This window comes from Camellia sinensis, chromosome 6, assembly GCF_055761805.1.
Source record: "Camellia sinensis isolate YWXY chromosome 6, ASM5576180v1, whole genome shotgun sequence".
NCBI classification, from domain to species: Eukaryota; Viridiplantae; Streptophyta; class Magnoliopsida; order Ericales; family Theaceae; genus Camellia; species Camellia sinensis.
In genome coordinates this window covers 177,067,351-177,139,439 of record NC_138966.1, presented here as the reverse complement: position 1 = coordinate 177,139,439, position 72,089 = coordinate 177,067,351, and the positions used below count along the sequence as shown (strand labels likewise).

Sequence of the window (72,089 nt, the reverse complement as noted above, 5' to 3'; positions counted from 1 at the left end):
TTTATGTTATATACCTTCCCACACCATATAATTTCTTATATGATATAAATACTAAAATGTAAACCTAATCCAGGTCCAGCAGCCTCACCTCACTCATTCACGCCTCTCACTCTCATCTCAGGTCTCTCTATATCGATGGTGTCTCTCTCTCTTCTCTTTCCCATCTCAGACTGAGTTCTCATCTCTCATCTCTCTCTCTCTCTCTCAGATCGGTGACCATTTTTGTTTATTTGTCTTCCTCTTTCGGTGAGCTCCTCTCTCTCTCTCTCTCTCTCTCTCTCTCTCTCTCTCTCTCTCTAACACTCTGAAATAGGTTTAATCTCTAACACTCTGAAATGGTTCCCAGATCATCCATCGCAGATTAGATCGATTGTTTCATGTCATCTACAATGGATTCGGTAAATGTAAGTAGGAGATTTTTTTTTTCTGTTTTTATTTTTATTATGTTTTATGTTTTCATTATGTTTTTATTTAGATCGATTGTTTATGTTTTATGTTTTCATTATGTCACACTCTGAAATGTGATTGTTCATGTTATCTGGTTTTGTTCTGTTTTATCTCAGACTGAGTTTTCTGTTTTTTTTTTTTTGATCCATTTGAACCCATGATTTATAGCTTGGATTATTAACCTGTTTAGATTGAAAATAAGTAAAAAGAGTAAGGTTCAAATTGATTAAATTAAAAAACTTGGGTTTGTTTTGTCACTAGACTTAAATTCTGGATTTTTTTTATTTTTTGTAATTACCCCTTATCAATCTAGACTGCTTTTGTTCCAAAAACATTGAATAATTTTTTTCTTCTACACTGGTCATGTGCTATCTTCTTTTGGCCAAGATAAAGCGTCAATTTGAACCTTACTCTTCAAGTCAATGTAATATATTTGAACTTTGGATTAATTATATTAATGATTCTCAAAGTATCTAAATTGTTGTTTAGTCTCTAATTTTTTAATTTTACTAATTTAATTTTCAAATTATAAAATGTGAATTCAAATGGCTCCCAACACTTACACTGTCCAAATTAATTAAAGAAAATGGAGACATTTTTCATATTTTACAAGTGTAGTTGGATGTGTAGAGAAACTAGGTTTGATGGTTTAAAAAACAACTTTACTAAAGGATAAAATTATAATAAAAATAAAATAAAAATGAGTGTAATGAGTTGAGTGCATTTGTGGAAGTAGATTTACCTACTAGTTTGTCAGGATTAAAATTTTAAATTTATGTAGAAACTCACAATATATAAAAAATGACTTCGTTATTTTTGTAAAATTGAGATAACATTACATCCTAACACACAGTTTTCTCTGGATGTGCATCTCTTACTAATAAAATATAAGAATGCTTTTAATTAAAATAGGGACTTGAAATTTATTGATCTATCGTAGTTGTTTACTAAGATTGGTGGTAGTTACTGATTCATGATTAATGATTCTGTTCTTAGAATGGGGTAAAAGACCCATTTTGTTTGCTTTGCACCTAAATAAATCATAAAGTATTGATTTATTTATTTCTTTTGTTTGATAGATGTCAAGTACCGGAGACACAAATGATGTAATTGACCTCTCTCATTCTCAATCCGATAAAGAACATGATCCTCAGCCTGAAACTCCTTCAGGTTCAAAGGTATGCCCCCCTCCTCCTAAGCCAAAAGCTAGACAGTATTCTGAAGTTTGGGAGCATTTTACCAAAATTTTTAAAGAATGGAGTAAGACTGCTGCATGTGTTAAATGTAATCATTGTAAAGCTTCTTATGCTTGGATTAGTGCAAATGGAACTAGCACTTTGAGAAAACATATTGCAAATTGTCCTAAGTCCCCTCAGAATAAAGAAAATAAAAAACAAAAGACTTTGGCATTTCAATCTGTAACCGAAGGTGAAAAAACTCTTGGAGTTTGGAAATTTGATCAACAAGCATGTAGGGATTCACTTGTTAAAATGGTAATCACTGATGAGTTGCCATTTAGGTTTGTAGAGCGTGAAGGATTCCGTCAATTTTGTAGTGTGATGCAACCTAATTTCAAAAAGTTTTCACGCTTTACAGTAGCAAGGGATATTGTGGATTTATATTGTAGTGAGAAGAAAAAGTTGAAAAATGTGTTGAAGAATGCAAACTATAGACTTTGTCTCACTACGGATTCATGGACATCTCTACAAAATGTTTCATATATGTGCCTAACAGCCCACTTTATTGATAAAGACTGGAATTTGCAAAAAAGAATTCTCAACTTTAGTGTGATTTCTAGTCACAAAGGGGAGGCAATTGGTAAGGCAGTGGAATCATGTTTAGTTGATTGGGGTATAGAGAAGATTAGTACAATCACTGTGGATAATGCAAGTGCAAATGATGTAGCTATTGCATATGTGAAAAGGAAGTTTTCAAAAAACATTGACTCTTTGATTTTAAGGGGTGAGTACTTGCATATGAGGTGTTGTGCCCATATAATTAATTTAATTGTCAAGGATGGGTTAAGTGAAATAAAGGATTCAATAACTCGAATTCGTGATGCGGTGAAGTATGTAAGGAGTTCTCCACAACGAGAGCAATTTTTCAGGACATGTGCTGAAACAGAGAGGGTAACATGTAAAAGCTTGTTGTGTCTAGATGTTCAAACTAGGTGGAACTCCACATATCTAATGCTAGATGTTGCAACAAAGTTTCAAAAAGTATTTGAGAGATTAGAGGATGAGGACCCACATTTCAAACTAGAACTTAATCATGGACCTCCTACCTCTCAAGATTGGGAAGATGCTAATGTTTTTACACAATTTTTGCAAAAGTTTTATGATGCAACTGTTCGCTTGTCTGGTTCTTTGTATGTCACTTCCAACTTGTACTTCACTGAAGTTTGTGGTATAGAAAGTGCCTTAACTGAATGGGGAAAGAGTTTAGATCCTTCTTTGAAAGCCATGGCAATAAAAATGAAGACTAAATTTGACAAGTATTGGGGAAAAATTGAAAAAATAAATATGATGTTATTGATTGCTGTTGTGTTAGATCCTCGTTATAAGTTGAAGTATGTGAGGTTTTGTTATTTTGAAGTTTATCAACCTGTCATGGTGAGTGAGCTCACTCAAAAAGTAAGAGAGACTTTGAATAACATTTTTGATGAGTATAAACAGTTTGAGACAGTTGCTTCATCTTCCAATGAAATGGTTCATGAGGTGGACATTGTTGATCAAGTAAACATTGGTGCAAGTGAGCACCAAGTGTCTCTTATGACAAAATTTCAAAAGCTTTTGGAGGAAGAAGAAGGTGATGGAGGAAAATCAGAAGTAGATAGGTATTTGGAAGAATCTTGTGAAAAGGAAGTTGTAAACTTTGACATCTTAAGTTGGTGGAATACAAATTCTTCAAGATATAAAATTCTTTCTCAAGTTGCTAGGGATATTTTGGCCATTCCTGTTTCTACTGTTGCTTCTGAGTCTACTTTCAGCACAGGAGGTCGTATCCTTGACCAATTTCGTAGTTCTCTTACTCCAAAACTTGTTGAAAGTTTAATTTGTACACAAGATTGGTTGCGTGCTTCGCCATTGCCACTTCAGATGGAAGAAAACTTTGCAGATTTGGAGGACATAGAAAGAGGTAATATAATTCTAATATTCAATTAATCATTTAAATTTCATTCATGTATTGTGTTATTTTTTACTTTAAACTGAAATTAATTTTTTTGCAGCTCTAACCAATGTTAACATAGCTGCTGGAAAGTGATTTGGTTTGCTGGAAATCACCTATTACTGCTGCTATTGTGCTGCTGCTGCCACTGCGCTGTTGTGGTGCTTTTGTTTGTCATCCTTAAGTTGTGCTGCTGTCAACATGCCTTTGTTTGTTTATTTGTTTTTGTCTAAAACTACTTTATATCTGTTTGCTTAGAATTTGTGGAAAAGGGAAATGTAATGTCTACTACTATTGAATTTGGTTGTTGTTAATGTGTGTTTGCTTGGAATGAATGATGTAATGTTTACTACTATTGTTGATGTAATGTCTACTACTATTGTTGATGTGTGTTTGCTTGGAATGGATGATGTTTGCTTAGAATGGAGGATGTTTGCTTCACTTTAGAATGGAATGGATGTTGTTTACTTGGAATAGATGTTCACAGGTTTACAGGTTTTCAATATTAGAATGGAGTTGCTATTGGAATGGATGTTTACTTATATAATATTATTTACAGGTTTTCAATAGCTATGTTGCTATTGGAATGGAAATGCTATTGGAATGGATGTTGTTTATTTATATTGTTTACAGGCTGCTATTGGAATGGATGTTTAATTATATTGATTACAGGTTTTCAGTAGCTATGTTGCTATTGGAATGAAAATGTAATGTCTATATTTTTTTTGTTATTTAATTATTTCAATCCGTGGTCCTAAACCGATCCAATCCGTGTTTCAACGGATTGGTTCGGATTGGTTCTACAATTTAAATGGATTGGATTGGTTTTAATTTTTCAGGAACCGTATATAACGGATTGGTCCTGGTTTTCTCCCAATCCGGACCAATCCGGTCCATGCTCACCCCTAACCAAGCGCAGCAGCATCAACTGTAGCACCAAAGCCTAACCCCAAGGCTACCGGGAAAGAGCCCACGAGGCAGGGCCGAGTGTTCGCCCTAGTACCGGGAGACGTGCAAAATACTGAAACCGTTGTGTCAGGTATCCTCTCTATTTGTACACAAAATGCATATGTATTGATTGATTCGGGGTCTACACATTCTTATGTATTGCATGCTTTCTCACGGAAATTGAATAGACCCTTAGAACCCATGAACTATCTGCTAGCCGTATCATCACCCGTAGGAGGATCCATGACATGTGCTTATATGTACCCTGCATGTGAAATCATTGTCGGGGATATGCATCTGTTTATTGATTTACTACCATTGAACATTGATCATTTTGATGTAATATTGAGGATGGATTGGTTACAAAAATATTATGCCACTATTGATTGTGTGACCAAGCAAGTTGTTTTCCGTCCACCTGGTTTGCCTGAATTCGTGTTTAATGGGAGTGGAGTAGTACCTCCTCCGTATTTGATTTCGTCAGTGAAAGCTGTTAAATTAATTAGAAAGGGGTGTAAAGGATATCTGTGTTCTGTGCTGACTGTGACTACTGATGATAGTGTTAAAACTGATGTGAATTGTATTCCTATAGTCAGGGAATTCCCAGATGTATTTCCAGATGATCTGCCAGGGGATTTGATTGACAGGGAGATTGAATTCGCTGTTGATGTGATTCCGGGTACACAGCTGATATCGAAAGCTCCTTACAGAATGGCCCCAACTGAACTGAAAGAACTGAAAGTGCAACTGCAGGAACTGCTGGATAAGAAGTTCATCAGGCCTAGCACTTCGCCATGGGGCGCTCCTGTTTTGTTTGTCAAGAAGAAAGACGGCTCATTGAGATTGTGTATAGACTACCGTGAACTGAACAAGGTGACTGTGAAAAATAAATACCCATTGCCACGTATTGATGATTTATTTCATCAGTTACAGGGTGCACAAGTGTTTTCCAAGATTGATTTCAGATCGGGGTATCACCAACTGAAGGTTAAACCGGAAGACATTGATAAAACTGCTTTCAGAACGAGGTATGGCCATTATGAATTTTTAGTTATGCCATTCGGAGTCACGAATGCCCCTGCTACTTTTATGGACCTCATGAATAGAATTTTTAAACCATACCTTGATGATTTCATTGTAGTATTTTATTGATGACATATTGATTTACTCCAAAAGTATAGAACAACATGAACATCATCTGAGACTCGCCCTGCAGACCCTAAGAGAACAGAAACTGTATGCTAAACTGTCTAAATGTGAATTTTGGCTTGACCGTGTTATGTTTTTGGGGCATGTTGTTAGCAAAAATGAAATTTCTGTTGATCCGCAGAAAATTGAAACTGTAGTGAACTGGCCTAGACCAACAAATGTGACTAAAGTCCGAAGCTTTTTGGGATTGGCTGGATATTACAGAAGATTTGTCAAAGATTTCTCCAAAATTGCCCTACCATTGACTCAGTTAACTCAGAAGGGGACATCATTTGACTGGACTGACCAAAGAGAATCTGCTTTCCAGGAGTTGAAAACTCGATTAGTGACTGCACCTGCTCTTACCTTACCTTCAGGTACGGATGGTTATACTGTATTTAGTGATGCTTCTCATAAGGGTTTGGGATGTGTTTTAATGCAGAATAGGAGAGTAATTGCCTATGCTTCCCGTCAACTGAGACCGCATGAAAAGAACTATCCGACCCATGATCTGGAACTTGCTGCAGTAGTATTTGCACTGAAAATCTGGCGTCACTATCTGTACGGGGTGACATGTGAAGTATATACCGACCACAAGAGTTTGAAATATTTCTTCACACAGAAAGAACTAAACATGAGACAGCGGAGATGGCTAGAACTGATTAAAGACTACGACCTACAGATTCTGTACCATCCGAGAAAAGCCAATACCGTTGCCGATGCATTGAGCCGGAAATCGATTGGAAACTTAGCATGTTTGCTTACAGGACAGAAAAAGTTACTTTGTGACCTTGAAAAATCTGAAATTGAAATTATTTTGAGAGAACAAGGTGGAACCTTAGCTGCTATTTCTGCTCAACCGGCACTGATTGAAGAAATTAAAGAGAAACAACAACAGGATGACTTCTTGAAAAAGGTCATCGAAGAAAGAGAGTCTAAGCCGAGACCGAGTTTCAAATTCGAGAACAATGTACTGAAATTTCAAGAAAGACTGTGTGTGCCGAATGATACTGAACTGAAAAGAAGAGTTCTGCAAGAGGGCCACAATTCAAAATTGTCTATCCACCCGGGGAATACGAAAATGTACCAGGACCTGAAACAGAATTTCTGGTGGCCGGGAATGAAGAAAGAAATTGCCGACTTTGTGTCCAAATGCCTCCATTGCCAACAAGTCAAAGCTGAACATCAACGACCGGCCGGATTATTACAACCCCTACCCATACCAGAGTGGAAATGGGAGCATATCACCATGGATTTTATTGTGGGATTGCCTCGTTCCAGCAAAGGTATGGACTCAATTTGGGTTATTGTTGATAGACTGACTAAATTTGCTCACTTCTTACCTGTCAAAACAATTTATAATGCGGACAAATTGGCTGTTATCTATATTGATGAAATTGTGAGACTGTATGGAGTGCCTGTGTCTATTGTTTCTGACAGGGATTCGAAGTTTACATCGAGGTTTTGGCAAAGTCTACAGACTGCATTAGGTCTTGAATTGAGGCTGAGTAGTGCCTATCATCCTCAGACAGATGGCCAATCAGAAAGGACCATCCAGACTCTGGAGGATTTACTGAGAATGCGTGTCCTTGATTTTCAGGGAAACTGGGAAAGTCATTTGCCATTAGTTGAATTCGCCTACAACAACAGTTACCATTCGAGTATTGGTATGGCGCCTTTCGAGGCATTGTATGGCAGAAAATGTAGATCTCCGATTTGCTGGGCAGAAGTTGGAGATGGGCCTTTGCTTGGGCCCGAGATTGTATATGAAACAACCGAGAAGGTGAGACTGATACAACAAAGATTGAAAACTGCACAGAGCCGACAGAAGAGTTATGCGGATATCAGAAGACGAGACAGAGAGTATGAAGTGGGTGATCACGTTTTTGTGAAAGTGACACCAATGAAGGGCCAGACTCGTTTTGGAGTCAAAGGCAAGTTAGCACCAAGATACGTCGGACCGTATGAGATTATTGAGAAAATTAATCCGGTGGCGTATCAAGTTGCGCTCCCTTCTGAAATGGAGCACATGCATAACGTTTTCCACGTTTCGATGTTAAGAGATTATCTCCGGGATCCCTTCCATGTAATTGAGCCTACTCGGGTAGTGTTGAGTGATGACTACACTTACGAGGAACGGCCTATACAAATTGTAAATCGACGAATCAAGAAGTTGAGAAACAAAGAGATCCCATTGGTGAAAGTCGACTGTCAGAACCATGGTGGCATGTATGCCACTTGGGAAAGGGAAGATGACATGGCTAAAAGATATCCTAAACTGTTTCCACTGAATCTTGTTTTCTTCCAGAACGAAGGTAACTCGAGTTTAGAGGACTAAACTCTTTATAAGGAGGGGAGACTGTAACAACTCTCATACTATTTACCGATTAATGACTGACTGATTACCGATAAAAACCGATTACCGTTAAACTGAACTGATTATGACTGATAATTGGACTGGTTAAAGTATTGAACTGACTGACTGAAAAACTGGAACTGAATTGACTGAGTGTGTGTGTTAATTTGTATTCTATCTGTTTGATTGATTATTTGATCTGTTCATGTTTTACGTTTAAACTGCTAATTGAAGGCCTTATCGGCGGCCGAACCGGGAATTGGTTAGTGTTCTATGATCCTTAGAATTAATGTGATTTTATGGTATAATTATTTGAAAACTGTTAGGTATGATTAAATTAGATTAAATATTGATCAATTGCATAGTTTGATTTATCTACCATCTTGCCATTGCTAGTGGGCCCCTTAATATATCATATTAGAGCCTTGTACTCATTGAAACAAACATTTTCCTCAGCCTTTTTCTTGCTCTGGCCGACCAAGAGAGGGAGAGAGTGAGAGAACTTGTCTTCCATCTTGAGTTTTGCTTGCTAATTGAAGAACTTGAAGGTTGAGTGCATAATTGAACCTCTAGACTTGCATTCAAGGAACCTAGGTATGAATTCCATCATTTTGATTTTTGTGTTTGAACTAATTCTTGCATGGTCCATGTTAAATTGTAGAGCTAAGCCATGTTTTAGTTCATACATGTTGATATAGAGCTCATTTCATGCTTGCATGCTTGAATTGATGAGTTGTGAGTTTGATTTCATGGTAAAATGGTGCATGCATGTCCACCTTTTAGTCATACTCCATGAGTTCATCTTGTTTTTGAAGGTTTGAGCTCTTTTGAAACAGCATTAAAGCTTTGCAAATGATTTAAGATCATGCATGTCATGTTTGAGGATTGTTCTTGAAAAATGGTTTGAAATTGGGTTTCAATTAAACACCATTGGGCCTTGATTTCTCAAAATTGAGCTTTGAACCATGTCATTCTATGTGTTTACAAGTGTTTCTGGAAATTCAGCCCAAGAGGATCGGTTTTGATGCTTTTGAACATGGTTTTAGAGCTTGGAGGTACAATATGGATTTTCCAGATTTTGCACTTCCGCTCGAGCGGGGAAATTGGCGCTCGAGCGTGGAATCCAAGCATCCAGTATTTCTCTGCACTGTTTTACAGACCGCTCGAGCGGAGGATTGGGCGCTCGAGCGGAGTCATGTGTCTCAAGCTCGAGCGGGCGTCGAGCGTCCGTCGAGCGGAGATTTCACCCATCCAGTACTTTTACAGTACGCTCGAGCAGGAAAATTGACGCTCGAGCGTGTACCTTTGTTGCATGTCCGCTCGAGCGGGACTCTGTTTTTCTGAATATTCTGAAACTATTTTTTGATCACATCTTTGCATCTCATCCCATTCTAGGCATTCTTGGACCTAGTTTTAGACATCTCGTTGAGGATATAGATGTCGAACACACCAAGGCAAATTAGGGATTAAGTTATGATATTTCCCAACTGTGTAGCTTAGTGTGTGTTCAACCTGTGAACTGTGTAGGGTTGGCGACTGGGGAGGCACGCTCTAGCATACTGTAGCCCAAACTCTGTGAGTAACGATTGTGTAAAGATATGTTCACAAATGATTATCTTCTGAATAACTGAACTGTACTGTTTTCTGAACTGATTACTGTTAATTGAATGAATGCATGTCCTATATTCTGAACTATATTGTGGCATCCTTAGCACCTACTGTTTACTGGTACTGTTACAGAGATCTCTGTCGGTTCCCTCGTGGAACCACTACTGTTTATTGATTGATGGCCATCATTACTGTTCGGTCTTTAAGACCTACTGTTTACTGCACTGTTATGCTAATGGGTGTACCACATATGACTGTACTGACTGAACAACTGAAATACTGTTTAACTGAATTGTTTTCATACTGTAAGGACATCTCATTCATAACCTCTTTACGCATTATGCTATTCACTGGGCTTTAGCTCACTGTTTATATATATATGTAGGTGCTCAGCCACCAGATCGGAGCTAGGAGCGTGGGTTAGACTCCAGTTTTGTCCAGCCAGCCTTTGTGCCTCACTGCGAGGTTCCGAGTTGCCATGCTATGGCTTTGGGGTGTCTTGTTTTTCCCCCGTCTGTCTCCACACTGTTTGGTTTACTGTATAGACTGTCAGCTGCTAACTGTACTGTTATCAGGGGATTAGGTCCCCGTACTGTGTGACTGTAAATTTTGTATAGACTGTACTGTTTGTATGTATGAATGCATGAAAAATCTTTTTGGCATACAGACTGTCACAGCTTAATGGACATTATTCATTTACTGTACTGGCTTCCACCGGGCCCTGAACTCTGTTTTACTGTACTACTGTTAAGCAGGCCTTCGGTAATTTCGGATTACTGGCCGATTACGGTGCTAAACCCATAGGGCCGGATTTGAGTCGTGACATAGAGGTAACTGGATTTATACAAATCTGGTTGATAATTTTTTAAAACTGATTGATAGGGTCAGTCTCTATAATGTGGTACCACTCCTAACAAGGCCAATTAGTGAATTTGAAGTTGATAATAAGATCAAAAAGTAAATAAATTTTGTGTGATCTAATAATCTTTATAGTGATCACCGCTCGTGTGTTGACAGGTTCTAATAAGGCTAAGTTTGGTAACACCAAAATAATTTATTTTTTTATCTTTTTTTTATCACATCACCTCTCTACTTTTCTGCATATTTTTTCATAAAAAGATAAAAAATATATTTATTTAGGTCATTTCAAACAACTCCTAAATAGTAATAGTATAAGGTTGAAATGGTACGAGCAATTGTAGCTTTTGTAGATGGGTATCTCATAAGCAGCAGTTAGGGAAATTAGTCCAACCTACCCAGATCCACATTAGTTGAATTTATCAAAATTGCTTATCCTTAAAAGATGGTCCAGCTTTATCATTGACAATATCAAAAAAAGAAAAGTACTAAGCATATAGTGTAGACTCAAATTTATTATGATGTACGCTATAATCAGAATAAATTAGGTCCTAACTTTCCCCTTTTTTTGTTTTTTTTTTTTTGTTTTTTTTGTTTTTTTTTTTTGCAACAGTGATATAGCTCATTGCAAATGTGATTTTTAGCAATGGCAAACCCTCGTCACAAATAATTTTGTAACATATATGGTGTAACTTGTATCAACATTATATATGGTTGTAAATTTTTTTTATTGGTGATGGCATTTATGCTATCACAAATAATTTACGGCAAAACAATGTCATTTTGCTCTAATGGTTTCCAATATCCATCACTCCCTCCTTCCTCCATCGATTAATTTCATTTGAAAGAACAATTTTATTCTTGTTACAATTAAATTTGCAGTATATACATGTGTATCAAATAATAGTATAATCATTCATTTACACAAAATAATATATATCTATATAATTATTTAAAATATACAGCTCAAAAGATTTTATTACTTTGTAACGTTGATTGTTTGTTGTTTTTTATTTTTTTGTTTCTTTTTAAATGCCTATTTGTTAATATTTCAGACAATAAATACTAGTGGTTATTAAATTTAATCTTTTTTTTTTTAAATTAATAAAAAAATTAAATATAAAATTACAAACACATTGCTTTCAAACTAGACCCTAGTAATGAAATTAGAGAAGCGAGAGGGAAGGTGTGCTTGAGTTGACGGCACATGAATTCAAAGATTAAATACAAAATTATAAATGCATCGCTTTCGAAATAAAGTGGGCTCCTTATATCAAAGAAGTGAGAGAGAGGGAAGGTGTGCTTGAGTTGAGGCTATTTGGATAAAGCATATACATTGAAGAAACAATAAACGTAAGAGATATTCGGAGTTACCTAAAAAGAATAATATTATATATATATATATATCAATTAATATATTAATTAGTATATTAATTGATAATGTGATATAATTTAAAAAAAATTTAATATTTGTAATTTATATAATGAGTGGGGTCAATAATAATATCACAACTAATGTTAGTACACTAATTAATATACTAATTGATACATGTAATACCACCTATTTAAAAATATCATTTGAATTTTCTTGGGGAATTGGGGAAGACTATTACACAAACAAGTCGTAAGCGTCATTTGTTATTTATATATGTTTCGAATTTATTATGACGACTATGATTATAATACGAGATATATCCATGCACACACGCATGTATTGTTTTTTCGGCTAGTCTTTCCTCGTGCGCTTTTACCAAGCCACTAAATGGACAACTCTGGTCAACTTTCTCCTTTATTTTATTAAAGAAACAGCAATGCTGGATCCCCAAGTGAAAGAATTCGGATCCTCGGCCGCCCTACCCGGCGGCTCTACCCGGCGGCTCTACCCGGCAGCTCCCCAAAACGACGTCGTTTTGGGGTTTTTTTTTTTTTTCTTTTCTTCTTCTTCGTTCTCGTTTTCTCTCTCTTCGAACGGAAACCAGAGGGAGGGGAGGGGAGAGGGAGAAGAGGGAGGAAGGAGGAGGGAGGAGGCTGCGCAGGCGTCCGATCGTCGTCTCGCCTCGCCGGTCGTCGCAGCCGTCCGATCGTCGTCTCGCCTCGCCATCGAAGCTCGTCGCAGCTCGTCGCCGGCCGTCGCAGCTCGTCGCCTCCTCCTCCTCCTCCTCCTCCCCCACTGGTTATGGCCCCCTCCAGTCCTGCCTCCTCCTCCCTCCCCCTTCCTCCTCCTCCCTCCCCCTTCCTCCCTCTTCTCCCTCCTTCCTCCCTCTCTTCCTCTGCGTTTTTTTTTTTTTGAAAATTTGCCCCCAAAACGACGTCGTTTTGGGGGCTGCTGGGTTTGGCTACCGGGTAGGGCGGCCGTGAATCCGCGCTCCAAGTGAAAACCACCCCCTCCCCCGCCACGTGTTGGCCTGTCATCGGCTGAAAAAAAAAATTATCTTTTAGACCAATCATAGGAAACCCCAGCACCCCCACTTCGGGGCTGAAGCTTTATTCATTCAAGAAATTATTATATCATCTTATATAAAAATTTTGTTTGACTATCACTTACCATTCATAAAAGGATGAGATTTTGGTTTACTGTAAGTTGAAGAGGTATAATTTGGGTGCGTGCTGGGTCTCATTATGTAATTTGAGTAATTTATTTTATAATTTTGTGTATGGATCATACATTAAAAAAAAAAATTAATTTTATAAAATTGATAATTTTTTTTTAAATATAATAAAAGTATGTGATCATGATTGTCAAATCAATTTAATTTTTATAAATAATTTGCACATAAAAATAACAAAATGAATAATTCAGATTATAAAAGTGGACTCCTAGGCCCAAATTAGACTCCCACTGATAATCTTACTCATTCAAAAAAACAAATACTTAGAAAAGAGTGTTTAAAATTTAAAATTTAATTTATTTTGATGTGACTCAGATAATACTTCAAATTATGAACAATTTTTTTTAGATATATATATATATATATATTTGGAGTAGATAACATTTGTAAAAAATTAACTAACAAACAAATGTGGACTTTGTCACACATGGACATTGAATTAGGAACGTCATAAATTTTTTTATTTTAGATAGTAAGAACTTCATAATTAATTAAGGTGCCATTATCTTTCAAAAGCCAAGTCCTTTCCAAAGTGGTGTTGGACTATTTCTCATTGCTTAGTTCATGCCAATTTTTTGTTTTTTTTTTTTTGTTTAAAAAAAAAACCTTGTATGTGATTTTCCTCATTAATTAATACTTAAATTAACTTGTTGGACAATTTTTAAGTGTACAAGTTGTGGGGACATAATTTTTGAATAACAACACGTGGCTGAGGTGTCACCGAAGTGTCAGCTGAGGTGCTACGTGTTCTGGACATGATGCCGAGGTAATATCGGCGAGGCCGAGGTTATCTGCGAGAATATCGGAATCCGGGATAAGTAGATAAAGGACAAAAGTCCTAAATTGGGAGAGGACTTCAGTTTGGGTAAAGATAAGACTCTTAGAGAGTTTATCCCAATCCTACTGGGAATCCAAAATTTGCAGTAATCCTAAGTCTATTAAAGATAGGCTTCTATTGGGATTAGGTTTGTGTTGACTATAAAAGAGAGGCACCCCATGTGTCTAAGGTATGCTTTTTGTATTCGGAATAGTAAGTTAAGCACTTTTTCTATCTTTGAGAGATAACTGACTTCATCGTCGGAGTGCCCCCGGGTGGACGAACCACCGTCGAAATCTCTTCTTTTTGTGACAGGTTGTTCGGGCTTAATCTATTCTGCCAGTGTTTCCCCAACTGAGTTCCAGTTTGGCAGTGTGGTCAGAAATTAACTCACACAATTTGGCGGCGTCTGTAAGAAAGAAAAGAGAATAAATGGCCAACAACGGACAGAAAGAGAAGGTTGGGGACGACACTCCTGCCGGGAGTGGGAAACATATTGACCTTGACGTCGAAGAAGACAACTGCAGCAAAGAGACTTACAATAAAAATCACGGAGGAAAGGACGTCGGCCAGGAGGGCAACGTACCAAAAAAAATGAACCGAAGTGGGTATTATAATGAGGATGACCTCTAGGTATGGAAAGAAAGATGCCTGAGGAAAGACGATGAGGTAAAGGCTATGGCGAATAAATTGACAGACCTACAAACGGTGGTCAATTTCATGATGCAGAACAACGTCATGCAGCCACCGTTCCCGCTACAAGATACGCTGATTCCAATAACAAAAAAAGATGTCCAGAAAGGAGGGCAGAAAGCGGTTCCTACAGTCCCCCAGCACGACGGGACCAAGGGACATTCTCACCGGCCTTCGCGGGAGGTCGGGCATAGAGAATCAAGGAAACGGGAATCCCAGAAGACGCGACGAACCAGGGAAGACCGTACCAAAGAACATCGGGATGTTCAAGGGAAGGAACTCTGTTTCGACACGACCTATGGAGGGAAGTCCAAAAGGACTCACAATGACACAGGCAGTAGCGCACCGAAAAGGCTGAAATCCGGAGATAGCCGAGCTCCTAGGCGGACCAAAGAGGACTTGAGGGATTACCTCCAGAAGAAGCAACAAAATGCCGAGGTAACCTCCCCGGTTAAGCCGAGAACACCATTCTCGGTAGAGCTGGACAAATTTAAGGCTCCGAAAAGGTTCAGTATGCCAAGGTTCCAGATATACGACGGTAAGTCGGACCTCAACTTTCACGTCGGTTTGTACCTGAACTCGATGGCATTGTACACTGGGAATGAGCCGTTACTTTGCAAGGTGTTTCCCTCATCCTTCGGGGAAATTGCATCGGACTGGTTTCACAAGTTGCCGAAAGGAACTGTGAAAACTTGGGAAGGCCTGGCCGAGATGTTTGTGGCCAGGTTCGTGACAAACAAACTATAGCCATTGAGGGTAGATGCCCTGATGGCTCTAAAAATTGGCGAGGACGAAAGCCTGAGGGCCTATACCAAAAGGTATTATAAGGTATTCAACCGAATACCATAATGCAACCAAGAGGTGGTCGTCGTATCGTTTAAGAACGACCTGAAAGATGATTGCATGCTTCGAAAATCACTGGCAAAGACATTGCCAAAAAGCATGGAGGAACTTATGGCTAGGATAGAAAAGTATGCCAGGGCCGAGAGGACACGCCGGGGACAAAGGTGCCGAAATTAGAGAAGAAAAAAGGCTCGCCGAAGCGAGGCCGAGGTGATGGTAGATACAACAATCAAGAGACAGGGTTAAGAGCTGCGTAAGTAGTCACAACCATATTTTGAATCCCAATTTACGAAGTCTTGGAGAAAATCCGAAATCAACCTTATTACAGAGCACCAGTAAGGGCCCCTAGTGAATTTGTGGGAAGAAGCCTTGGCAAGCACTGTACTTACCACAATGAAGCTGGACATCTGACTTAAGGGTGCAGAGCCCTGAAGACACATTTGGAAGAGCTGGTAAGGCAAGACCATTTAAGGGACTTTATAGACGAGGCCAGGACCAAGGAAGAGCAAGCAAGACTACCTCAGGTACCGGCGGCACCGCCTCCTGCAGCATTACAACCGCAGGCAAGCGGACCTCGGGTGATTAATATGATTCACTCAAAGGTCAATGAGAATGAAATACGTGGGGAGACACAGAAGGTAAAACATTTACAACATGTGTACCAGGTCAGATGAAAAAGACTTAGAGCAGACGATTGCCAAGGACTAGTGGTGTCCTTTACTGAAGCCGACCGAGAGATGGTGCAGCATCCACACAACGATGCCATGGTAGTATCCCTCCAGATTGGAGAATGCCAAATGAAGCGCATCTTAATTGACCAAGGCAGCTCTTGTGACATCATGTATGTCAGATGTTACAAGGAGCTTGGCCTTCACCAAGACGATCTGGAGCAGTCCAATGGCCCAATGGTTGGGTACAATGGAACGTCGACGTGGCCCCTGGGAGCAGCAAGTTTAGAGCTGCAGGCTGGCACCAAGAAGGTGAAAACTGAGTTCACCATAATTGACACCCCCTCCTCTTACAATGCTATCTTGGGAAGGCCATGGCTGCATGTAATGGGGGCTGTACCCTCAACATTGCACCAACTGTTGCGGTTCCCAATAGAGCATGGAATAGAGGAGGTTAGAGGAGACCAGGTACAGGCAAAGAATTGCTCCATGACAGCAATGAAATCCACCTGCAATGTACGAAAAGTAGAATCAGCAGAGATTGAGGATGAGGACATGGAGGTCCTAGAGGACGTTGACAAAGAGCCAACCGAGAAGAGTGATGAAGCATTGAAGAAGATCCTTGTCCAGCAAGGGGATGAGGAGCACTTCTTCCTTCTCGACTCGGGCTTAGCCGAGGAAGAGAAAAAGGAGCTAGAGGTATTTCTGAGAGCAAACCTTGAGGTGTTTGCATGGACACCATACGTGATGCCAGTCATTGATCCCGAGGTCACTTGCCACAGACTGAATGTAGACAGTAAGCTAATCAAGAGCTTCTGTGCAAAGTTCAAAATCAAGAATTATTTTTCTACCCCAAGTTTTCTTCAAAGCAATGGACAAGCAGAAGCATCCAACAAAGTTATCTTGGACGGGATTAAGAAGAGGCTGTAAGCAGCAAAGGGAAAGTGGGTGGATGAATTGCCCAGTGTACTCTGGGTATATCGAACTATGCCGAGAAGATCAGTTGAGGAATCCCCATTTGCCATAGCTTATGGCATAAAAGCAGTCATTCCCTTGGAGGTCGGCATCCTAGGGATCAGAACCCAGGGAGTGGAGAATAGAACTAATGATGTATTTATAGCCCAAGATCTAGATTTGCTAGAAGAAAGAAGGAAGAAAGCAGCAATTCAGCTGGGGTCATACCACCAGCAGCTTGCCAGGGCTTATAACAAGAAGGTGAACTCGTGAGAGTTCTAAGCTGGTGACCTCGTCCTGACAAGGGTCGTCGGCAACAAGAAGGATCCCAGAGAAGGCAAGCTTGGCTCGAATTGGGAGGGACCCTATAGAATCATCTCGGTCTTGGGCAACGGGGCATATCGGCTTAAGGACAGTGAAGGCAAAGAGTTGCCAAGACCATGGAATACTTGCAATTTGAAGTTTTTCAATCATTAGATTTTCTTGTTTTTTCAACTCTTTTTCGTTTTGTTATTAGCCGAAGTAATAATAAAGTTTTAGCTTGATTTTTTCTGTGCAATATGACTAATAAGATACTTGATGATGTTTTTGATAGAAACATGACGAATAACTTAGACTTATTATATGGCAGAAGCTCCTACTTGCATATAATAGAGTTGAACTAAGTTGAATTAACCTGGACTTGTCATATCGGCAGAGTCAAACACAGACTGGAACTCAATATCTGCCAATCAGATTAACAAAGGGACCAAGGTTGGGAACCCTAGCCAGTCTTTGTTAACAATATTTTCATATGCTTAATGTGAACCCAAGTGAAACTTAGGTTCACACTAAGGGGCAGACAGTTGGAGAATGATGCTTGGGAGTTGGAATTTTCAAGCCCAAGATCGGTTTAACACTTACCGAGGGCATGTTTAACACTTGTTAAAATTTTAAGAAAAATTTACAAGTTGAAGTTAAACTGTCATGTTTAACACTTGTTGAAATTTAAGAAAAATTTACAAGTTGAAGTTAAACTGAGGACATGTTTAACACTTGTTGAAATTTTAAGAAAAATTTACAAGTTAAAGTTAAACTGAGGGCATATTTAACACTTGTTGAAATTTTAAAAAAAAATTTACAAGTTGAAGTTAAACTAACACTTGTTGAAATTTTAGAAAAATTTACAAGTTGAAGTTAAACTGAGGACATGTTTAACACTTGTTGAAATTTTAAGAAAAATTTACAAGTTGAAGTTAAACTGAGGTCATGTTTAAACACTTGTTGAAATTTTAAGAAAAATTTACAAGTTAAAGTTAAATCGAGGTCATGTTCAAACACCTGTTGAAATTTTAAGAAAAATTTACAAGTTGAAGTTAAACCGAGGTTATGTTAAAGGAAGTTGGTTTAAAGTGTTAGGCCAAAGCCGAGATGAAACGTTAGTGGGTGTAACCGAGGTGTTATACCCCAAAGAGATTGCACAGTTAAGGTGTATGTTGATATTTGCATTCAGATAAGGAAGTTCAAATACAAAAAGAAACTTCGGCCTGACATTAAAAAGTAATTGTTCAGATTGCAAAGGTGGCATGTCGGCCAAATTAAAGCTTACACTGTTTTAAAAAGAAAGAAAAAAGTACAAGGTACAGAAAAAAAGAGAAAAACATCAAACTAAGACTCTTCGGCGTCTCTAGCTGGTTGGGTCTGGAGTTCAGAAGACAGCTGAGAAGACATCTAGGCGGCCCTCTCAGCCGTGAGCTCCGCATCGATTTCTTGAAGAGTTTGGTCGAGGCTCTTGCCGGCAATAGGCGTGTCCGATGTTGCCTTCTCAGGAGTAGCGTCTTTGGAGACCTCGCCCTCCTCATCCTGAGACAAGTCCACGACTTGCTCATTCAGACTAGGGAACTGGGCCCCAACAGCTTCCTTGTTCTTTTTCACCAGAGTTTCCTCCTCAGACTCAGAATCGTTTTCAGATTGACTTGGAGTAGGGGGGAATGGCAGGGGGAGGTCGTCAGTATTCTTGAGGGGGGAGTCCTCGAGGACATCAAGATTTTTTAGGGCAGCCATCCAACCAAGGGTGAAACCCTTGTTGCATGCCTGCTTCACTTGCTTTTTGTAGTTTTCCTTGACGTCGGCTGCCCCCTCAGCATATGCCTTCTCATCAGTGGCCTTGATCTCGGCCTCCGTTGTGGCCAGGGCATGTTGAAGCTCCTTTTGGGCCTCAGCCATCTTGGCCTCGGCCTCTTTCTTTTCGGCCGTAAGGACCTTGGCAATGGCCTCTGTAGCGTCGATCTTTTTCTCGGCCTCGTCCTGAGCCTTCTTGGCCGCGTCGGCCTGATCTAACAAGGTCTTCATTTTTGCCTCGGCCTTTTTGATGGTCTTCTGTAAACCAGCAACCTCCCTAATCTTGTCGGCTAACTCCTTCCACATTTCAAAAGCTTGCATTGAGAAGGAGTGGGTGTGCTGGATCGCCTAAAAAAAAATTGGACAGAACAAAGTTAGTAGAAATTCTCTAAGTATAGAAAAATAGAGAAAGAAAAATACCAAGTGTAAGGAACTTACTTGAACGGAATGCTACAGCATCAAAGCGAAGTTTTTATACCCGCTCATCTCGGCGTTACGGTTGAGATCGTTGGGAAGGAGCAAAGTCGTAGAGAGGGCAACATCGACTTTGAGGTCAGTCGCACTGTTGCCGGCTTTGATCGACTTGTCCTCAATTGTAATGGGGGGAGCCCAGGGGGCATTGGACTTCATAGAGCCTGAAGCTGTTGCCGATTCAGACCTCGACCTTTTCGGCCGAGTTGATTGGGATGTGTAGACACCCCATTTTTGACCGTCCTTAAGACTTGGTAGTGCTTGTAGGTACATCCAGCCACAAGTTCAATCGCTTGTCGAGTGCTCGACTTTCGCGGCGGAACGTCACAGGTTTGAGCTTTCCAAACCCTATATCCTTTCTGCCCCATTTTTAGACCAGGTGGTGGTCATTTCTTCTTGATTTTCATAGGGCACTGCCGGCCATTGTTTGGCATTACCGGCCATGCACTTTCCCCTGCCTGCTACTGATGATGGCTGCCGACTATCAGTGAGCCATTGCCGGCCACAACTGATGGCCGGCAGAACACTTGTCTCAGCAGGTTTCACGCCAGATCTTTTGAGCCAGCTGATTTTCACTCATCTCCCCTCCATACACGTGTATGGAGGGATGAAGCTCTTGCCAAGCTTCTTGAACAAGCTTTCCATTGCCTCTCTTTTATAAAAGGGGAGGCTCCTCCTCCATTTCAGAGGTTCAGAAGATAGAGGTTTGAGTGATAGATATAGTCTTGTATCTATATCTCTCTTTTGCTTTGGTTTTGTGCCTTAAAAGTGTAGTTTTGTCTCACTTTTGTACACAAACACACACTCAAACACCTTGCTTGTGTTGCTGAGGCTTCTTGAGGTTGTTTTTGGTGTTCTTGGGCTGGTTTAAGCTCAAACAAGTGGCTAGAGTTGCAGTGGTAAAGAAAGTCTTCAAGGGTGAGTCTTTAACCTTTAGATCCCCCATTTTTGCTTAAGCTTTTATCCCTTCCTGCATACGTTTTTAAGCTGAACTCTTAACTGGAAAATTTTTTTTTTTTTTGCATGCTTGAGAAGTTTTTTTAAGGTCACTTTTTCGTTTAGGGTGATCTCCCCCACTCTTAGGCCTTGTTAGCCCTTCTTTTGAGCCATCCCTTTAGGCTCTTGTTGAAGCCCTTGCATGACCTTTCCACCATTGAAATCCAGAGGATTTTCAGTGGTGGAAATGTAGTTTTGGAGTCCTAAATAGAAGAGGATCATCCCCCCTCCTTGTATTGTGTTTACTAGCTTCATATGCCTCATGTTTGAGCACCTTTGTTAGGCTTGTGTTGGCTATATCTTAGCTAGTATTTGTGGTTATTTTGCTGAGGCATGTCACTGTTTTTACTTGCCTTGGTCACTCCATGCATGGTTTATACACTTGTAGTGTAAATCACACAAACTAGTCTTGTATGCTTCATGAAGTAGCATGCCATTCTAGCCTTGTTTTCTTTCCATTTCAGTAGGTTTTTGGTGTTGTTTTAGCATGCCATGACTCTGTTTTGGGTGGGTTTGGTTGGCCCTTGCATGCCTCATGCACTTGTAGTACAATTTCATGAAATAGCCTAGTGTGTCTCATGCTTTAACATGTCATTCTAGCATGCTTTTGGCTTAACTTCAAGAAGCTTTTGCCCATGTTTTAACATACCTTAGCTCTGATTTTGGTTATTTTGGTCATGCATACCTTGCCTTGTATAGCTATGGTTCACTCTAGCTTGTTAGCTTTGTGCACCAAGTCTATTAGCATGCATTACTTGGACTAGTTGAATGATTTGGCATCATTTATTATGTGATTTCAGTCCATGTTCCATGATCATGCACTTGCATCTTTCACTTATTCAATGCGTTGGAGGGTTTGCCCCTTTATGCCTACGCTTGCGAGCTATCATTTCAATGTGTTTTGGGGCTTATTATGCCATGATATAACTCTGATTTTTGTTGCTTAATTCATCCCATGCTTGGTCCTAATAGGTGTAGTGTAATCCACCATATTTGCCTTGTATGCATTGTGCCTTATGCCCTTCATGTTAGCTTATTTTGGCTTCCTTCCTTACATGTTTTAGACTCATTTTGATATGTTCTAGGACTATTTTGGGTTGCCTTGATCACATGATTCATGATTTGCATAGTTGTAGTACAAGTGCTCTTGCTCGCTTCAAGCTTTGAGCACCGTAGCATGCTTCATTTGTGTTGTGTACATGATTTGGCATCATTCCTTACCCTATTTCAGTGCACTTGGTGTTGTTACACTTACATGTTTGTCACTCTTTGAGCACTCTTGAGGGTTGTGCTCTTAGGCCTCCTTGGTTGGCCAATGCATTGTGCATGCATACTTTATGTTTTGTGCCTTTATTTTATCACCAATGGCCACTGATTTGGGCATGACTGAGGTCTACCCCTTTGGTTTAAGTCCATTTAGCATGTTCACATGCATGTTGCTTGCATGCTTATCTTATTTAGCATTGTGTATGCCATGTTACATTGCATTGAGAATGCTATTTTACATTAAACATTGAGCATGCCATGTAGTTCATAGCATTGAGTATGCCATGATTGTTTGCATGTAGTTCATAGCATTGTGTATGCCATGTTGTTTGCATGCTTAGGTTACATCACATTGTGTATACTATGTTGTCCATTTGCATTGTGTATGCTAGTTGTTATTAGCATTGTGCATACCATTAGCCTTGTTAGATTGTTCATATTGCATTGCATGTTTGCGTGCTTAAGTCATATTGCATGTTTGCCATGCTTGTGTTACATTGTTGTTCGGATTAGGTATTAATTCGAGCACGAGAAACGAGGGACGTTTCATACTTCAAGTGATGAAATGTGTCTCAATTCTCTGTCGTTGACGTTCTTGATGACGCATGATAGAGTTTTAGGCTTTATATGTTTATTTGTGCATTCATTTTACATTGAATTTGCACAAGTTGGATCTTTGGCCATCATGCATCGAGATGAGTGATTGATGGTCTTGGATCCGATTATGCCTCTCCCTTGATGTTTTGAGGTGATATGGGGTGGCATAGTGCGCACATACCCTTGGAAGACCCTCCTTTTTCTTTGTTTTGTGCTCTACTGCAGCTTGGTGTCATAGTACACCAGTGGCCGGCAGCCTCTCATTGTTGGTCGGCACCCTCTTCATCCTTGGCCGGCAGAGTACATCCTTGGTCGGCAGTGGGGTCGGCAAAAGCCTTTCATGGTCGGCATGCCACTGGTGCACTCCCCAACATGTTTTTGGTAAGATCCAGCAGCTAGTTCTCAAGGACACCCTGCAGACAGAGCCTCTAGAGAGCATTCGAAGAGCTTTCGGGACGGGAATCGAGCATGCATCTTAAACTTCTTCAGGGCAGAGCTGAGGCAGCCTAGTTTACATATTTTAATGCTTACTTGTTAGTTAGTATTCAAATTTGTAATTAATTAATTAATTTGTCAATTAATTAAGTGTTGTAATAATTAGTTGTAGCTAGTTATTCAATTTGGTTATGTAATAATTTGTTTAATTAGCTTAACTAGTTAGCTAAATTCATTCGGATCCTCCATCGAGAGGCAATATGTTCTAATAAGTGTGCGTGTGTGTGATGCATGTCTTCCAACCCCACGTCTTTCTCTCTTTTACTTACCTGCTTTTGATGGTTAGTTTTAGGGCATGTTTCAATTAACATGCCTTATGCTTGCATGCGTGTATCATTCATTCGTATTGCATGCACCGAGCTCGGCGCATCATACTAATCGCATTGTATTTCAATTCCAAGTTGAATACATTTATCGAACTATTGCATTTCATATGCCATCTTAGAATAGCCGAGCCTATTTTAGATGCATTTTCACATACGTTGCATTAGCCATCTTAACATGAACTAGGGTCATGCATGATTTCTAACTAGTTCTCTGTTTTAGCTCGGAGTACACTGTGAGTGTTTATGCTTTAGCATCTTGCATAAATGCCAGTGTTGCCATGATAGCATATTTGCCATGAGACTAACTGCGTATGTGATATAACTGCCTGAATGCCTATGGGTGAAGGTTGATTGCTTGAATTGGAACAATTCATTGAAATCCTCGATTTAGCCTACTTGCAAGTAGTAAACTTCAAACTGTTTTCAAACAAACAAATATGCAATGCTTTGTTCCAAATTAGGCGATCTAGTCTATACTTGTATGCTGTGCGCATCACGTAGTAAGATTAGCTAATTAACCGGAATAAGAGCACATGTGTTTTCAAAAATAAGATAGCATGCTTAGTACATGCGATCATTTGATCGGGCGAGCGGAGGTGCTCATTGCATGACCTTCCCCTCTCGTACCCAAGTTCCCGAGCCGAGGCAACTTTGGTGATGACGGACACGTGACCTTAGGCACGAGTCAGGCTTTCCTAAATTTTTCCTAAAACAAAATATTTAGGTGGCGACTCTGGATCTGGCAAAGCAGTCCATGTTTGGCACTTCTTTATAAAAATCAGTTTTTCAAAACGATTTGCCAGATTTGGACTCTTTGGTGATTTATCGGTCTAGCATTGCACTTTGTGAGATCAGATTCAGAACCGTGACATTTGAGTCTGAACTGTAGTAATAAGTCCAAATGAACAGAACGAGATTTTCCCACGACGTTCGGGCACGTCTACAGGATGGTTCGGCCTAGGCGGGCCTCTTCTTGGCAGTGGAGGGGGTTTTCTTACTCTCAGCCAATTTTGAAATAGGCAAGGTGTCCTCAGTGTCAATCTGAGTCACCGTTGCCTTGGGTTGAGCGTTCTTCAGTCTTTTGGGCTTTGACTTTGGTTGAGGTTGAGATTGTGCTGGTTGGGCGTTGACGGTGTCGAGGATGTCGGCTAGAAGATCTTCTACGACTGCTTTCTTGCGACCCATCTCGGCGGCAATTGCAGTTCGGCGTCGGCGTTGAGATGGTGGGATCAGTTATGGAGCCAAGGTAGATGGCTGCTCTGCTGGATTAGAGGTTGACCCCTAATCTGGCCGAAATGATGAAGTTGCAGGTGGAGTTGTGGCGGAAGGAGGAGACTTGCTCTTCTTCTTCGGGACGTCAGGCAGAACGGATTTGTAGGTTGGGATGAAGTTAAGCAGTAAAAGAGCTCTCCGCTGCTGAACTGGTAGATCCAACAGCTTCTTCAAGTCCTTGCTAGGGAAGAAGGACTTACGAAAGTCTTTTGGCGGCTGTGGAAGAGCTGCAAGAAAAACAGACGTTAGAACATACAGAAGGAACAAAGTATTAAAGACTTGAAAAATAAGTGAGTGTAACACTTGGTTCTTACCATTACCCTTTACGAATACTGTTCGGCTGAGAGGGTAAAGGTGAAGGTCGTCATCTGGAGCAAACTTCCAATTGCCCGAGACAATGAAGTAATCATCCCTGGCTCCCTTGTTGGAGTCTGGGAGGTCGGCAACTAGTTTGTGTTCTATGGACCTGTTTGAGGTAGTAGATGTAGCCTTTTTCTAACTTAAGGTCATACATGGTATAGCAGTACTGGATGTCGGCAAGAGTAACCCTAGCGTTCTCTTTTTTGGCTAAGGCTATTATGCCATTGATAACTCAGTAAGAGTTGATAGCGAGTTGCATTGCGTTCAATTTGTAGTAATAGAGGACTTTTCGGAAAAGGATATCTAGTGGAAACCTAAGTCCACATTTTGTAAAGGCAACGACAGGGAAGGGCATGAGGTTTCCATCAGGCATAATGGAGTCGTCCTCGCCAGCCAACCTTAGGTGAACGTTGGCGGGGATGGAAAACTCTTACCTAAAGTATTCTAACTTAGTTGGGGTGTCTACCCTATGCCTCCACACACCCATGATGTCGGCTTGGGGAAAGGTACTGAATTTCAAAAGGGTGTGCTTTGTAAAGGTTTGAGGGACCTCGGCAAAACCTAAACGAATGTTGGGGTAAAGATTTTTTGGATCTAAAGTAAAGTTTGTTTCAGGTTTTTCCTAAAGGTTATGTGTTTTACGAAAAATCTCAAGCCTAGGTCTATGTAAGCAAAGGGTTGAAGGCAAGAATCTGGAAAGAACACAGAAAATAAAAACAAGAATGTGATTCAGAATCAAGAAAAGTGATGAACTATCAAGAGCACTGTGGCAAAGTGTGTGCAAGGGTGCGAAGCCAAGAATATTGGCAAAGTAAGCAAGGTGTGTGAATATGTGTATACCCATAAACAGGTGAAACAAAGCTTGTTTTAGGCATACAAAAAGAGAAATTCGAAACACAGACAAGAATGGAAGTATATGAATATGTTTAAACGTGACCAATAAGCAGAGGCAATAAAATGTGAAACAAGAAATTGAAACAAAGGAAGGAACAGTGACTTAACGAAGAAAATGAGGCCGGTGTGAAATACGCCGGTGTCGAACTGTGAAAATAAGAAAAGAAATGCAGCAAAAGCCTCGCTGAAAGGAGAAATTGAAGGTGGTTGCAGAAAGCTTTACGAGAGCAACAATGATGGATTTTGAAGGGTAGAGAAAGAGAGTTAGCACAAGGTTGAGGATGCAAAAGTGAAAAGACAGAGAGAGAGAAGTGGTTTTGATCAAAACCACGAAATGGCGGCAAAATTACCATCAATATGCCTAGGACGACGTGCTTGTTAGACGGCGCACGCAGACGCAAGGTGACCTAAAGGCGCGTGTCAAGTACGAACCAGTGAGGGAAAGACGCGTGGCAAAAACAGTTGAAATACTGTGCGTGACAGCTTATACGCATGATAAAACTCTTGGAGTTCTTGGTTTAATGAAGCAAAGACCTCGGCTAAGGAGGCGATCTCGTCTTAATGAACTTGAACGAGCTTGGTTGTTGGTTCCGAAGCATTGATGAAAGTAGACTATAGGTCTTGGTCATATTGAGCCGACGAGTTATGACTTCGACATGAAGGATAAATCGAGCTTAGCCGATGTGCTAAATGGAAGAAATGGTATAGGTTCCATCACCTCAGGATGCCGAGGTAATAGAACCTAGGGGGCAGTTGTGGGGACATAATTTTTGAATGATAACACGTGGCCGAGGTGTCACTGAAGTGTCAGCCGAGGTGCCACGTGTCCTGGACATGATGCCGAGGTAATCTCGGCTAGACCGAGGTTATCTGCGAGAATATCGGAATCCGAGATAAGCAGATAAGGGACAAGAGTCCTAGATTGGGAGAGGACTTCAGTTTGGGTAAAGATAAGACTCTTAGAGAGTTTATCCTAATCCTATTGGGAATTCAAGATTTGCAGCAATCCTAAGTCCATTGAAATTAGGCTTCTATTGGGATTAGGTTTGTGTTGACTATAAAAGAGAGGCACCCCCATTGGTCTAAGGTACGCTTTTTGTATCCTAAATAGTAAGTTAAGCACTTTTGCTATCTTTGAGAGATAACTGACTTGATTGTTGGAGTGCCCCCGGGTGGACGAACCACCGCCGGAATCTCTTCTTTTTGTGACAGGTCGTTCAGGCTTAATCTATTCTGCCAGTGTTTCTCCAGCTGAGTTCCAATTTGGCAGTGTGGTCAGAAATCGACTCACACACAAGTATATACCATATACATTTGCACAAGTTCTTATAAATATAAGTAAGTTCTCACAAATATACGTAAGTTACCTCACAAAATCGCGTAAATTTTCACAAATATACATAAGTTTAACTCATAAAAATTTGAGAGATCACAACTTACGTATATTTATGAGAATTTAAAATTTTTTATAAAATAACTTATATATATATATATATATATATGTATGAGAACTTCCGTAAATAGATATAGGATGCATCTTTCATGCTCAAAACACTTCCCTAATTTGCTTCCTTATCCAGATCTACGGGAGTGATTTTTATGTGTAGTACCCAAAACTCACATTTTTGTTCCTTGAAAATTACAAAGATCTCCAATTTCCAAGTTTATGCTGATAATCAAGTTTCTCAAATTAAATTTTGCATCATGTACATATACGGAAAACACACAACTCACTTATATGAACTTTTGACACATTATTTTAATTCTAAAAAAATCATAACATTATATTTTTTTTTCCAAATATTTGTGTTTACTTTACACTTATTATAAGGACTAAAAGTAAATCAACTGGTCCACTACTCAACACATGCTCTCGCCCTCTCTCCACTCTTATGTACCAATGATCTCTCTATTCATTAATAAAATAAAATAAATAAATCGTGGTTTGAGTATGTGAAATTCACCATAGTCTCATTTTGATCATTGAGGCCCTGTTTGGCAACCGAACTTTTTAGTCAAAAAGTTAAAAAGTTATTAAATTAGTCAAAAAGCAAACACTCCATACCAAAAAGTCAAAGATTATCTTTTCTCTCTACTTTTTGCACATTTTTTGTAAAAAGCCAAAAAGTCATCCCAAACATACTATTTTTTTTAGCTCATATTTTAGCCAAATAGTCAAAAAGTTACTAAATTAGCCTGTTCCCAAACAAGGCCTCAGATTCTTCATTTTGTCGGGTATTTCATATATTTTATCCACATTAAAAATTAAGTCGATTTAATAATCATAATTTATTCAATTTATTGTGCTTTTGTCACAAAAAAATGGATGACAATCGTGTTTTTTTAAAATAAAGATCCATTTTTTTGGGATAACAAACGTGATAAATTGATTATGTTACAATTATCGGATCGACTTAATTATTATATAAATAAAATACACAAAGTGTTCAAAAAAAAAAAAGAATTATTCAAATTATCGAAACGGAATTCGTAGTGGGCCTTACGGTCCTAAACAACACCATCCAATAGGGAGTGTTCAAAATAACTAGAGAATCGAAGAACCGAACCAAATTGACCTCTTTGGTTTCGGGTCTTCAAATTGGTCTGGTTTGGTTTTTTAGTGCATTGGTTTGGTTCCGGATCTTCAAATTGTCAAACCGATAGGATTTGATTGATTTTTGGTTTAGGCCTTATCTAAACAGAACCAACCTGAGAATCGAACCTATACATATATATATATATATATATATATATATATATATATTTTTTAATTTTTTTTTATTATATTGACATGTTTTTATATTACCAGTCCTATATGTTACTTCAAATTCCTATTTTCATGAAGTCTGTGCAATTGAACAAATTTTGAATGATTGGTCTAAGAGTAATAAAGGTAAATAATTTAGCTTATTGATAAGGCAAATGGTTTAGTGTGGAGAATAAGAGAACTCATGAACCGTATATATGTGTATTATGAAATGTTAGACTCTACTTCAAGTTCTTCTTTAAATAGGATGAGTCAAAATTCAAATAAAATGGAAGTTGATAAGCCCATGATAATAGTTGTGGTGATATTGTGAAATCTCTTAAATCTGAATTTTTAAAGCACTTGGAAGAAGAAGAAAATATTGATGCAAAATTAGAGGTAGACAAATTAAAAGAAAATATTGATTCAATTATTTTTAATATAATGAAACCGTAGTTCTAAACTGAATCAACCCGACCTACATTGGATTGGTTTGGATTAGTTCTAATGTATGATTGGTTTGATTCTGGGTTTAAAAATTTAGAACCAATTATGATTGAATTGATTCCAAAATTAGTATCAAATTGAACCAAGCCGACTCACCAACACCCCCTACCATCCAGCCCACTTTGTAAACCGGAAAGGAGCTGCCTATAAAAAAAAATGGAGATAAAATTACCAACTACAGCAAACATCATTAATAATTTCAATTGCACAACTAGTATATTTAAAGAAAAATATATAAATATATGAGTTAAAGAGCTGCTCTTTCCAGGAAATTGCAAGCTAGGCAATTTTGAATAACTAGTACGGCCCTTGAACTATTCTACAACTCTTTTGACTTAGCAGTACATCTTCAGTATAAATAGCCCCCCCACCCTTACCCTTCATTTACAAACACACACTTGAGCTTTGGTATCTCAATTCAAAACAAAACAAAACAAAGGAGGGAGAGAGAGAGAGAGAGAGAGTCCCAGAAAGAACAAACTAGGATGGGGAGAGCGCCTTGTTGTGAGAAGATGGGACTGAAGAAAGGGCCATGGACAGCTGAAGAAGATCAACTTTTGATCGCTTTCATACGACAACACGGCCATGGAAACTGGCGTGCTCTTCCTAAGCAAGCTGGTAATTAGCTACCTATATTAGCTAAAAAAGAAAATTAGCTACCTATGTATATCCCCATCTAGATATATATACGGCAAAGAAATACATTAATTTGTATTTCTTAAAACAATTCAAACTTTTTATTTTTTAAAGAAACTTGAAAAAGTTCTTCAAACTGTCGAACCTGATAAGCAACCTGATAACCCAGCCACACAAGCCACTCAAGCAGCCACTCAAGCTACAGTTTCAGCACAGAAGGCTTCAGCTTATATCAGTGCATTCTAGAGTATTCTTGAGGTAGTTAGTTTGTTAGGAAGGTAGTTAGTTTGTTAGGCCTTAACCACAAGTAGTTAATTGTTGGTTAGGTAGTTATGGTCATTATCTCTTGTTATATATACATAGACCATCTCTGTATTTTAGTGTGAAAAAGTGAATAATATCAAGAACTCCATTGCTCTTTATGGTATCAGAGCCATAGGCTCCTACGAGCACTGCTCTTCAATGGCTTCTTCCATCACCATAGGTGTCCCAGAAAGTATACCAGAGTCTTCTTCTGCCATTCCTTCAAACCTCAAATTGTTGATCTCAAATCTTAATGCATTCGTTACTATCAAGCTTGATTCATCCAATTACATAGTTTGGAAGAATCAATTTTACAACATCTTAAGAGCAACCAAGCTTCTTGGCTATGTGGACGGATCTGAAGTATGTCCTGCACCAGTTATCTTAGATTCAAATCATCTTGAAATTCTGAATCCCAAACATACTCTATGGACTACAATTGATGCACATCTCTTGAGTTGCATAACAGCAACTCTATCACCTTCACTTTTCACATCTGTAATTCACTGTCAAACTAGTTATGATGTTTGGCATACTCTTGCCAAACGGTTTACTTCTCTTTCTCGATCTCATATCCATCAACTGAAGAACAAATTAAGTCATATTGTGAAGAAAGGATCAACTATGGAAGACTATCTGCACAAATTCAAAGTTCTTGCAGATCAGCTTGCTTTGGCTTCATCATCAGTTGATGATGAGGATTTAGTCCTTTTAATTCTGAATGGACTACCTGAAGAATATAATGCTTTCAAAACTACAATAAGAGCCAGATCAGATCCTATTACTGTGGATCAACTCTGCTCTCTTCTGTGTTCTGAATCAATTCACATAGAGTCTTCTCTTAAGCATCAACAAATTTCAGAAATACCAGGATCTGCTGCCTATATTGCTCCTCGAGGCCAGTATGCTAATAAAGGAAGTCAGAAAGGCTATTACAGGGGCAGAGGCCCTTTCAGAGGAAGGGATGGAGGTAGGTTTCATGGTCAGATGTCTAGTCACTATCAGAGAGGAGGATCAAATCAGTTTCAGAAAAGCAGATATAGCTCTGCACACAATCCAGGACCTAGCTCCAGCTCTGTAAACAGCACAGTTAATGCCCCATTAATTTGTCAAATCTGTGGCAAGGCAAACCACACTGCTCTAGACTGTTGGCACAGATTGGATGCTGCTTTTCAGAGTTCTCAAGCTTCCTCTTCATCCTTCAAATCCTCTCCAGGTCAAAGTCAAGCTTATGTAGCCTCTGCTCATACATCCTCCATCTCTTCTCCTTCTTCATCTGAAACCAACTGGTTTCTTGATTCTGGAGCCACTAGCCACATGACAAATGATTTACGTAACCTCTCTCTTTACCAACCGTATCAAGGTCAAGATCAAGTGGCTATTGGTGATGGTTCTACTCTTCCCATTGCTCATACTGGTAAAGGACTCCTTCCTACTCCTTCTTTTCCTTTTCATCTTACCAACCTGTTGCATGTGCCTACTCTTTCTTCCAATTTACTCTCAGTACATCAGTTAACCAAGGATAATCATTGTACTATTACTTTTGATAAAGATTTCTTTCTTGTTCAGGACAAGAATACTCAGAATATTCTGTATAAAGGTTGCTACACCAATGGCCTTTATCCACTCATTTCTTCATCCTCTGCTGGTTCCTTTGTTCCTTCATCAGTCTGTCTTTCATGTTCTACTACTTCAGCTGATTGGCATTCAAGACTTGGTCATCCATCTTCCAAGAAACTTCAGCACATTATGGCTCATCATCACTTAGGTTCTAAGTCTTCAACTTTGTCTAACAAGACCACCAGTCTGTGTGAACATTGTTGTGTTAGTAAAAGTCATAGATTGCCTTTTTCTTTGTCTAATTCCACTGTCAATAAATCTTTGGCCCTTATTCACACAGATGTGTGGGGTCCATTTTCTGCTTCTAGTTCTAGTTGTAAATACTATGTGTTGTTCATTGATGATTTTAGCAAATTTACTTGGGTTTTTCCTCTTCATTACAAAAGTGAGGTGTTTGACAAATTTCTTGAATTTAAAAGTTTTGTTGAGAATCAGTTTCATACTCATCTTCAAGTCTTAAGGAGTGACAATGGGGGCGAATATTTGAGTAAGCCATTTCAATTGTTTCTTAAACAAAAAGGAATTGAGCATCAACTTACTTGTCCTCATACACCATCACAAAATGGTGTTGCTGAAAGAAAACACAGGCATCTCATAGAGACTACTGTGACACTTATGCATCAATCCTCTCTTCCTTTGGCTTACTGGTTTGATGCACTTGCCACTGCTGTCTTTCTTGTTAACAGACATCCCACACTCAAGCTTCAAAATCTCACTCCGTATGAAGTTTTGTTCAAACAAAAACCTGATTACACTTTCTTGAGATCCTTTGGATGTAGATGCTATCCATGGCTTCAACCTTACACATCTCATAAACTTCAACCCAAATCTATTCCTTGTGTATTTCTTGGTTATCAACCTTCTATTAAAGGTTATAGGTGCCTTGATCCTACCACAGGAAGGGTCTATATCTCTAGACATGTGATCTTTGATGAACTATGTTTTCCTTTTCAGTCTTCTCGTCCTTCTGTTTCTGCATCATCTTCCATCTCACATTTGCTGAATTTCTTTTGGTCTCCCTCAGACCAGTCCAGTTCTTCTTTTCCATCACATGTTTCTACTGCAGCATCTCCGTATACACATCCCTTTCCAGCTTCACCAACTGCAGCACCTCAGCCTACAGCTGCCATTCCTCCGTCACCAGCTCAGTCACAGCAAGCTCCACATTCTTTTCCAGGTTCACCACCAGCTGCTATCCCTCAGTCAGCAGCTCAGCCACCTATTTTCTTTCCTCCTACTGACCTGCCCTCAGCTCAAGCAGTCTCTTCGTCTGCTCCTGAACCTCATTCAGAAGCTCAAATAGTCTCTTCCTCTTCTATTCCTCTTCTATCCACAGTTCCATCTAATCAAATTCCTATTTCCAATATTTCTATTGATCTCCCTTGTCTCAATTCCAATACTCATCCCATGATTACCAGATCCAAATCCACTTTTCCTCACTCTTCTTTCTTTGCTTGTCCTTCTTCTTCCTCTCTTCAGTCTGAACCACAAACTTATCAACAGGCAGCCTGTTCCTTTGTTTGGCAAACTGCTATGCTTGAAGAATTTCAAGCTTTACAAACACAAGGCACTTGGTCTTTAGTTGATCTCCCACCTGGAAAACAAGCAATTGGCTGCAAATGGGTTTATCGAATCAAGAAAAATTCAGATGGTTCTATTGCTCAATATAAGGCAAGGTTAGTTGCCAAGGGTTTTCTTCAAACTGAAGGGGTGGACTATCATGAGACTTTTAGCCCTGTGGCTAAGCAACCAACTATCAGAATTCTGTTATGTCTTGCACTACATTTTGAGTGGTCCATTAAGCAACTTGACATATCTAATGCATTCCTCCATGGTGTTCTTGACGAAGAAGTGTATATGGTCCAACCTCAAGGTTTTGTTCAGCCTAATAAATCTCAGCTTGTTTGCAAGTTACACAAGGCTCTCTATGGTTTAAAGCAAGCTCCTCGAGCTTGGTTCTCTACCTTCTCCAACTTTCTTCTCACTCATAAATTTGTTCAAAGTCAGTGTGATTCTTCTCTTTTTATTAAGAAAACTTCTACTGCTATTACCATTCTTCTCATCTATGTAGATGACATTCTTCTCACAGGCAGTGATCCTCTCTATATTAACTCTCTCATTACACATATGCATACAACCTTTTCCATGAAAGAGCTTGGCCTTGTCAATTATTTCTTGGGTATTTCTGTCACCAAAACTGCTTCTAGTTATGTTCTTTCTCAGCAAAAATATGCCTCAGAGTTGTTGGCCAAGGCTGGTATGAGTGACTGCAAATCTTATTCTTCTCCCATGGCTACTAAGTCCACTTCTAGTTCTCTTACTGCAGCAAATGATACTCTCTTTTCTCAGCCAACTTTGTACAGAAGTTTGGTCGGAGCTCTTCAATATCTTACCCTTACCAGACCTGATTTAGCTTTTGTGGTTAATCATCTTTGTCAGTTCATGCACTCTCCTATGACTAGTCACTTTATCTCAGTCAAAAGATTACTCAGGTATCTTAAAGGCACCATCTCTTATGGGCTTCATTTCACTGCTGGCCCTCTTCTTCTCAATGCTTATTCAGACTCCGATTGGGCAGGTAACGTTCTTGATCGAAGGTCCACCACTGGTTTCTGTGTCTATCTTGGTCCTAATCTTATCTCTTGGTCTTCCAAGAAACAACCAACTGTGGCTAGATCTTCGTCTGAAGCTGAATATAGGGCTTTAGCACAAACTTCCGCTGAACTTAGTTGGATTGGGATGTTGCTTGTTGAACTTCATATTTCTGTTCCTGTGCCTACCCTATGGTGTGACAACTTATCTTCCATAGCTATGAGTCACAATCCAGTGTTTCACGCTCGTACTAAACACATTGAAGTCGATTATCACTTTGTTCGCGAACGCATTGCCTCCAAGAAGCTTCATATCTGTCATATTCCCACTTCTGATCAAGTTGCTGATGTCTTTACTAAACCACTCTCTGTTACTCGTTTTCAATATCTTCAACACCAGCTCAATGTCCTTCCCAGTCCCCTGAGCTTGAGGGGGGCTGATAAGCAACCTAATAACCCAGCCACACAAGCCACTCAAGCAGCCACTCAAGCTACAGTTTCAGCACAGAAGGCTTCAGCTTATATCAGTGCATTCTAGAGTATTCTTGAGGTAGTTAGTTTGTTAGGAAGGTAGTTAGTTTGTTAGGCCTTAACCACAAGTAGTTAATTGTTGGTTAGGTAGTTATGGTCATTATCTCTTGTTATATATACATAGACCATCTCTGTATTTTAGTGTGAAAAAGTGAATAATATCAAGAACTCCATTGCTCTTTAGAACCTACAAAAATAAGAATGATATGAAAATTTACTATTTTCAAACTTTTCGTTATTTTTGTTTCAAAAAACTTGAAAAACGAAAGCGAAGAGAATAAAACACAACCAGACATGCCAAATTTTTGTTTCCCCCAGTGCATAAAGTAGTTGCAAATCCCACCTATTTCTTTTGCAAAAAAAAAAATAAAGAAAAAAAAATGCATCAGTTTCAGTTTCAGTTTTTATTTTTATTTTTTTGGAACTGGCTTCAGTTTCAGTTTGCTACTTGTTTTTTTATCTTTGCATTTAACTAACTAGATATATATACATAATTATATAAAGTTAAGTTGATTATACAAATTTCAATCACTTCTTATTATAAGTTTCTCTTGAAATAAAGTGACTAAATTGTATTTTTTTTACTTGATTTTGTTTAGGCCTATTGAGATGTGGAAAAAGTTGCAGACTGAGGTGGACCAACTACTTGAGACCAGACATTAAGAGAGGGAATTTCAGTAAAGGAGAAGAGGATACAATCATCAACTTACACGAAATGCTTGGGAATAGGTGTGTGTTTTTCCCTGCACTTTCTCTCATTAATTCAATTTTGTTGGAAACCATGTAATTCTCTTGGCCATGAATCAAACACCACCACATACTGATGATATATGGGTCCTCACGTTCAATCACATTGATTTCGAGAAATGTACCTATGAAAAATAATATTAATAATAATAAATTTTGATCAGAAACATATTTATGAAAAATAATATTAATAATAATAAAATCTGATCAGCAACATATATATGAAAAATTATTAGGTGTTTGAAGCAACGCTCCATTTTATTTATTGATTGATATTTCATTATATTATTTTTCAAAATACTAACATAAAAGTAATAAATTTTATTGTTTAAATCAACAATTATCAATTTATCATTTTCCTATATAATATATAGTTATAGACATCTTAGTCTTATTTTGATTACACTGAAAGTGTTAACAATGTCGACATTGATTGTTACGTCCGCCGCAGTTGAATTTGATGATGCCACACAGTAACTGCTTTCTTAATCAAATACCTAATTATCAATATGCTGTTTAATACATATGTTGTGTATGTTGAAATTCATAGTTATATAAACTAAAATATAATTTAATCAGATGCTTTCATATAAACCAAATGACATTAATACTAATATCTATGCATAGATCATATCTTATTAGGCTTTTGTGCACTCTTAATAGTCCTAGTTATATAAACTAAAATATAATTTAGTCAGATGCTTTCATGTATGTTACCCTCTAGGGCCACTATAAATTAAACAAATATATAGCTAAACTTAATGACAAACTCCTGTAATTTTCTTATATGAACATATCAGATGGTCTGCAATCGCAGCAAGATTACCGGGTCGGACCGACAATGAGATTAAAAATGTTTGGCACACCCACTTGAAGAAAAGGCTCAAAAATTATCAAAGCACCTCCAACACCAAAGGACAAACAGTGACAGAGCCCAAATGTGATTCCAATGCCTCAAGTGAATCCAACACCATGAATTCGGGTTTTGAGAGTTCTGAGTATGCATCAGCTTCCCCACAAGATTCTTCTAGTGAACTCTCATCGGTCACAGACTTACCTGGCTTACCAAACAACGTAGTCATTAAGGACAAATCAATGGACACATCTGAGACATTTCCTCAAATTGATGAAAGTTTTTGGTCCGAAGAATTATCAACCGGCAATTCCACCATGCAATCGGACTTTGCTGGTTTCGCCGAGGAGTTACAATTTCAATTTCCATTATCTTCATCAATGACTGCTTCTATTGGTACAATGGAACATGTCAATGAGTACAACTTCAATATTGATGATGACATGGAGTTTTGGTATAACCTTCTCATTAAAGCTGGTGGTTTACCAGAATTATCAGAAATCTGAGCAGTATTTTTCTTTGTATTAAATGTAGCAAATATTAGAAAATTTGAATATTCTTGATACATTTGACCGTTAAAGAGGAGTTGAGATCCTCCCCTTGCGCTCCCTCCTCACATCCCTACTTGCAACGGTGAAGATGCACTTTGAGTTGATCTAATGGTTCATATTTGACTATTTAAAAATAATAAAATAATAAAATAAATTCAAATTTACTTTTTCCGCTCAAATCTAGACCAATAAATGAACTCAAAATGTATCTCCATCATTTCAAGTAGGGAGGCAAAGAAAGAGTACAAGGAGAGGATGTCAACTCGTTAAAGAGGGGGGCGGCAAAGTCCAAACCCAGTTGTCCAAGTCCAAAAGCTATAGTGTCATTTTGTCAATAAAACAAAAAGCAAGTCCTTGGTGGTGAATATTGTTTTTATAAAGCAAGTGTACCTGAGTGGTGAGTTGAAGGGCCAAAGGGAAAATAAAAAAGTTATTAACTTGCAAATTTTTTTGTATACAGATGTATTTGAGGCTTTAGTGGGGTAAATAGGGTGTAGAGATAAAAAATTTGTAGGCTTTAGTGGGGGTAAATAGGGTGTAGAGATAAAAAATTTGTAGGTTAGAAGAGAATCCGGATCCTCGGCCGCCCTACCCGGCGGCCCTACCCGGCAGCCCCCCAAAACGACGTCGTTTTGGGGTTTTTTTTTTTTTTTTTTTTCTTTTCTTCTTCTTTGTTCTCGTTTTCTCTCTCTTCAAACGGAAACCAGAGGGAGGGGAGGGGAGAGAGAGAAGAGGGAGGAAGGAGGAGGGAGGAGGCTGCGCAGCCGTCCGATCGTCGTCTTGCCTCGCCGGCCGTCGCAGCCGTCCGATCGTCGTCTCGCCTCACCATCGAAGCTCGTCGCAGCTCGTCGCCGGCCGTCGCAGCTCGTCGCCTCCTCCTCCTCCTCCTCCTCCCCCACTGGTTATGGCCCCCTCCAGTCCTGCCTCCTCCTCCCTCCCCCTTCCTCCTCCTCCCTCCCCCTTCCTCCCTCTTCTCCCTCCTTCCTCCCTCTCTTCCTCTGCGTTTTTTTTTTTTTTGAAAATTTGCCCCCAAAACGGCATCGTTTTGGAGGCTGCTGGGTTTGGCTGCCGGGTAGGGCGGCCGTGAATCCGCGCTCGTTAGAAGAACCCTATGAGCCATCTTTGAGTTGTATAACGATTATGATGATGATGATAATGAAAAAAACAAATTTGCTTCTCTTTTCATTTGTGCCTATGGATTAAATATTAATTTAAAATTTTATTGTATTTTATTATCAGAACTTAGTAAAGATTATTTGTTCATGTATAATTTCTTGTGAAGTATTTACTACGAAGTGAATTTACAGAACAATTTTTTTATTCTACACATAAATGAATCAAGTCAAGTCAAGTTGAGTAGGGGATGTTCGAACTTGGTTTGAAAAAATACAAATATATTTTTAAACTTGATTTGTTAGCTCATCTATAACAAACTGTAATTGAGTTGAGTAACTCTGATTTTTTTTTTTTTTGTTTTATTTTTAAATTTATGTAGTTGTGTTTTTTTTTTTTTTTTTTTTTTATCAGCAAAGAGAATTTTATTGATAAAACAAATGAGGATGAAAAGATACAATAAAAAAGGAGTCGTAAGTTGTGTAATGTGTATATATTTATCATGGAGTCGTAAGTTTAAAAAAATAATCACTATGTTGGTTCTATTTTTTTGAATTTTTTTTTGAAAAAGTAATTTGAAAACTCTGTTTTGAAAAAGAATCTTTGTTTGGTTTTCAAAAAATATATCATTGCAATTTCAAATTTCCCTCCAATTTAAGGAGAGAGACAATTTAAGAAAAAAATTGTCACATAAAAAAATACTCTCATTTTAGTTTTATATATATATATATATATATGTACATACTATAAATGTATGAAAATATAATTTGATATGTACCCATTTATGAATACATATCCTACCATTAACCGTGTGACTTTATTTACGAATTAACATTAAAAAAAGTTATAAATTTATGTTTAAATTTACGATTTACAAAATTTTCTGCATAACATTTATGAAAATTTAATTTTGAGAAAGAAAATTTTTTTAATGCCAATTTGGAAATTTTTTTTTACGCTTTTTGTGGTTGAAATGAGTGAAAATTTTATGATAAAGTCACAGATTTAATGATAGGATATGTACTCATAAATAACTACATACCAAATTATATTTTCATACATATATAATATATACATATATATATATATACATATAAGATAAGAGTACCTTGTCATGTGACATTTTTTTATTTTTAAAATTGTCTTTCTCCTTAAATTAGAGGAAAACTTCAATTTTAAAAATCCTCAAAATATCATTTTCAAAATTGTCTCTCTCTTTAAAATCATCCGCATATCATTTTGAAAAGTGAACTGAGTTTTTGGAATAATCAAACGAATACTCTAAAATTTTCAAAAAAACGAGGTTGAAAAACCACAACCAAACATAACTTTTCAAACATTTTTAAGTTTGACTTGTTAAATCAATCCCAAAACATGACTCAAGCGCCAGTGCTGTTGATTGATTGCGATTTGCATCATATTGATGGAAAAAATAAAAATAAGGTTGCATCCGGTAGAATTTTCGAATTATAATTTGATAATAGACTTATATTTTGAGTTTGTAAGTTTTGAAATTATAATTTAAAAAGAAAAAATTTATTTAGTTATAAGTTTAAAAAAAAAAAATTGAATTGAGTTTTGAAATTTTGATGTGACATATGAAATGAAAAAAATTGTTTGGTTATGAGTTTTAAAAACTCTTTTAAAATTTAATTCAAAAAAATAATTTGTCATTTTGATTAAAAATAATAATTTATATATTTAAAAAATATCAAAAACAAATATAATTTTTTTTTTTCAAATAACAAGTAGCAATTGGTAATTGCAAAAAAAAAAAAAATGTACTGTTCCGGTCAACGGGGTGAATGACCGGCTGGACATCCAGGAGGATGTCCGGGGCGGACAACCGGGTAGATCAAAAATTTTAAAAATTTTTGCTTTACCAAACATGTTTTCAAAATGTGTCTTAAAATTGATTTGGAATCATGATTTGAAAACTTTTACTGAACATAGCATTAGAATATAATGGTGAAATTAGTTTTAGAAAGTCTTACCAAAACACAACTCAACTTTTTCTTATCTTAATGGAAAAGTTCCCAATTTTGAAAAATCAACATTTTCTTAGGGTTCGTTTGGGAAGGGTTTTTTCGGGATTTTTTAGCTATTTTAGCCACAAAAAACAAAACATCACATCCAACCCATAATCATTACATTCTTCTCTCACAAAAAAAGTCAAAAAAGCCAAAAAGCTCTTCCCAAACCAAACTTTTTAACCCAGACCAAAATAACTAAAAAAGTCAAAAAGTCAAAAAGTTAACCCACTTCCCAAACAGAGGCTTAATATGTTGGTGGAAAAATTCCAGTTTTCTTAGTATGTGAAGGACAAGTAGTTAAAGTGTAAGTTATCAAAATGATAATAGTCAAGCTGGACCAGCATACAAATGTGACATTTAATACTTGCAATTGGTGAAAATTATAGGAATGGACCTCTGGGGCCTTTATAACCATTAACTGACTTGGTGACTTTCTTTTGCAGACTACCACTTTCTTTACCATCTTATTCTTTGCTAAGAAAAGTTTAGGTAGAAATTCACTGGATCTGGATGTGGTCCTTAAAACTCTCTCTTTTCCTTTGAAGGCCTCACTGGATTTTATTGGTCCTTTTTTTTTTTTTCTTTATTTCTTTATTTTTTTAATCAACAATACAGACATATATCTGGCTTATTCCTAAGGGCTGGGACAAGGAGAGCCCGCTAAGTGGCACAACAAATAGCCAGATGAAACAAATGGCAAAGTGCAACAAAAAATATACAATCTTTTTAAATCGTTTTAATATATCTTAAGAACACACATTACCAAAATTCTTTAATTAATAGGTACTGCCTTTTTTTATCAAAATTTTCAATTTGCTCTCATTCGTCTTATTTTCATGTACGCCGTACTCAATAATCTTATTCATCTACCTCTTTAGTAGTGGAAGGTTCTTCCTGAGAAGCCCACAAGAACTACGGCCCAAGCCCAACTCAAAAGCTTAAGCCCGCCAAGGCTTATATACCAGTGAGGCGATGTTATTGTATACCTCTTTTACTAGTGGAAAGTTCTTCCTGAGAAGCCCACAAGGACCACGGCCCAAGCCCAACCCAAAAACATAAGCCCGCCAAGGCTTATATACCACGCTTGGTACCTATGCAGTAAAGCCTTTTGGAAAGTAGAGTTTTTACTCGAAAAAAGTTAAAAATTATTACCAATCCCGATTGGTAGCTTGAAATCAACACAGCTCGAATGGCCAGAGACCAAACGACGTCGTTTTCGAAATTTTTTTTTTTTTTTTCTCTCTTTGAAGATGAAGAAAAAAGATGAAGAACAGAGAGAGAAAGAGGAAGCTGGGTTCATCTTCATCAACAACAACACAGAGAGAGGAACAGAGTTCATCTTCTTCATCAACAATACAGAGATCTTCATCAATATCAACATCTTCATCAACAACAACACAGAGATCTTCATCAACATCAATATCAACATCTTCATCATCAACACATCATCATCAACATCATTGCAACAACATCATCATCATCTTCAACATCATCATCATCTTTATCAACAAAAAAAAAATTACCTTTAATCCTCAAATCCAGATCTACTGAAGAATTAAAAATCCGTGGTTTGGTTCCTCTTTTCCGTAAAGAAGAAGAAGCTGGGTCTCATGATGATGATGGGTCTGATGATCCGGAACCGAACCAAGGAGCTTGGTCTGATGAAGAATTAAGAAGAAGAAGAAGGAGCTGGGTCTGATGAAAATCCGTGGGGTTCGATCTTCCTTCTCCTCTTCTCCTCTTCTCTCTCTTCTCTCTCTCTCCCCTCGTCTCTTCTCTCCCTTTGCATTTCAACGCACAGAGAAAGAAAGAAAAGAAAAGAAAAGAAAAAAAAATACCCAAAACGACGTCGTTTTGGATATTCGGGCCAATTTCGAGCCAACAAATTCGAGCAACGGATCATTTTTCAATTACTACAAAACTCTCAAATCATTCTCTCCATCTTTTTGTACATTTTTTCATAAATAAATTTAAAAAATATTTAAAAAGCCTTTTTGTAGTTTATTTCATAAAAAATTTAAAACTATTGAAAAGCCAATTTCCAAACACTCCCGAGTGATGTGGAAATATGGCCAAATCCCTATAACGAGTTTGAAAGCACGCATTATTTTATATTTTTAATTTTTAAAAATCAAAATTAATTTTTTGATATTTTCTAAAACACGAGTTATTTTTTTAAAAAAAGAAATATTGAAAATAATTGAAAATTTTGCATTTAAATAAGAATAATTCAAAATAATTACTCTAGTTTCATGTACTTGCATATGAATCTGCCTCCAGTGCAAGTCATAGTACTTAGTGCTGTTTGGTGTAGTTGTTAAAACAGATTATAGATTATAGCTTAACAGATTATAGATTATGACTTTAGTCAGAAGCTGTTAATCTGTTTGGTACAGCTGTTGGATTATAGATTTAAGTTGGTGAGTAGTGTTTGTTAAATAAGCTGTGAAGTAACTTTTTCAATTAATTTTTATTTTTTATTATTCACTATTTGTCTACATTTTTCATAAAAAATAATAATAATATTTTATAATCCATTTGGGTCTTTTTCTATTTTTAAAAAAATAAAAAATAAAAAAATCTAAGAGTATAACCGTGAATTAACATATCCACAGCAGAAGCTGATAATCAGAAGCAAGGGGTGAGCAGCTTCTCAGAATCAGCTTTTTTTACTTAAAATAAGTTGTTAGAATCAGAAGCTGTTTGAAATAAGTTTAACCAAACAGTCCAAAATAACTTTTTAAAAGCCAAAAACTATAAGTTGGCTTAAAAGAGCTCTACCAAACACCCCCCTTGTCTGAAACAACTCTTATTTGCTCTGACTTGTGCTCGCATAATAATAAAAAGCACTATTTGCAGACAAATAATTTTTAAAACTTACTTAAATTATTTCTACCCAATAGAATAAAACAAAGAAGTCGATTTTGCCTGTGTTTGGCAAGTGGATTTGCAGGCTTTTTTGACTATATTAGCCACAAAAAACAAAATAGGCTATTTTAGCCATAACAAACAAAACATCACATCCAACCCATAATCATTACATTCTTCTCTCACAAAAAAACTCAAAAAAGCCAAAAAGTCAAAAAACCCTTCCCAAACCAAACTTTTAAGCCCAAGCTAAAATAGCCAAAAAAATTAAAAAGCCAAAAAGCCAACCCCCTTCCCAAACGGAGGCTTTATGTACTCAACAAGTTTACCATAAAAATAAAAGAAATCATGTTCTCATCACTACTGGAATTGATGGGAGTGGTCTAAAAATCCGTGACACCACATAATGTGCCGTCAAGTACTGTGTCAAAAATCATGATAGTAAGAAATTGTTTGGAATGACCTAAATAAGTATATTTTTTGTCTTTTTATAAAAAGATGTATAGAAAAGTAGAAAGATGATGTGATGAAAAAAAGATAAAAAAATAAGAAGATAGATTATTTGAGACTTTCCAAACTTAACCTAAATAAGAAATCTTGGACAAAAACTGCCCGTACAAATCTAATTCATTTACCAAGTAGAGGAGTTTATCTCTATCCTTCCATTAAGTGTTCACATAACAATGGCATTATTCAAAACCGTAGCTGTTTCTTCCAAAAACACACAAAAGCACGAGACCTACTACAACATAAAGGAGGTTAGGAGCAAATTCAAGAAAGGCAAGAGTGTGCCAGAGCCTTTTCCTCAGTAAGCTCTTCGGCGGTCAAGTCCAACTTTTTCCTTGAAAGATCATCAATTGGGAAACCTGAGATATAGAAAGGGAAGCAAAACACTGGTTAAGAATCCACCTAGAAAATCAGAAATTGTTGATCAATGATCACCAATATGTACATTTAGCCTAAACCTACTAATTATCTCTTATTGGTATTAAAAGTCCAGAAAAAATCATTAAACCTAGTCATAATAGAATGCAAGTGCTAAACCAATTAAATAATAACAAAAATATGAGACCAACTATTGGAAAATGTATAGGGAATATCAAGACATCATTGCAAATTTTTTTAACAAAAAGGGGAATATAAATGCCAACAATGAGGACTAGGAAAGGAACATATCAATATCACAGCTTGAATGCCTGTTTGTTCAAAATTGATTAAAATTAAAAAGGCACCTAAAACATAAGACAATTGCTGATATAGTTTCTGATCCTATTACTTGTCCATGTATGATACGAAAGAACTATGCATTAACTTTATTAGACACATTCTGACCTTGAACAATTGTCCATACTCCATTGCAACAAGTAACAGGGAAAGAATAAATAAGTCCAGCTGGCACATTGTATGAGCCATCAGAGTATACACCCATAGAAACCCAAGTTCCCTGCAATGTTCCAACAGAAGAAAAGATAAGCAAAGAATGTTTTCGCTCAATACATCCCTGAACATGCAGCAATAGAAAGACAAGGAATGTGTAGGATAATTTTAGCTGGTATAGAAATGTAGGCTAGGGAAGAACAAGAGCAACCTCTGGAGTTCCAAGGACCCAATCACGAATGTGGTCACAAGCAGAGCTAGCAGCAGACAATGCACTAGACAACTTTCTAGCCTTGATAATAAATTCTCCATGCAACCTAAGGAAGGAAGTGCATCATAACTCTGAAGTGAAAACCATAAAATGTTGATCGATGCTTTAACAGCGAATCCAAGCTAACACAAACACATAACGGCCAAATATGTTATTTATACTTTCTTCATACCATTCATCATTAGCAACAAGCTCACGGACAGGCTTCTCTCCAGCTGGTGTCGTGACAGTTGCATGGTTGACATCAGGATACTGAGTTGAGGAATGATTACCCCAAATAATAACATTTTTCACATCAGATACTGGGACATTCGATCTCTCTGAAACTTGACCAAGGGCCCTGTTATGGTCCAACCTTGTCAAACAAGTAATGTTTTTCTCAGAAATTGATGGTGCAAATTCCTTTAGAATCAACGCATTGGTGTTGGCAGGGTTAGCAACAACCAAAACCTGGAAGAAACAAGAAACAAAAGTTTATCTTCAATAGAAAAAGATATTACTTAGCGTAATTAGAAACTTCACTATTGTAGAAAAATTAAAATCAGGGTCCGTTTGGCAAGGAAGGTTGGGGCTAAAATAGCCACAAAAGACAAAGTAGGTTATTTTAGTCATAACAAACAAAACATCACTCCAACCCATAATCATTACATTATTCTCTCTAAAAAAAAGTCAAAAAAGCCAAAAAGCCCTTCCCAAATCAAGCTTTTTAGCCCAGGCTAAAATAGGCAAAAAAAACCAAAAACTCAAAAAGCCAACCCACTTCCCAAACGGAGTCTCAATCAATCATCTAAAAATCTTAAACTTTACATACACAACTAAACAAAATAATTAAAATCGATCAATCATCTAAAAACCCTAAACCTTACATACAAAACTAATCAAAATAATTAAAATCGATCAATAATGTACATGCAAATATGAAATCAATTCAACATCAAATAAATAAAAATAAATAAATAAAAACAACGAATTAAATATAAATCAAGAAAAGTAAATTTTGTATTCACAATATTTTTTTAAAAATTCAAAAATTATTTAAAAAACTAATGAAAGCACCAAAATAAAACTCAAACCCTTTTTCACCTTCTTCCGCCGTCCCTCTTAATTCCTCAACTCCACTCTTTGATCTTGATCTCTCTCTCACACACACACACATACACATACACACACACACACTCTCTCTCTCTCTCTCTCTCTCTCTCAGAGCACTCTCTTACGGCTGCTCGTTTCTTTTTTTTCTTTTTTTTCTTTTCTTCTTTTTTTTTTTTTTTTTTTTCCCTTATGAACTTCTAAACCTAGTTGAATACTTATATAATAACCTAATTTCTTATTATATTATATTATACAAATAAATCACATATATAAATATAATTATCTTATACAAAATTTATATCAATAATTTTTTTTAATATATATATATATAAATATATAAATATAAATATTCAGATTAATTATATATAATTAACTAATACATTAAATTAATTTAATACCACGCTAAATTCTCATGTAACCACATAATTAATCAAGTCAAAAATAAAATAAAATAATAATAACAATAATAATAATAATAATAAATAAATAAGGGCTTACAAAAAAAATTAGGGTCGCTACACATGGGTTAAAAAGTCTCGTTTATGTTAGAATTTTTTATTTTTTCTGATAATTGTGAGAGAAAAAATGAAATGATTATGATTTGGATGTGATATTTTATTTTATCAACTTTTTAATTTATTTTATTTCTTATAACTATTTTAGCCTAATAACACCATGCCAAATAAGGACTTAAGCTAGATTTTTGACTTTTTTTTTAATTTTTTTATTCTTTTATATATGTAAAAAAAATATGAGAAATGATTTGATTCAAAATAAATTAAAAAGTTAAAATCTAACTTTTAGTTAGCTGCCAAATCACTCCTTAATTTGCTTAAGACAAAACAAAGAAGTCCATAAAACAGTATGTGAAACTTCTACGCGTATACGAAAAAAGGAAAGTAGCCAAAAATATTGACTTTGACCATCACCGTCGAGTCATCCAAAAAATGCACTCATCTCTCTGGTTTTCAATGTTTGACTTTGGTCCGTTGTGTGTGCTTTTTGGGTGAATGTTGGCTTCCTCTTGGGTTAAATCTGTTTAGCAATTAATTGTTCCGGAGTCTGATTCGCTTATACTACAATGTTCTCACGGAAGGTCCTTTTTCACGTTAAAAAAAAAAAAAAAAAATTTCTTTGATTCAATAAGATTAAACATCCGTAAATCCAGCACAACATATTCTTCACAATTCATTCATATAATTTAACTATTTTTTTTTTAATAATTTGTTGAATATATATCATATATTACAAATTTTATGAAAATTATATCAAAATGAACATTAAGGCCAAGTTTGGCAACGTCAAAATAATCAATCTTTTTATCTTTTTTTCTTTTTTTCATCACATCATCTCTCTACTTTTCTGCACATCTTTTCGTAAAAAGACAAAAAGTGCACTTATTTAGGTCATCACAAATAACCCCTAAACATAAACTAGTCCTGTTAGTTCTTTCAGTTAAAATTAGGAAGCCTTATTTCATTCCATTTTTTGCTTAAAATTCCATAATGAGTTGTTCATTTGTATGAAGTATGAACCATTAATTAAAACATAATTTGTCAAAATTCATTGCTTTACTGTAAGTCTATAACCTAAGACAATATTTTAGTAGATTTTTGTGTGTGTGTGTGTGTGTGTTTAATTCTCTAATTTTGTAATTTTACATCTTAAGAATTTTTTTGTTTGTTTTTAATTATTTTTCCAAATGATTTTACTGGTGAAAAAACCAAGTGCGAATTGAACCTTTTTTAATTGCTTAAGGTTAGGCCTTAAAGGTTATATATGACAAAAACTAAGTTTGAGTAGCATGATGGCCAAGAAAGAAATGGTAGATTACTTACTCATCTTACAATTCTTATTCCCAGCATTACATTCCACTCTTCTTGGTTTTTTTCATTGTTTATTGTCAAATATTAGCAGCCAATTCAATCATCAAATCCACTAAGCACCAGCATTTGTTTTTCCTTGCTGGGTGAAAACAATACAAAAGAAAGTAACAATTAGTTTCAACTATGTCAAATATTTCAGCAACTATATGTCAAAATTAGCAACAAATACCCATGTTATTAGAAGTAACCATTAATTTCATTGGCCTGGTGGTGTTAGGGTTTTTTTTTTTTAAATTTATTTATCAAGAACCTATGCGAAAATATTTATTTTAGCTATTATGAGTTAAAAATGATATCATGTATATAAATTTAAAACACTATACATTAGAAGCATGACACATCTATTTTAGCTACAACTTTTTAACCATTAGGTTTCAACTTGTAAGAAATTGTACAAAGTTAGACCATTATTTACCTACAATTAGTTTAGCTACATCAACACCCTATATGAGAGAAAAAAATTACAATTCTTGTAATTTTTCTATTGTGTCAATTTGATTCATATAGTTTCAATTATATCAATTTTGCCACATAAAATTTTACGTTGGATCAATTTAGTCAAATTAATAATATCCATTAAGAAATTAAATAAAAAATAAAGGCAAATGGTTCATTTCGGCCATTTAAAAGGAAATGGATTATTTGAGATTAGATGCTAGCACTCAATCACTTTGAGTAGAGAAAATGAATTATTTTGCTCGTTGTTTTAATTTAATTTTTAAAAAGATATTATCAATTAATCAAAATTAATATAATATAAAAATTTAAGAGTAAAAATTAATGCAATTAAAACTATAGTTAGTAAATGGGTCTGGCATTGGTCCAGTCCACCATTGGATTGGACCGTGCTGTTGGGCCCGTGGGGGCCCACCACGGATCTCGTTTTGAAAATCTAAACCGTTCAATGTGTAGAACTCGTCGAGTACTATATACTTGTAAAAAATCACGTTGATTGGATATCGATACCTATGTGATCAAATCAGTTTCGTATAAAAAAAAATTGACGGTGAATAAATTAACGGTTGACAAAAAACTGTTTTGACAAAAAATCTCTGAAGCCATTCGAGCCTTCAGAGATTCAAGCTACAAAACGGGACTAAATAAGAATAATACCTGGTAGCTCGAAAATCCTTGGACCGAATCGGCTCGAAACCCAAAACGACGTCGTTTTGGATTTTTTTTTTTTTCTTCTCATTTTTGGCTTTTGAATACAGACGAGAGAGAGAGAAGAGAGAAGCGAGACAGAGAAGAGAGAAGAGAAGAGAAAGGGAAGAGAGAAGAGGCGAGAGAGAAGGAGGAAGAGGAGAAGACGGTGATGGCGGCGTCGATCGATCGCCCGTGGGTATCGTCGCCGATCGCCACTTTCTCTGTTTTCTGTATTTTTTTTTCTTTTTCCTAGTGGATCTGGATCTGGATGTGTTGATAATGATGATGTTGATGAAGGTGGTGTTGTTGATGATGATGATGCGTTGATTATGTTGATCTCTCTCTCTGCCCATTTTTTTTTGGTTGATCTTCAACAACATTTTTTTTGGTACATGTAACCCATTTTTTTTGGTTGATCAAACCCATTTTTGGTTGATCTCTGTCTCTGTGACAACCCTCACCTCTGATAAGTTTTAAACTGTGACTGAGCATGATAAGTAATTGATTAGAATGAAATCCTAATTTGTTTGCATGAGTGTGATGCTTTAAATGCATTTCTATCTGTTTGTCATTAAATGATCTGTTCATGTTTTTAATTTCGAATTGCAAATTTAAGGCCTTATCGGCAACCGAATCAGAAATTGATTAGTATTTTATGCTAATTAGGATTTATGTGATTTTATGGTAGTTTAATTAAAATTTGATTTGGAATAATTAATTAGATTAAATAATGCTAATTTACACTAGTTTGAGTTATTTACACAATTGCCACCTGGTAGCTTGATTCAAGGCCATCCCTTCTCTACTTCTTTTATGTTTGATATACCATCCATTTCATCTTGCAAGACCAAAACCGTGAGAGAGAGAGAGAGAGACTTGAGGGAGATTGAATTCATCTAGAAATTTGACTTGAATTTTAAAGAATTGTTCATTTGCTCAAGGACCTTGCTTAAGTAAAGCTTAATTGAAGAGCCTAGGTAAGAGCTCAACCCTTTAATTTTGTTTTTGAGCCATCTAGAGCTTATATATTAATGAAATAGGTGAATTCATGGTTAGTTAAGTTGGAATTTAAGAGAGTGAAGTGTTCTTGGATTTTGAGGTTGCTTTCATAGGAATTTCTTACATGCATGTTCATATTTTTGTTGTGGTCCATGAATTCACCATGATTTTGAGCTCAATCTTGCATTTGATCATGTTTTACAGCATTAGAGTTCAAAGGAACTCATGCATGTTATGTTCTTACATAATTCATGAAAGCTTCTTTGAAATTGTGGTCAATTGTCTCACATTTGGGCTTGATTTTACAAAATTGATCTTCAAAACATGTTGTGGTAAGAGTTTCCAAGTGTTTTTCAGAAAATGAGCCCAAAAGGTCGAGTTTTGGTAAGTGTAATGCTTGGTTTGAGCTTTGGAGGCAAATTTGGAAATTCCAAATTTTGGCTTCCACGCTCGAGCAACCATCGTTTTGTTCAAGTCTCCGCTTGAGCGACGGAATGCTGGCTTGAGCATAGATTGCAAGCTCTCAGGTTTTTGTGCGCGCAGACGCATGCTTGAGCGACGAGACCTACGCTTAAGCGAAGAGCTGTGTCTCACGCTCAAGCGAGCATCGAGCGGAGATTTTCAACATCCAGTACTTTTCATGTTTTTACAGACCGCTCGAGCGAGAGAGTCTACGCTCGAGCGACCCCTCTGTTTTGGTAAGCTCGCTCGAGCGTAAAAAGCCACGCTCGAGCGAGACCCCTGTTTTTAGCAAATTTTGAAAAGTGTTTTAAAGTACATTTTTGCATCCTCATTCCATCCTAGGCATTCCTAGGCCAAGTTTAAGGCATTTTAATGAGGATAATGTTATAGAACCACACCGAGTCGAGTTAAGAGGCTAAGTTATTAATTCCAAGTGTGTAACTTAGTGTGTGTTCGTTCTGCAACTGTGTAGGGTTGGCACCCGAGGACGCTGACTAGCCTATCTATAGCCCAGTACTCTGTAAGTAACAATGTTGTAAAGATATGTTCAATTACAACTATTTCTGAACGATTGACTGTACCACTTTCTGAAATGATATTACTTACTGAATGAATGTTTGTCCTATTTGTAAATTGTATTCGTGGCATCCATAGCAACTTACTGTTACTATACTGTTACTGCTACTGTTACAGAGATCTCTGTCAGTTTCCATGTTTGGAACTACTACTGTTTACTGCTATGATGGCCATCAACTGACTGTTCGATCTATTAAGACCTACTGTATTGTTTTGTTATTAGACGTACCACGTATGACTGTTATGAATTCTAAATGACTGATATGGCATGAAATATGAGCCACTGATTGAATAACTGACTTACTGATGCAAATGACTGTTTTAATTAATGAAAGGACATTCATTCTTAACCCCTTTACGCATATGTTATTCACTGGGCTTTAGCTCACTGTTTATATTTATATGTAGGTGTCCAAGCACCGGACCAATGCTAAGAGCGTCAAGTTAAGCTCTCGTTTTATCGAGCCAACCATTGTGCCTCACTTCGAGGTTCCGAGTGCGTTCAAGCTACAGCTGTTTTAGGGTGTTTCTGATCTACCATTTTTGTCTCTGTTTTGTAATAGATGAATAAGACTTGACTGTACAGTTATGGTGAAGGAATTTGGTCCCTAACTGGGATGTTTGTGTATATGACGTATGTATATATGTTTTGGTCATAAATGTGGCTTATTTATAAAAGTCTTTTTGCATACAGATTCTCACAGCTCATTGGATATCTTTTTATTACTGTTTGGCTTCCTCCAGTCCCTTACTCTGTATTACTATCACTACTGTCAAGCAGGCCTTCGGTAAGCACAGATTACTGGCCGGTTGCGATACTAAACCCATATGAGCGGGTTTGGGTCGTGACAGAGTGGTATTAGAGCGATATCAGAGCACGAGTTATACCGCACACACGTATCCAAATGAGCTATAGGATGTCCTAGAAAAGTAATTAGGGCATTGCATGAGCATGAGAAAGTGTGTGTGGCTATGATATGAATATATGTGCTAATGTGCTAATATGCTTAAGTCAGCAACTTCCTATGTTTATTATTACCATATTGCCTATAGTGAAATGGAGAATGCAAGAAATGCCGATGAATCTGAATCATCTGAGGTAAGAATGGCAAGGTCAGAAAGAACAGTTGAACTGTTGACTGAGGCCCTAAGGCAACAACAAAACCAACAGCCCCCACCTCCTCCTGTACAACCTGAACAGAATATTCATGATGATGTTATCGCTTTAACGCAGAAGTTCAACAAAATGAAACCACCATCATTCCAAGGAGGCCTTGAACCAGTAAAGGCCATAGCGTGGGTTCTAGAAACTGAAAAACTGTTTGAAGTATTTTCGTGTTCTGAAGCACACAAGGTGTTACTGGCTACCTTCACTTTACAAGAAGAGGCCAGACGGTGGTGGATGCTCGTCTGTGACACCAACAATGCTATGACTTGGGCTCAGTTTAAGGAAGCTTTCTTTGAGAAATACTTTTCCCAGTGTGTCCGAGACCTCAAGGTAATTGAATTTGAACAGTTGAAACAAGGTACCATGTCCGTAGCAGAATGTGAGTCTAAATTCACTGAACTCGCCCGTTATGCACCACACATGGTGGATACTGATTATAAGAAGGCCAGAAAATTTGAAGGCGGGCTTAATGTCGAGATACTTGATCGAATCAATGTTCTGAAGTTACTTAAATATGTGGATGTTCTTGACCGAGCAATAATAGCTGAGTCGAATATCGAAGCCTTAAAATAGACTGAAACGCCGGTGACTGAGTGGCGCGGTAAGAGACGGGGCTTTAAGTTTAAGAAATGCCGGAACAGTTCATTGAATAAAAAGCAAAACACAAGGTCAACAAACAGTTCTAGTCAGGGAAGTGGTTCCATACCACCCTGCTCCGAATGTAGAAAAAGGCATAAGGGGGTTTGCTACAAGATTTCTAGTGCTTGTTACAGGTGTGGCAAGGTGGGCCACATGGTCAAAGATTGCCCTTCTACGTCCCAAGGCAATAGTAAGGCTGTAGCTAGTGTCGCGGCATCAATTGTTACACCAAAACCCAACCCTAAAGTCGCTGGAAAAGAGCCTTTAAGGCAAGGCCGGGTGTTTGCACTTGTACTGGGAGACGTGTAGAACATCGAGACCATTGTGTCAGGTATACTCTCAATCTGTGCCCAAAATGGTTATATTCTAATTGATTCGGGGTCTATACATTTATTTGTCTCGCATGCTTTTTCACGAAAATTAAATAGACCACTGGAACCCATGAACTATTTGTTAGCTATATCTTCACCCGCAGGGGGATCCATGACTTGTGCTTATATGTATCCTGCATGTGAGATTGTTATTGGGGATGTGCTTTTGTATATTGACTTACTGCCTTTAAATATTGATCATTTTGATATAATTTTGGGAATGAACTAGTTAACAAAATATTATGCTACCATAGACTGTGTAACGAAACAAGTTGTTTTCCGTCCACCCGGATTGCCTGAATTTGTATTTAAGGGAGTTGGTGCAGTGCCTCCCCCATACCTGATTTCGTCCATGAAAGCATTCAAATTAATCAAAAATGGGTGTAAAGGGTATTTATGTTGCATATTGACTATACCTACTGATACTAAAGCTAATGTGGACAGTATTTCTATAGTCAGAGAATTCCCAAATGTTTTTCTAGATGATTTTCCAGGAGATTTGATTGATAGGGAGATTGAGTTTACTATCAAAGCATTACCGGGTACACAGCCAGTTTCTAAAGCTCCGTACAGAATGGCACCTACCGAATTGAAAGAACTAAAAATTTAGCTGCAAGAATTATTAGATAAGAAGTTCATCAGGCCCAGTACTTCACCGTAGGGCGCACCAATTCTATTTGTGAAAAAGAAAGACGGCTCACTGAGACTCTGCATTGACTACCGTGAACTGAACAAAGTAACAATGAAAAACAAATACCCACTGCCTCGTATTGATGATTTATTTGACCAGTTACAGGGTGCCCAGGTTTTCTCCAAAATTGACCTTAGATCCGGATATCACCAGTTGAAAGTCAAACCAGAGGACATCGAAAAGACTGTCTTCCGAACGAGGTACGGACATTATGAATTTCTTGTTATGCCTTTCGAAGTTACTAATGCACCTGCTGCATTTATGGACCTTATGAACAGAGTTTTCAAACCATTCCTCGATGAATTTGTGGTTGTTTTTATAGATGACATTTTGATTTATTCCAAGAGTAAGGAAGAACATGAATGTCATTTGAGCATTGCCTTACAGACCTTAAGAGAACAAAAACTATATGCTAAACTGACAAAGTGTGAATTTTGGCTTGATAATGTTATGTTTTTGGGACATGTGATTAGTAAGGATGGCATTTCAGTTGACCCACAGAAGATTGAAGCAGTGGTAAATTGGCCTAGACTGACTAATGTTATTGAAATTCAAAGTTTCTTGGGCTTAGCCGGGTACTACAGGAGGTTTGTGAAAGACTTCTCCAAAATTGCTCTACCATTGACTCAGTTGACTCAAAAGGGAATATCATTTGACTGGACCGATCAAAGAGAATCAGCTTTCCAAGAGTTAAAGACCCGACTTATGACTGCACCGATTCTTACCCTACATTCAGGTACGGATGGGTTTACTATTTTTAGTGATGCTTCTTATAAAGGTTTGGGATGTGTTTTAATGCAGAATGGTAAAGTTATTGCGTATGCTTCCCGACAACTGAGACCACGTGAAAAGAACTACCCTACTCATGATTTAGAACTTGCCGCAGTGGTATTTGCATTGAAAATTTGGCACCACTACCTATATGGGGCAACATGTGAGGTATACACCGATCACAAGAGCTTGAAATACTTCTTTACACAGAAAGAGTTGAACATGAGGCAGCGGAGATGGTTAGAACTGATAAAAGACTATGACTTACAAATTTTGTACCATCCGGGGAAAGCCAACACCGTTGCTGATGCACTGAGTCGGAAATCAATTAGGAATTTGTCCTGTTTACTCACCGAACAGAAAGAACTGCTATATGATCTTGAAAAATTCGAAGTTGAGATTGTTTTGCGAGAACAAGGTGGAACATTGGCTGTTATTTCTGCTCAACTGGCACTTATTGAGGAGATTAAAGAGAAACAACACCAAGATGACTTTCTGAGAAAGGTCATTGAGGAACGGGAGTCCAAACCAAGGCCAGACTTTAAACTTGAAAACAATGTGTTGAAGTTTCAGGGAAGGTTGTGTGTACCGAATGATTCCGAACTGAATAGACGAATTTTGCAGGAAGCCACAATTCAAAACTTTCTATCCACCCGGGAAATACAAAAATGTACCAAGACTTGAAACTTAATTTCTGGTGGCCGGGAATGAAGAAGGAGATTGCCGAGTTTGTGTCAAAATGTTTACATTACCAACAAGTCAAAGTTGAACATCAACGACCCGCAGGCTTACTTCAGCCTTTACCGATACCGGAGTGGAAATGGGAACATATTACTATGGATTTCATTGTTGGATTACCTCGCTCCAGTAAAGGTATGGACTCAATTTGGGTTATTGTTGATAGATTGACTAAATCTGCTCACTTCTTACCTGTCAAAACAATTTATAATGCGGACAAGTTGGCTATAATTTATATTGCTGAGATTGTTAGATTGCATGGAGTGTCTGTGTCCATTGTTTCTGATAGGGACTCGAAGTTTACATCGAGATTCTGGCAAAGTCTGCAGACAACATTGGGTACCGAATTGAGACTGAGTAGTACATACCATCCTCAGATCGATGGCCAGTCAGAGAGAACAATCCAGACTCTGGAAGATTTACTGCGTATGTGTGTTCTTGATTTCCAAGGAAATTGGGAAAATCATTTACCTTTGGCTGAATTCGCCTACAACAACAGTTTTCACTCAAGCATTGGTATAGAGTCTTTCGAGGCTTTATATGGCAGAAAATATCGATCTCCTATTTGCTGGGCAGAAGTTGGAGATGGGCCTTTGCTTGGGCCCGAGATTGTACATGAAACCACGGAAAAGGTGAAACTGATTCAACAAAGATTGAAAACCGCACAAAGTCGACAGAAAAGTTATGCGAATGTCCGAAGGCAAGACAGGGAATATGAAGTGGGTGATCATGTTTTTGTTAAAGTGACACCAATGAAAGGGCAGACTTGCTTTGGAGTCAAGGGTAAGCTAGCACCGAGATATGTCGAACCGTATGAGATCATTGAAAAGATTAATCTGATGGCGTATCAAGTAGCGCTTCCTCCTGAAATGGAGAATATGCATAACGTCTTCCATATTTCGATTTTGAGGGATTATCTTCAGGATCCTTTCCATGTTATTGAGCCTACCCATGTAGTGCTAACTGATGACTACACTTATGAAGAGCGGCCTATTCAGATTGTAAACCGACGAATCAAGAAGTTGAGGAATAAAGAAATTCCGTTAGTGAAAGTGGACTGGCAAAACCATGGTGGCATTTATGCCACTTGGGAAAGGGAAGATGATATGATGAAAAGATATCTTGAATTGTTCCTCCTGAATCCAGTATTCTTCCAAAATGAAGATAATCCGAGTTTGGAGGACCAAACTCTTTTAAAGAGGGAAGACTGTGACAACCCTTATCTCTGATTAGTGTTAAACTGTGACTGAGCATGATAAGTAATTGATTAGAATGAAATCCTAATTTGTTTGCATGAGTGTGCTACTTTAAATGCATTTCTATCTATTTGTCATTAAATGATCTGTTCATGTTTTTAATTTCGAATTGCAAATTGAAGGCCTTATCGGCGACCAAATCAGAAATTGATTAGTATTTTATGCTAATTAGGATTTATGTGATTTCATGGTAGATTTAATTAAAATTTGATTTGGAATGATTAATTAAATTAAATAATGCAAATTTACACTAGTTTGAGTTATTTACACAATTGCTACCTAGTGGCTTGATTCAAGGCCATCCCTTCTCAGCTTCTTTCATGTTTGATATACCATCCATTTCATCTTGCAAGACCAAAACCGTGTATGAGAGAGAGAGACTTGAGGGAGATTGAATTCATCTAGAAATTTGGCTTGAATTTTGCAGAATTGTTCATTTGCTCAAGGACCTTGCTTAAGTAAAGCTTAATTGAAGAGCCTAGGTAAGAGCTCAACCCTTAATTTTGTTTTCGAGCCATCTAGAGCTTATATATTAATGAAATAGGTGAATTCATGGTTAGTTGAGTTGGAATTTAAGAGAGTGAAGCCAATTCATGCATGCATGTACATGTTCTTTGATTTTGAGGTTGCTTTCATAGGAATTTCTTACATGCATGTTCATATTTTTGTTGTGGTCCATGAATTCACCATGATTTTGAGCTCAATCTTGCATTTGATCATGTTTTAGAGCATTAGAGTTCATAGGAACTCATGCATGTTATGTTCTTACATAATTCATGAAAGTTTCCTTGAAATTGTGTTTAATTGTCTCACATTTGGGCTTGATTTTACAAAATTGATCTTTAAAACATGTTGTGGTAAGAGTTTCCAAGTGTTTTCCAGAAAATGAGCCCAAAAGGTCGAGTTTTGGTAAGTGTAATGCTTGGTTTGAGCTTTGGAGGCAAATCTGAAAATTCCAGATTTTGGCTTCCACGCTCGAGCGACCATCGTTTTGTTCAGGGCTCCGCTCGAACGACGGAATGCTGGCTCGAGCGTAGATTGCAAGCTCTCAGGTTTTTGTGGGCGCAGACATACGCTCGAGCGACGAGACCTATGCTCAAGCGAAGAGCTGTGTCTCACGCTCTAGCGAGCATCGAGCAGAGATTTTCAACATCCAGTACTTTTCATGTTTTTACAGACCGCTCGAGCGAGAGAGTCTACGTGTAGATGTCCCCGAACGCCCCGGGAGGGAAATCCCGTTTTGTTCATTTGGACTTACTACAGCTCGAACTCAATTGTCATGGTCCTGTATCTAATCTTGCAGAATGCAATGCAAAACCGATGAATCATCAAAGAGTCCAAATCCGGCAAATCGTTTTGAAAATTTAATTTTTAGAAAGAAGTGCCAAACATGGACTGCTTTGCCAGATACAGAGTCGCCACCTAAATATTTTATTTGGGAGAATTTAAGAAACCCTGACTCGTGCCTAAGGCCACGTGTCCGTCATCACCAAAGTTGCCTCGGCTCGGGAACTTGGGTACGATTGGGGAGGGTCACTTCGTGAGCACCCCCGCTCGCCCGATCAAAGATCGGCCTCTACTAACCATGATATCAAGTTTTGAAAACAATATGAGCTCTTATTCCAGTTTATTAGCCTAGAATTACTATGTGATGCGCACAACATACAAGTATAGACTAGATTGCCTAAGTTGGAACAAAGCATCGCATATCCGTTTGTTTTGAAATGGATTGAAGTTTGCTACTCGCAAGTAGGCTAAAACACAGGTTTCGACGAATTATTCCAATTCAAGCAACCCAACCTTCACCTACAGGCATTCAGGCAGTTATATCACATAAGCATATAGCCTCATGGTAAGCATGCTATCATGGCAGTCACTCATACGCATGCAAGGATGCTAAAGCATAAACACTTATCGAGTACTCCCAGCCAAAGAAAGAAGCTAATTAGAAATCATGCATGAATCCTAACTATGCTGAAATGCCTAATGCAACACATGCAAGAATGCAACTAAGATAGGCTCGGCTATTCTAAACATAGCATATGAAATGCAATATTCAACTTGGAATTGAAATACAATGCAGTTAGTATGATGCGCCGAGCCCGGTGTATGCAAAACAGATGAATGGATGCAAACATACGAGCATAAGGATACTAATTTAAACGTGCCCTAAACTAACCATCATAAACTAGTAAATAAAAAAGAGAAATACGTGGGGTTGGAAGACATACATCACACGCACGCGCACTTATTTACAGCATTGCCCTCCATCGGAGGGTCCGAATAAATAATACAGTTCGAATAAATAATTAGCTGCTCTAGCTAATTAAATATTACAAAACCCTAATTAATCAACAAATTAATTAGGAAAGTAAATAAATTAGCATGCAAGCTAAATGGACCGCCTCAGCTCTGTTCCGAATGATGAAAGATGCATGCATGCTTGAGCTGCCTCGTCGGGAAATTCCTCGCGATGCCCCGATTCGCCTCTGTTTGCAATTGATCCCAGAATGTTGTACTAAACTCCAGAAGGTTGTTGACCAATTTTTGTTGTCAGTTTCCGGTTTGCTACAACAGAGAGCAAGAAAGGGGCATGGCAAAGTATTTTTACATATGTATGCACGACCACTCTCCTTGTCATTGCACAAGCTCTAGGGAGTGTAGACCTCGATCCTCGTACCAGCGATCGTGCATCTCGATGCATGATGGCCGAGGAGTCGAATTGCACGACTCAATATGAAATGAATGCACATATAAACACAACATGGCCCAAACTCCATCATGGGTAATCCTAAGTGTCGGCGACTGGGAATTGAGACACGTTTCATCACTTTGAGTACGAAACGTCCCTCGTTTCCCGTGTTTGGACTAACCCTACTCCAAACACAATGCAATGAGATGGCATACACAATGTGGCTAACATGCAACCCTAAATGCAATGCAACCAAGTCATGCTGGCATGCGAGGGATGATATGCACGCATGCAATTAGCATACGTAATGCTATGAACCTAGAATGGCATACTCAATGCACATGAGCTATATGGCATACACAATGCACACATACGAAGATGGACATATACAAAGGCATAATCAAAGCATACACAATGCGATGGTCAAACATGCAATAACATGAACCAAATGGTATACACAATACAAGATGGACTTAAACCAATATGAGTGGACCTCAGCCACACTCAAATCAGTAGCCATATGATGAAAATGAGACAACCGAAATACATATAAACATGCACGAATGCAAAGAACCGATCCTAAGGCACAACATGCAACTATAACAAAGCATGGCAAATGATGAAATATGGCATAGAATGGCACATGATCCAGCTCTGAAATATGATGCACAATGATCCCGAATCATGCAAACACTTCACCCGATGCATGCTAGATGGCCCGAATACCGAAACTAGTGAAGTGCGTTACACTAGAGGTACACAAAGCAATGCACAAATGGAAAAACCAACCCCAAACAGACCCTAGGCAGGTCCAACATAGTGGGAAATTGGTCTAAAACGATGGCTCGGAATGCATTCAAATGAAGCCCATGCAATAGTCGAAAAACAAGGCATTTATGCACAACTCTCAAACACATTTAAAGAGTGGAAAACATGGATATATGGCATGAATATAAGCTCTGAAACATGATATACAATGGCCCCAAAATATGGAAACACCTCAACACAAGCATGCAATAGGCCCCAAAACTCAAAGCTAGGCATGGATATTGTACTACAAGCATGCAAAACAAGCATCATTCGACCATGAGACTTAAAAACAGAGCTAAGGCAGTCCAAAACATGCACAAAATCAGTTTAAGGCATGGCCAAAAAGTGCTAAAATCAAGGGCCAAAGCAACATGCAATACAAGCTAGTGAAGAGGGTTTACACTACAAGTATATTAAGCATTCAAGAGGCCACTAAACCAGAAAAATTCAGAGGTATTATATGCCAAATAAACCCCAAAAATCCACTGAAACATGGTCTATGCATGCAACAATGATAGGCTCCTTTGATAGGCTATAAAGAGGGTTGTTCTACACATGCAAGAGGGACACCTAATATGGTAAAACCACCTCTGGACAGAGGTCATATAGGCCCTAAAACCCACCAAAAATGGCCTGAAACATGCTCAATAAGTGTGAAAATATGGGCTCCTTTGTAAGGCCAAGAATGCTAGTAAACAAGACAAGGGATGTGAGGGCCACCCCTCTCTGATTTTGAGGCTCAAAAAAGCATGCTAGCCACTGAAAATTCACTGGATTTCAACGGATAAAAGGCCAAACAAAGCACAATACAAAGGCCTTAATTCATGGCTCAAAACAAGATGAAAACAAGCATGCAAAGGGGTAGATGACCCCCAACAGAAAAATGACTTCAAACAAACTTCAAGAAGGGCTCAAAATAAGACTTTTTTCAGTTTATGAAAAAGCCCAAATATGCTTGCAAATATAGCTAAGATATGAAACAAAATAAGGACCAAAAAGGGAATAAGAGTGTTACCCTTGTAGCCAATAACTCCAGCAGTTTCGGGACCAAAACAGCAACTCCTTAGCCTCTGAAAATAAGCTCCAAGGTGCTTAGATGGATGATGGAGAGGTTAGGTTGTGAGGTAGTGCGCAAAGGAGGGCAAGAACTTCACTCTTTGAAGCTTAAAAGAAGAGACAAAGAGAGATATATGGCGTATGCTCTCACCAAGTTCTGAACCCTTGCCAAGGAAGGAGAGGCCTTCCTTTATAGAGCCAATGGTCCAAAGCTTCTCTTGGAAGCTTAAAATCAAGATTAAACATCCTCCATACATGTGTATAGAGGATGTAGCAAATGCCTCCTAGCTGGCACAGTTGGAACACACTCAGTGAGACAAAGCTGTAAGTAGCTGGCCGACCAGTTCAAGTGGTCGGCCGACCACTTGACCTGGTCGGCCAACCAGGTCAAAAGGTCCAAGGTGGTCGGCCACCCCTTATGATGAAGCCCCAGAAGTTAGCTTTCCAATGGCGCCAGCCTTGCATTAAAATTCCAACTGTGCAAAACGTTATGCCTGTTTTGGTGAAGCCGCACAGATTCGGTCCAACCGGATTGATGCCCTACATCAACTAACTATATCTCCCCCGTCCGGACTTGGATTTAGGAGATTCTTGAGTGCAAAATGAAGCCTCAGAAGTAAGCTTTCCAATGTTGGTGGCCTCATAGCTGAAATCCAAGTATGCAAATGAATAGGCCTGATTCAGCGAGGACTGCTCGTCCCTGTCTTAGCGATTCGTGCCCATTTTCTTCCCCAACTGGGTTTCTTCCCTCTTCTCCTATTTTTCTCAACTTCAAACCCTTAAACAAGGTGTTTTGAAAGATTTTTCAAAAATTTCTTCTCTCTTTCATTCATTTTCACTTTGTCCTGGCTCGGTTTACCGAAAAACGTAACATTTAACAAAATGTGAGCCTCGAAACATTGTAGGAACTTTGTTTCAAAAATATTTTGAAAGAGAGGGTTTTAAGGTCTAAAAATCATCCAAAATAGCTTTGGTCCAAAATGGGGTGTGAAGTTGGGATTTGACTCTCTCCTTGCTGAAGAAACTGAACCTTTCCCCTACACAACTTTCATCACCAAGCAAGCCATTAGCGACATCCAAATCTTAAGGGCGGTCAAAAATGGAGTGTCTACACAACGCTCGAGCGACCCCTCTGTTTTGGTAAGCTCGCTCGAGCGTAGAAAGCTACGCTCGAGCGAGACCCCTGTTTTCAGCAAGTTTTGAAAAGTGTTTTAAAGTGTATTTTTGCATCCTCATTCCATCCTAGGCATTCCTAGGCCAAGTTTAAGGCATTTTAATAAGGATAATGTTATAGAACCACACCGAGTCGAGTTAAGGGGCTAAGTTATTAATCCCAAGTGTGTAACTTAGTGTGTGTTCGTTTTGCAACTGTATAGGGTTGGCCCCCGAGGATGCTGACTAGCCTATTTATAGCCCAGTACTCTGTGAGTAACAATGTTGTAAAGATATGTTCAATTACAACTATTTCTGAACGATTGACTGTACCGTTTTCTGAAATGATATTACTTACTGAATGAATGTTTGTCCTATTTGTAAACTGTATTCGTGGCATCCATAGCAGCTTACTGTTACTGTACTGTTGCTGCTACTGTTACAGAGATCTCTGTCAATTCCCATGTTTGGAACTATTACTGTTTCCTATTATGATGGCCATCAACTGACTGTTCGGTCTATTAAGACCTACTGTACTGTTTTACTATTAGACGTACCACGTATGACTGTTATGAATTCTAAATGACTGATATGGCATGAAATATGAGCCACTGATTGAATAATTGATTTACTGATGCAAATGACTGCTTTAATTAATGAAAGGACATTCATTCTTAACCCCTTTACGCATATGTTATTCACTAGGCTTTAGCTCACTGTTTATATTTATATGTAGGTGTCCAGGCACCGGACCGATGCTAGGAGCGTCAAGTTAAGCTCTCGTTTTGTAGAGCCAACCATTATGCCTCACTTCGAGGTTCCGAGTACGTTCAAGCTACGGCTGTTTTGGGGTGTTTCTGATCCACCCTTTTTGTCTCTGTTTTGTAATAGATAAATAAGACTTGATTGTACAGTTATGGTGAAGGGATTTGGTCCATAACTGGGATGTTTGTGTATATGACGTATGTATATATGTGTTTGGTCATGAATGTGGCTTGTTTATAAAAGTCTTTTTGCATACAGATTCTCACAGTTCATTGGACGTCTTTTTATTACTGTTTAGCTTCCGCCAGCCCCTTACTCTGTATTACTGTCACTACTGTCAAGCAGGCCTTCGGTAATCACGGATTACTGGCCGGTTGCGATGCTAAACCTATAGGGACGGGTTTGGGTCGTGACACTCTCTCTGCACATTTTTGGTTGATTAAACCCCTCATCTTCAACAACAAATCAAACCCATTTTTTTTGGTTGATCTCTTTCTCTCTGCTCTCCTCTTCTCTTTTTTCTTCTTTCTTTCTTTCTTCTTCTTCTTCTGTGAGTAACGAAGGAAAGAGGGAAAAAAAATAAAAAAATAAAAAATAATTACAAAACCACGTCGTTTTGAAATTTCAGGCCATTCGAGCCTTCAGAGATTCGAGCTACAAAACGGGACTGTTCTAATAAATAGTAGGAGTAAAAGGTTGAAACGGTATGAGCAATTGTAGCTTTTGTAGATGGGTATCTCATATGCAGGAGTTAGGGAAATTAGTTCAACCTACGCAGATCCAGATTAGTTGAATTTATCAAAATTGCTTCTCCTTAAAAGATGGTCCAGTTTTATCATTGACAATATCAAAAAAAAAGAAAATTACTAGCTTGGAATGCATATAGTGTAGACTCAGATTTATTGTGATGTACGCTATAATCAGAATAAATTAGGTCCAAACCTTCTTTTTCTTTTTTTGTTGTTTTTTTGCAACAGTGATATAACTCATTGCAAATGTGAATTTTAGCAATGGCAAACTCTTGTCGCGAATAATTTTGTAACATATATGGTGTAACTTGTGTCAACATTATATATGGTTGTAAAAAAAATGGTTATTTGTGATGGCATTAATGCTATTACAAATAATTTACAACAAAATAATGTCATTTTGCTCTAATGGTTTCCAATATCCACCACTCCCTCCTTCCTCCATCGATTAATTTCATTTGAAAGAACAATTTTAATCTTATCACAGTTAAACTTTTTGCAGTATATACGTGTGTATCAAATAATAGTATAATCATTCATTTACATAAAACAATATGGTGCCGTTTGGTAACACTTACGTTTTCAGTTTTCTGTTTATATTTACAAAAATTTTAAAAATTCAAATAAAAACTTGTTTGGTAAATTTTTGATTTATAAATCAGTGGTCTTAGTTTATAAATTTGGCTAAAAAATGTAAACTCAAAAAAGGTGTTTTCATTTTGAGTTTTGAGTTTTTTTTTTTTTTTTTTACCACCCAACACTAGCTACCACCGGCCACCATTTTCCACCATCATCTTCCGCCACCACCACCACCACCACCACCCACCCCCTACCACCACCTGCCACCACCATTCATCACCCACCTGCTACCACCACCCGCCGCCACCACCCACCCACTCGCCACCACCACCCATCCCTCGCCACCACCACCACCACCACCACCACCACCCACCACTACCATCCACCGCCCGCCACCACCACCCGCCACCTACCCGCCACCACCACTCACCACCTACCTGCCACTACCATCCACTACCCGTCACCACCAGCCACCCACCACCACCAGCCACCTGCCACCTGCCACCCACCCGCCACCATCACCCACCCGCCACCTACCTACTACCACCACCCACCACCACCACCACCACCACTACTCACTCGCTATCACCTACCACCCGCTATTGTCACCCACCCACCCACCACAACCACCACCCGCCACCGTCACCCACCGCCACCTACCCGCCACCGCCACCCACCCACCACCACCCGCCACCCGCCACCGCCACCACCACCACCACCACCATCCACTCGCTACCACCCACCACCCGTCACCATCACCCACTCACCCACCCACCCACCCACCGCTACCCACCACCCACCGTCACCACTTTCCACCACCGTCTTCCGCCGCCACTTGCCACCACTTACCATTTCTCACTCTTTTTTATATTTTTAAATATTTTTAAACATTTTGTCAATTACCAAACGCGTTTGTAGTTTATGTTTTTCTAAAAATAAACAAAACCGATTTATAAAATTTTTGTAACTATAAATTGAAAACGTAAACGTTACCAAACAGAGCCTATATATCTATATAATTATTTAAAATATACAACTAAAAAGATTTTATTGCTTTGTAACGTTGGTTGTTTATTTGTTTGTTTTTTATTTTTTATTTCTTTTTAAATGCCTATTTGTTAATATTTCAAACAATAAATACTAGTAGTTATTAAATTTAATCTATTTTTTAAAAATTATTAAAAAAATTAAATGTAAAATTACAAACACATTGCTTTCAAACTAGAGCCTAATAATGAAATTAGAGAAGCAAGAGGGAAGGTGAGCTTGAGTTGACGGCACATGAATTCAAAGATTGAATATAAAATTATAAATGCATCGCTTTCGAATTAAAGTGGGCTCCTCATATCAAAGAAGTGAGAGAGAGGGAAGGTGTGCTTGAGTTGAGGCTATTTGGATAAAGCAGATATACTGAAGAAGCAATAAAAGTAATAGATATCGGGAGCTACCTAAAAGGAATAATACTATAGGTAATTTGTATATCAATTAATAATGTGATATAATTTAAGAAATTTTTGATATTTATAATTTGTGTAATGAATAGGGTCAATAAGAATATCATAACTAGTATTAATACACTAATTAATATATTAATTGATGCACGTAGTACCATCAATCTAAAAATATCATTTGAAATTTCTTTGGGAAGACTATTACACAAACAAGCCGTAAGCGTCATTTTATTAAGGTCATTTGTTATTTATATATGTTTTTAATTTATCATGGTGATTATGATTATAATACGAGGTATATCCATGGACGAATGCATGTATTGTTTCTTTCGTCTACTCTTTCCTCGTGCGCCTTTACCAAGTCACTAAATTGACAACTCTTGTCAACTTTCTCCTTTACTTTATTCAAGAATTATATCATCTTATATAAAAATTTTGTTTGACTGTCACTTATCATTCATAAAAGGATGAGATTTTGGTTTACTGTAAGTTGAAGAGGTATAATTTGGGTGCGTGCTGGGTCTCATTATGTAATTTGAGTTATTTATTTTATAATTTTGTGTGTGAATCATACACTAAAAAAAACAAATTAATTTTATAAAAATTGATAATTTTTTTTTAAATATAATAAAAGTATGTGATTACGATTATCAATTCAATTTAATTGTTACAAATAATTACACATGAAAATAACAAAATAAATAATTTAGATTATCAAAGTGGACTCCTAAGCCCAAATTAGAGTCTCCCATCGATAATCTTACCCATTCAAAAAACAAATACTTAGAAAAGAGTGTTTAAAATTTAAAATTAAATTTATTTTGATGTGACTCAGATAATACATTCAAATTATGAACAATTTTTTTTAGAATTTTTTTTTCTCTCTCGAGTAGATAACATTTGTAAAAAATTAACTAACAAACAAATGTGGACTTTGTCACACATGGACATTGAATTAGGAACGTCATAATTTTTTTTTTAAGATAGTGGGAACGTCATAATTAATTAAGGTGCCATTATCTTTCAAAAGCCAAGTCCTTTCCAAAGTGGTGTTGGACTATTTCTCATTGCTTATAGTTCATGCCAATTTCTCGTTGTTTGAGTATGTGGAATTCTTCAGAGGTTCGTTTTGATCATTCAAATCGTTCATTTTATTAGATTTTTTATATTTTATTCATATAAAAAAATTAAGTTAACTTAATAATTGTAATTTATTCAATTTATTGTGTTTTTGTCACACACAAAAAAAAAGGATGACAGTTGTGTTTTTTAAAATAAAGATCCTTTTTTTTTTGGTAACAAACGTGATAAATTGATTATGTTATAATTATTGGATCGATTTAATTTTTGTGTAAATAAAATACACGAAATGTTCAAAAAAAATGAACAATTTAAATTATCGAAACAAAATTCGTGATGGGCCTTACGGTCCTAAACAGCACCATCTAATAGGGGTGTTCAAAATAACTAGAGAATCGAAGAACCAAACCAAACTGACCTCTTTGGTTTGGGTCTTCCAATTGGTTTGGTTTGGTTTTTTCGTGTCTTCAAATTGTCAAACCGATAAGATTGGATTGATTTTTGGTTTAGGCCTTATCTAAACTGAACCAACTTGAGAATCAAACCTATACATGTATATATATATATATATATATATTAATTTTTATATTATATTGACATGTTTTTATATTACCATGGTCTTATATGTTACTTCAAATTCCTATTTTTACGAAGTCTTTGCAATTGAACAAATTTTGAATGATTGGTCCAAGAGTAATAAACTATACTTCAAGGTAAATAATTTAACTTACTAACAAGGTAAATGATTTAGTGTGGAGAATAAGAGAACTCAAGAATCGTACGTATGTGTATTATGAAATGTTAGACTTTGCTTCAAGTTCTTCTTTAAATAGGAGGAGTAAAAGTTCAAATGAAATGGAAGTTGATAAGCCCATGATAGTAGATGTGGTGATATTGTGAAGTCTCTTAAATTGAATTTTTAAAGCACTTGGAGGAAGAAGAAAATATTAATGCAAAATTAGAGGTAAACAAATTAGAAAAAAATATTGACTCAATTATTTTTAATATGATGAAACCGTGGTTCCAAACTGAATGAACCCCACCTACATTGGGTTGGTTTGGATTAGTTCTAGTGCATGATTGGTTTGATTCTAATTCCAAAAATTTGGAACCGATCATGATTGAATTGATTCCAAAATTAGTATCAAACTGAACAAAATTGATTCACGAATAACCCTACCATCCGGTCCAGTTTGTAAACCGGAAAGGAGCTGCCTATAAAAAATAAAAAAAAATGGAGATAAAATTTCCAACTATAGCAAGCATCATGAATAATTTCAATTGCACAACTAGTATATATGCTCAGTCTTAAAGAAAAATATATAAATATAGAAAAATGCTTGGGAGCACTAATTAGTGCTCCCACTAATTAGGTGGCAGTGGGTCCCGTCATTAATGATGTGATGTTTTGGTCTTGGAGTTGTATTTTTATTTTTATTTTTTACTTTTTTAATGTATTAGTGCTATTAATAGTAATATTTTTAATGGGATGAATCATTGTTGATAAATATATGAGATAAAGAGATCCCCTTTCCAGGAAATTGCAAGCTAGGCAATTTTGAATAACTAGTACTGCCCTTGGACTATTCTACATCTCTTTTGACTTGGCAGAACATCTTCAGTATAAATAGCCCCCCCACCCTTACCCTTCTTTTACAAACACACACTAGAGCTTTGGTATCTCAATTCAAAAACAAAACAACAAAATAAAACAAAACACGGGAGAGAGAGAGAGAGAGGCAGATCGGCAGAGTGAGTCCCAGAAAGAACAAACTAGGATGGGGAGAGCTCCTTGTTGTGAGAAGATGGGACTGAAGAAAGGGCCATGGACAGCTGAAGAAGATCAACTTTTGATCGCTTTCATACGACAACACGGCCATGGAAACTGGCGTGCTCTTCCTAAGCAAGCTGGTAATTAACTACCTATATATATCCCCACTAGATATATATACGGCAAAGAAATACATTAATTTGTATTTCTTAAAACAATTCAAACTTTTTATTTTTTAAAGAAACTTGAAAAAGTTCTTCAAACTGTTGAACCTACAAAAATAAAATGATACGAAAATTTACCAGTGTTTTCAAACTTTTCGTTATTTTTGTTTCAGAAAACTTGAAAAACGAAAGCGAAGAGAATAAAACACAACCAGACATGCCAAATTTTTGTTTCCCCTAGTGCTAATGCATAAAGTACTTGCAAATCCCACCTATTTCTTTTGCAAAAAAAATAAATAATGCATCAGTTTCAGTTTCAGTTTCAGTTTCAGGTTTTTTTTTTTTTTTTGAACTGGCTTCATTTTCAGTTTGCTACTTGCTTTTTTAGCTTTGCATTTAACTAACTAGATATATATACATAATTATATAAAGTTAAGTTGATTATACAAATTTCAATCACTTCTTATTATAAGTTTCTCTTGAAATAAAGTGACTAAATTGTATTTTTTTTTAATTGATTTTGTTTAGGCCTATTGAGATGTGGAAAAAGTTGCAGACTGAGGTGGACGAACTACCTGAAACCAGACATTAAGAGAGGGAATTTTAATAAAGAAGAAGAGGATACAATCATCAACTTACACGAAATGCTTGGGAATAGGTGTGTGTTTTTCTCTGCACTGTCTCTCATTAATTCAATTTTGTTGGAAAGTATGTAATGCTCTTGGCCATGAATCAAACACCACCACATACTGATGATATATGGGTCCTCACGTTCAATCACATAGATTTCGAGAAATGTACCTATGAAAAATAATATTAATAATAATAAATTTTGATCAGAAACATATATATGAAAAATAATATTAATAATAATAAAATCTGATCAGCAACATATATATGAAAAACAGCCGTGATCCATACACTCAGTGGGGGTCGCGCCCCCAGTGACGTGGCGCGCCCCCACTGGCTGAAAACTTAAAAAAAAAAATAAAAAAAATAATTTTTTTTTTGAACCAATCCGGGGCCGACACCTCACTGGGGTCGACCCCCAGTGGGGGTATGAAGCTTTTTTCATATGAAAAATTATTAGGTGTTTGAAACAACGCTCCATTTTATTTATTGATTGATATTTTATTATATTATTTCATAAAATACTGACACAAAAGTAATAAATTTTATTATTTAAATTAATAATTATCAATTTATCATTTTCCTATATAATATATAGTTATAGACATCTTAGTCTTATTTTGATTTCACTGAAAGTGTTAGCAATGTCGACATTGATTGTCACGGCCGCCGCAGTTGAATTTGATGATGCCACACAGTAACTGCTTTCTTTATCCAAATGAATAATACCACGGATCATGAAAAAAATATCATGAAAACTTTTCATTCTTGATTAGTGTGTGGTATTTTTTTGTAGGATATGCCATACCTTTTTTTTTATACGTAATCTAACCGTGAAAATTTTTTCATGATCATTATTGGTTAGTCCTTTCAAAATCATTATTGGTTAGTATTTCGTACCAAAAATATATACATATATATATATTAACAATTCAAAATATTGCTTAGTATTAACTTTTCTTCCGTGAGTTACGCGTGACCTCTCTCCGTTCAAAATATTAATATAGTTCTTGAACAAACGCAATTAGAAATGTGAAATTTAAATTAATAAAACTATAACTATCAGAACCAAAATAAAATCTCAATAAAACAAAAGGGACTAAAGGTATAATTCACCAAGAACATTACACAAGAAGGGCTGAAAAGATTCTCTATTTTGTCCATCAGAAAATTAGGCCAAATGACATTAATACTAATATCTATGCATAGATCATATCTTATTAGGCTTTTGTGCACTCTTAATGGTCATAATTATATAAACTAAAATATAATTTAATCAGATGCTTTCATGCATGTTACCCACTAGGGCCACTATAAATTAAACAAATATATAGCTAAACTTGACAAACTCCTGTAATTTTCTTATATGAACATATTTTTGTCCATTTTCAGATGGTCTGCAATCGCAGCAAGATTATCGGGTCGGACCGACAATGAGATTAAAAATGTTTGGCACACCCACTTGAAGAAAAGGCTCAAAAATTATCAAAGCACCTCCAACACCAAAGGACAAACAGTGACAGAGCCCAAATGTGATTCCAATTCCTCAGGTGAATCCAACACCTTGAATTCGGGTTTTGAGAGTTCTGAGTATGCATCAGTTTCCCCACAAGATTCTTCTAGTCAACTCTCATCGGTCACAGACTTAGCTGGCTTACCAAACAACGTAGTCATTAAGGATGAATCAATGGACACATCTGAGACATTTCCTCAAATTGATGAAAGTTTTTGGTCCGAAGAATTATCAACCGGCAATTCCACCATGCAATCGGATTTTGCTGGTTTCGCCGAGGAGTTACAATTTCAATTTCCATTTCCATTATCTCCATCAATGGCAGCTTCTATTGGTACAATGGAACATGTCAATGAGTACAACTTCAATATTGATGATGACATGGAGTTTTGGTACAACCTTCTCATTAAAGCTGGTGGTTTACCAGAATTATCAAAAATTTGAGCAGTATTTTTCTTTGTATTAAATGTAGCAAATATTAGAAAATTTGAATATTCTTGATACATTTGACCGTTGGGGGGGGGGGCATTTTGTCAATAATACAAAAAGCAAGTCCTTGGTGGTGAATATTGTTTTTATAAAGCAAGTGTACCTGAGTGGTGAGTTGAAGGGCCAAATTATTGAGTCGCAAATTTTTTTGTATACAGATGTATTTGAGGCTTTAGTGGCGGCAAATAGGGTGTAGAGATAGAAAAATTGTAGGTTAGAAGGACCCTATGAGCCCTCTTTGAGTTGTATAACGATTATGATGATGATGATGATAATGAAAAAAACAAATTTGCTTCTCTTTTCATTTGCTCCTATGGAATAAATATTAATTTAAAATTTTATTGTATCTTATTACCAGAACTTAATAAAGATTATTTGTCCATGTATAATTTTTTGTGAAGTATTTATTATGAAGTAAATTTACAAGAAGTCATTATAGCAGAACAATTTTTTTATTCTACACAAATGAATCGAGTCAAGTTAAATAATGAGTTGTTAAATAATGAGTTGTTCATACTTGGTTTGAGAAAATAAAGATATATTTTAAAACTTGATTTGTTGGCTCATCTAGAACAAACTTTAATTGAGTTGAGTAACTCTGATTTTTTTAGTTTTATTTTTAAATTCATATAGTTGTGTAATGTGTATATATTTATCGTTTAAAAAAATATTCACCTGGTTTGTTTTCATTTTTTTTTAAAATTTCACTTTC

The 72,089-nt window shown here is 37.2% G+C and overlaps 3 protein-coding genes across 3 annotated transcripts; 2 read left to right on the top strand and 1 right to left on the bottom strand.

Annotated features, from left to right (window-relative positions):
• Window positions 1-29,579: 29,579 nt before the first annotated feature.
• On the top strand, window positions 29,580-37,048 carry LOC114279628 (transcription factor MYB30). Its single transcript, XM_082875520.1, has 3 exons — window positions 29,580-29,805; window positions 35,468-35,597; window positions 36,416-37,048. The coding sequence occupies exons 1-3, from the start codon at window positions 29,673-29,675 to the stop codon at window positions 36,972-36,974; spliced, it is 822 nt and encodes a 273-aa protein (XP_082731646.1). The 5' UTR covers window positions 29,580-29,672; the 3' UTR covers window positions 36,975-37,048.
• A 6,569-nt stretch (window positions 37,049-43,617) lies between these two features.
• On the bottom strand, window positions 43,618-51,383 carry LOC145789097 (malate dehydrogenase 2, cytoplasmic-like). Its single transcript, XM_082876726.1, has 5 exons — window positions 51,354-51,383; window positions 44,854-45,131; window positions 44,622-44,727; window positions 44,366-44,477; window positions 43,618-43,899 (listed from the first exon to the last, which is right to left on the bottom strand). Exons 1-5 carry the CDS (start codon window positions 51,381-51,383, stop codon window positions 43,805-43,807), a joined length of 621 nt encoding a protein of 206 aa, XP_082732852.1. The 3' UTR covers window positions 43,618-43,804.
• Window positions 51,384-68,463: 17,080 nt separating this feature from the next.
• Window positions 68,464-71,728, top strand: LOC114279626 (transcription factor MYB30). Its single transcript, XM_082875519.1, has 3 exons — window positions 68,464-68,721; window positions 69,274-69,403; window positions 70,768-71,728. Exons 1-3 carry the CDS (start codon window positions 68,589-68,591, stop codon window positions 71,330-71,332), a joined length of 828 nt encoding a protein of 275 aa, XP_082731645.1. The 5' UTR covers window positions 68,464-68,588; the 3' UTR covers window positions 71,333-71,728.
• Window positions 71,729-72,089: the final 361 nt, after the last annotated feature.

Excerpts from the sequence above, each read along its gene's own strand:
- LOC114279626 (XM_082875519.1), top strand. The coding sequence starts at position 68,589 with ATGGGGAGAGCTCCTTGTTGTGAGAAGATGGGACTGAAGAAAGGGCCA. Across the intron at positions 68,722-69,273 it reads TGCTCTTCCTAAGCAAGCTG|GCCTATTGAGATGTGGAAAA; the intron begins GTAATTAACTAC and ends GATTTTGTTTAG. Across the intron at positions 69,404-70,767 it reads CACGAAATGCTTGGGAATAG|ATGGTCTGCAATCGCAGCAA; the intron begins GTGTGTGTTTTT and ends GTCCATTTTCAG.
- LOC114279628 (XM_082875520.1), top strand. The coding sequence starts at position 29,673 with ATGGGGAGAGCGCCTTGTTGTGAGAAGATGGGACTGAAGAAAGGGCCA. Across the intron at positions 29,806-35,467 it reads TGCTCTTCCTAAGCAAGCTG|GCCTATTGAGATGTGGAAAA; the intron begins GTAATTAGCTAC and ends GATTTTGTTTAG. Across the intron at positions 35,598-36,415 it reads CACGAAATGCTTGGGAATAG|ATGGTCTGCAATCGCAGCAA; the intron begins GTGTGTGTTTTT and ends TGAACATATCAG.
- LOC145789097 (XM_082876726.1), bottom strand. The coding sequence starts at position 51,383 with ATGGTAGATCAGAAACACCCTAAAACAGCT. Across the intron at positions 45,132-51,353 it reads AGAAACACCCTAAAACAGCT|GTTTTGGTTGTTGCTAACCC; the intron begins GTAGCTTGAACG and ends TGTTTCTTCCAG. Across the intron at positions 44,478-44,621 it reads GGGTCCTTGGAACTCCAGAG|GGAACTTGGGTTTCTATGGG; the intron begins GTTGCTCTTGTT and ends GGAACATTGCAG.